Genomic DNA, 54,045 nt, shown 5'->3' with positions numbered 1-54,045 from the left:
AGCGTTTATACGCTTCCTTTATAGCGTTTGTACGCTTCCTTTATATCGCATTGTGCTTGATTTTAGAAGAAAACAAATATCAGGATCTAGATGTTTTGAAAAACTACATTTTTATTTTATTGATATGATGTACATTGGGGGGATGACACACATGTGGTAAATGGCATACACTACAGGGACAGAGATTTGCACACCTCTAGTTCACTACACTTAAGAGGACTTCGCAAAATTACCTCCTCCTTGTCCAAGGGAAAATTTTAGAATTCCGTTTACTTCGTAAATTTTATTTATTTAATTGATCTAGCAGAAGCCATTCCGATGACTATAAATGACCCAGTAAGAGCTAAATATCACTTTTCGTTTTTCAACTTTATGAGACAATTTAAAATGTTAGGGATTTTATGAATCCAAATAAGACAATAAAAACATGCTTTAACAGAGCAATAAATTATGTTGGCAGTAGCATATTTTAAAAATTTTTCAATTTAAGACTATGCATTACTTGAGAAATGGGAAATCAAAAATGTTAAAAATAAGACAGCTAGAATCGTAACCTATATAAAAATATAGTAATTATTGAAGTTTTATGTCTAGAAAAGTAAGGCTGGATAATCATAGATTACAAAAACACTATCTTACACTTTTGTGCAAAATGGCATCTGGCTCAAGGCTTCCTTAATTATAATATATCCGATTGCACCAGTTATTAGCGGCATAGTTTATGACGTAAATAGCTTCCAATCAATACAAGCTGGAGTAAGAGTCTTTACTGCAACTTTCGTCATCCGACAGAGAAAAACATTATCTTTCAAGACTCGTTAAAGCGATTTCATTAATAAAAAGGTCATTTAATAATCGTGACAATCATATTCCCAGACACTGTTATTCGGTTGAATGAAATATCATTTTTTTTCCTCCTCGACTTAATACAAATTTCGTCTCAAGTAATGAACAAACATTTAAAAAGTATTTAATTGGATCACCTCTATATTGATGTTTAATTGAAGAAAGTACACAACACATATTTTTCTCTTGCGAATATTACCTAGAACAAGGCCATGTAATGTTCCAAACCTTACTCCATATAGTAAATTAACTTTAGATATCTTTAATATGGTAATACAATGTTCCAATACGAAATAAGCATTCGTGTATTTAGGTCAATCCAAATTTGTTTGACAATCATGCCTGCTGAGATTCTAACAATCAAACCTTTGCTCAGAAATCAGCCCACAACACAGACGATATTTGTCTTTGATGAACCCAGTTTTCGGCTATCTTTGTTGTGGTATCTTTTGTCAATTTAAAATATCTTATAGAAGGATAGAAACGATGTTATTGCATGCGTATAAAACAGTGCTGAAATTCATATCTCAGTATGATTTTGTATCATTTATTCCCTGTGTTTACATGTTTGAAAATGATTAATACCGTAGAAACTTGTTAATTATTAACATAGGATCTATAACTGTCTCATTTCTAGAAAGGCAGCTTTAGCAGCCTAGTTGTTAGAGCGTCCGCTTTGGATGCGGGAGGTCGCGGGTTCGAACCCCGGGCGAGTCATAAGAAAGACTTATAAGACATAAAAATAGTACTAACAGCTGTCTCGCCATGCGCTCAGTACTAAGGGGTTAGCGTAAGGACTGGCTGGGCTGTTGTCAGGATAATGTGAATGGGAGGGACATGATGCTACATGTCTGCGGCATGATCCCCCAGTGCTAGACAACACTATAAAATTCCACAATGCAGACAGCATATATATAAAGCTAAAATATTGTTTAAGCTACGTTAAAAACCCACATTGCACACATTCATTTCAAGAAGAATGTGTGTCCTGTAAGTAGGTATAACACATTTTACATTGCTGTGTATTTTATTGATTTTCTGTTGGAGTTAACTTGACCTGGCTAATTTCCAGGGAGATTATGTCTATTTATTATGCAAGTAAAGATCGTAATTTGTTAATTATCAAAGTATTAAATGTGCGTTTTTATTGTACCTTCTGTGCCCCACACGATATGGTATCATTAAAAAAAAATGGCACGTGCGCTCGTGCTGTACTGGCGCCCCCTACACGGATGCTCGTGATTAAAACACTGTACAAATTTATTCGTAATCATACCTGAGATGGTATTGACTAAAATTTAAGAGTGCGATTGTGATGTACGCATTACTCTACGCAAAAACGTCACACACACACACACACACACACACACATATATATATATATATATATATATATATATATATATATATATATATATATATATATATATATATATATATATATATATATATATATATATATATATATATTATATAACGACAGTGTGATAATTAGCAAATTTGAGAAAGATGCTTCTTTATTCAGACCCTATACCAAACATATAGAACTATTTTAAAATTTACGCTAAACTAAATAAAATTCACTATTTTGTTTCCAGCACGGTCGGAATATGTTTCAATGTGTTGAAATGTTTAAGTATCATATTTGGAAACAATTTGTATTATGAATATGTCTGTCAAAAACATTGCTTCGTTTTGGAATGATGACACAAAGAAATACCCTCCTTTCTGTTATACTGATGTGTGATATTTATTATTTGGTCCGCCTTTCCGACTGTCCTAAGATTATTAACTCATTAACCCCTGGAAATTTTTGTTGTTTTTGCTTGAAATTCGAGTAGGAAACACATTTTGAAAGCTATTTCTGATTAGATCAGAAAACACCAAATCCCAGGTGATCGTTCGATAAAATACTGCCTAGTTGTGTTAGAAACATCGTTTTTCATTGGCTATTTGGCTCGCGCATGAGCAAAAGGGTAAAAGTAGAATTTTTTGTATCGAGACTACTCTTTATTCCAAATGCCCATCTTATCCTACTTTTTGCAAAGGTTTGTCTGTCTGTTTGTAGTTCATACCGGTTTGCCTTAGATCTGAGACGAAAAAGTCTAAAATCCGGACACAAAATGGGATTCCGATCCCGGGCGAATTTTGGGTAGAAAACAATCGGGTCTAAAAAATGAGATTTTCCCCACTGTGTTTTGTGATGCAACTAGAAATTCCAGATTATTTGGTATCATTGTAGAGCTACATCTACCTTTCTATAATACCACCCACTATAGTGTATCATGTATGACCATGACGCTACAGAGCTACTACCTCCTGCCACGTTAACTCGTCGCTAGGGGTTAATGTGTTAACACGATTATGCAATAACCATTCCAACTAAAGAAATAAATATACATGTAACAGGCTAAATATTTATGGACCAATATATGACCTGTCTGACCTTTAAAACTTCTAAACGATTACTGCATTTGTTCATTTTATCTTTGCATGGACTTGCATTTTGTGTTAAAAACTGGTCGGAAAAGTATAGATAAATTTTCGCGTGCTAATGTATATGCATATTTAGATCATCTCATTGGATTTTTGTCTGCGTTAACAGTTTTCTCAATGTGGTGTGTTGGTATCTTTTTCATGGCACGATGCAACAACAACAACAACAACAAATAATAATAATAATAATAATAATAATAATCTCCGTTGGAAGTGAATGTTCGTGTTTTTGTTAGAACGTCCAGTATGACTGCAGTAAAACCTTGAATTACTGAATCGCTACATATGTCCGATATTTTATCATACACATTAAACTTGAATTTAACACACACAGTACCCTTGATCTATATTGTCAATGAGTGGTCTTACACGCTGACTTTGCTGCCGTCTCTGGAAGCGACTTTTTGCCGTATCGTTCGAACGTCTATAATGACTACAGTCCCGCTATTGAAGTATTACACATATCCGACCTTTTATCATACACATTACCCTTGACCTGTACTGAAATTGAAGGGTCTTGGGCACTTACATTGATACAGCTTATAGAAGCGACTTTTCGTTGTATAGTTAGAACGTCTACAATCACTGCAATCCAGTTATTGAAGTATTACAGGGTAAAACAGAATGAAACCTACGATCTAGGTTAACGAAACCACGCTCCAACTGTGAGGAGACACTCGTTTGTGATTGACAAGACTAGCACATGTATTATTATTTTTATTATTATTATTTTGAAATCACTATCTTGTATTTTGTCTGCAAAATGTATAACAATCACGTAATCTCTATTATTAGTTGCTTGTTTAATATGAGCAGTCACACAGAAGGCCTTATCATTTTAAAATGTGCTTACTAAAACAGTTAATTACTCCTTTTCTGAGTAGGAAATACGTTTAATCAGTTTGGTATTCATCAGCCATTCATCTTTGGTAATATAGTAGTTTGAATCCTGTTTCTGAAAGATTTTGGATATTACAGGCTTGCCAAAGTGTAGCTTTTGCAATGATCTCTGTTTCAAAAGATATACAGAATAGAGAATGTTTTTCTCAAACGATTTCAATGTACATTAAAGATCTAGTATGGCTGGAAAATTAAGGCATTACATAGTAACAAACTGCCTGGGGGTTTCGCACTTGTTACCGGCTTTCGAACAGTCTGTATGTAGGGGCGCATAGAAACGAGTTTTATGTTTTGACTTAATTGAACTTATCCTGAAGAATGAGTGGAATATTGCAAAATATTTGATAAAATCAAATTGAGGAGGCTTTTATAGCCCCAATGGTGATCTGGCACACATACTTTTCCAAAATTTTGCAATATTTAGTTTTCCTTCTTACGTACTGTTTGAGTCAATTTTCGGCTGCGCATTTCTAAACTCTATTTAAGCATATATATATATATATATATATATATATATATATATATATATATATATATATATATATATATAGAGAGAGAGAGAGAGAGAGAGAGAGAGAGAGAGTTAGTTGAGGCTCAATAGTATGCATACTCTTTGATCTACAGCTTAAAAAATGTTTTTAAAAAACTAACGAGCAGTGTCTGTGTTAAGGTATATTACTATATTGTAAATTTTGATCTTGATAATATCTTGTTTTATGTACAATTCCTTTGATGTATTATATGTACTGATACTTAGAAGCGTTGATTACTAATATTCTCCTCAAGTATGGAGTCGACTTTGTAATATGTCCAATGTAACCGTAGAAGTATGGTAATAATTCATTCTAGTTGACGAATTGTTGCTTGGTACATTCAGTTGAATTTTAAGATTGGCAAAAACATCATAAAGCATATATAGACATGGAAAGGACTCGCACTTACATATAATTATCATTTCTAATACGGCTTTTCGGCAATATAATACAATATTTATCTTTGCCTACAAGCGAGGTTAAACAATTTTTTAAAATATAAAATAATCATTGCATGCAAGTTATTTCGTTCATTTGCGTATTTCCATGATAAAACACAGTTTTCATCGCTGGTCAAGAGTAAACTTTTAGAAACAATAACAAAATTTCAAGATCCGTTTCGCAAAATACATTCTTAACTACGCTGAAGAAACCGCAACACAAGGGGTGCAATCAAGCAGGCTATTTAAGCGCAATTAAAAGCAACATAACTGCATTTTAACTCATTTTTATTCCAAGATGTTTTAGAATAATACTAAGGCACATATTTGCATATATCTAGAGTAAGACTGATTAATTTCAATATCATGTTTATTAGAACTATAAATAATTGTAAAATTTCAATCTCTTTATTATGAGGACTATAAATACAATTCATTCTTTCATGCCAATTATAATGCTATTGTTAGTCTTCTTTTGTATATATTTTCATATTTTGATCAAATTTTTGACAAAATAATAGCTATTCTTCACAAGAATTTGGTGTTTAAATGTAAGCAACGAGAAAAGTCGGTTCATTTGACTATTAAAATAGCACCTGTCCTCAATTGCACAGACGTCACTAAATAAATGCTATCAAATTTCAGAAGCTCTAGTCCAGAATCTAAATATCAATGCTCGGTTTTGATGTGTAATTGGATGCACTTGAGGAAACCATTAATTCATTGATTAAATTATGTTTGGATTTTATATACCTCATAAAATAAACTCAAGAGTATGCAAGTTAGCATAAACAATGACGTATTTGAACTTCTCCATATTCATGACTTGAAACGATAAAGTGTTTCTCCAGTTTTCTACCCGGCAAAAGAGAATAATTCCTAATAGTTGACGAAAGCCCGCCGGAATGTTTATTAGCTGACAACGTTATTTCGCGTTGCAATATGTCAATACATGTACATGAAAGTCTTACAGATTTTGTTATTAAAAATATCAAGTTGTTACCCAATAAAGGTATTGAGTATATTATTTTAAGGTATTGCGTTTGATAACCTCTAAATATGCTAATTTATTCTTCATCACATCAGAAATGATCTTGATATTATATAAACGTTTTGAAAACTTAGTCTGTTTCATATTATCTAAATGACAAGAAAACGAATATTATTGAATTCATAGAGTCATAGTACAATATGTTCAGTAATATTTATTGTTATTATGACATAAGAAGGCACGTTGTTTTGGTGCTTTAAAATTCTACAAACTGCATTACCGGCTCGTCATCACTAGATGATCATGTTCGATTTTCAGACAATTACATAAATGTTTAATTACACCTTGTTTTGAAATATTAGTTGTTCAATTTTTTACCAAAACTTTACCAGCACGACTTAAAGAAAACCACCCGAATAAGCAGTGTAAGTTTGTAGGTATAGTGGTATTTAAATCTGCATGAGCTGCTTAGATGTTCAGCTCTTTACAGCATTTTCTATTATTTTTTTGTGCAGTGTGATAGGAAAGGGTTAAATATTCTTTGGCAGAACCATTATTGCAGTTTTTTTTACAAAGACATTAAATGTTCCAGGTGCATTTGTATGCAGATATTTTAAAATATTTTGATGCAATGGTATAAACCTGTATCCGTTTTGGATACATGTGGGCATGTATTTACATGGTCTGCCGTTTCATGCTTGTTTAGTGAAGTTCACATCTAGTATATTAGATAAAGTGCTGAAAAACACAGCGTCACAGGATGAAAACTAGGTTAATTTTGTTACAAATGCTGTTTTTTTTTTCAAGTTTCTTTATTACAAGCATATTCTTCACTTGAAAAACAAGATTTCGCCAGCTTCTACCAGTCAATAGAGGAAATCGTCTCGTAGCGTCCTGGCACTCATTCTTTCGAGGCACTCTCTCTTGTAGGATAAACGTTTCAAATGCAGTTAATAGTGCATCTTTTTCTTCTTTCGTCCATTTCTTTCTTGGTTTCCTTTTCCTCTGGAGAGACTATATATATATATATATATATATATATATATATATATATATATATATATATATATTAAAGCAAAAATGTTTGTAATTGGTTTATCACAATATTCATGATTTAATTTAGAATATTCCGTTGATGCTATATAATTGTTTTTAAGTATAACCGCAACTGAAACAATACTCTAACATATCTTTGATTCATGTATTCAGTTTCTTTATTAAAATATAATATATGGCATGTTCGGAAAGTATTAAAGGAATGGAGTTTAGATATAAATTGTTAGAGAAAAATAATCTATGTATGGTTATATATGCGTGTACATGTCTGTATTTATATATGCAAGTCGTTTGTAATACTTAACATCTGTCAGCCTATTTGTAACTGGGCAGAAAGAAAGAAAATCTAACTGGACATTTTCTCTATGACAGGTCAGATAAGGCTCTCAGCGCTAAGGCTCTCAGCGCTAACAAGTAACCTGCTGAGCACAGTTTATGTTTCACAGGCATAGCTCTTCACACCACTAGTGTTTGTTTTGGGAATTTCACAGTATTATGTTTAAAGATGTAAATTGGAATTTTCCTGCGGATATAATAACTTAAATTATTTGTAACAAAACGAAATTATCAGATTTCCATAATTAATATTACCTAGCAATATATACCTGGCAGAAGCTCACAATTTGAGCTCTGAAGGCTGAAAAAGGAGCAATTACAAACAGATTAGTTTGATTAGTGTCCCAGTGATCTCCAGATAATTTAGCGGTACTCCCATGGGGCCCATATATAATGATAAGAAAATGGCCCATTGAAAGCAACCTTTCGAAACAGTGTTTCTGCTAACGTCATTACCCTGGTTATAATATTTGTACTTTATATTAGTAATGCCTGAAAACTTTACAGCAACGAACTAAAAGTGAGTAGCAATAATTTGCGTTGTAGAATGATCCGGTATAGAATTTAATGTTCAACCGTCCTCTAAACTAATATCTAGTTTTGATAAGCAACTTGAAAATTGTATCCCAAGGTCTAAGGTAATACAGATTAACAAAGAAACGCTGGCTACATTACGAAATTTGTGTAAAGGAAAAATTTATTTGTTAAGGTATATGCAGATTTTCCTTGATCGAAAAAAATATAATTGGGAGAGAAGCTATGCTTCAAAATGTTACAATTTAAGACGCTTCACATTTTATTTGTATGCGTACAGGGCATGGAAATGTAAGAGGAATCCAGTTAAAATAATCATTGAAGTTTTCGCTATCTGAGATCAATTATAATAATTGTCATATTGATTTGAAAAATTACTAAATCATGAAAAGATTGAAATAGGTAAGCTACACCCCCACCCCTTCCGCCCCTTTCGGTTTGCCCCCAGATCCGAAAATGCGAACAAAAATCAATCTGAGCGACTAAATTATTTGAGGGAATATGTAATGCCAGAAATCAAAGTTAACTTACCGTAAATTTGATATAAGTGCCTGAGCCAGGTAGGATCGCCACCAGCAGCGTCAGCGTCAAAAGCGAACAAGAGCCAAAATCACTATCTGCTGACCATCGCTAGGATAATGAGGCTACTGACATCCATTGGAAAAATGAGTTGGGACATTCCTTAGAGTAAGAAAGTAGCCCTGTGACACTTCTATTTCACGAGGGGTGTTATATACAGTACCTTTAATTGTAAGACAATTTACCGGTTGCAAGTCAATATTGAATTGATATTATATGCTATAATGGCATAATTAGTGTGTCCTAATCTTGTATCGAGACTTAGCGAAGTATCTGGTCCACGTATGTGTAACAAAACTGATCACGACTGTCGTTATTAGTGTCAGTCAACTGTGTGTTAGATTTTAAGATTTCAAATAAGTCAGCTGTTATCTGAGATAATGGCATTTCTGTGTGCAATATAAGTTAGAATTTTTAGAAGTTAATTATAAAAATGATAGATGGCAGATAGTGAACTATGAAGTCAGATTTAAGACAATTATTCTCCAAGAAAGAAATATTAGGAAAAGATTCAAATCAATGAAACTATCGGGCGAGGATCATATAGATTACTTTTTTGACAAATAATCGTTCTCATTTCTCAGCATTAGCGTTAAATTAAACATGCCACGTGGTTCAGCGCTGAGCACTTGCATCGCTTGGGGTAGAATAAAATTTATCCCGATATTAACTTTGTTGTCGAGGGTGTCGTGTGTAATTATCAAATATATGAATCGCATGTATTGTATAATTAATGACATTATTATTATTGTTATTATTATTATTATTATTATTATTATTATGTACAAATTTAATACCGCAATCAGCGACCTAGTATAAAAATCATAAAAAATCAAATCTACAAGTGAGGTCAAAAATGTCTATATTTTTAGATACCTTTATTTAAACAAAACATAAGAATAGTATTCACTTGACCAGAGAAGTCAATGGCAGCTCATAGTAGAAGAAGTTTATGCACCCCAACCCCAATTTTATACATGCATTGTTCACATCTAATGGACATTTTTGACAGCATGTGGTGCTCACAGTGCAAACACAAGCTCTTTCCCTGGATGAAAATTTTGAAAAACATTGTCTACTAAATAGTTTGATGCAAGTCAGAATAGTTGTCATCCAAGCCGTTTTTTAGATATTCTACTTGCCTTGAACCCACGTGTCTACTGCTATGGGAGGCTAGCGCTTCTTCCTAGCCGACTATTGGTATTTCACTATCAACATACTGCAGAGCAACTATGGAAGGTGTACATGCCTGACATCAATTTCAAGAACAACACAAGCCCGAAACATCTAGTTCACAAATATATTCATATCTATAAATATTAAACAATAATAGCTGAAAAAGTCACACAATAGCCTTAAGTTAAGAAATTTGCCAGGGGCCGATTTACAAAACTGGACCCTGCCACCTAAGCATTGGAGATCAAATGCGTAGCTTACGTATTTATGTGTGTCTGCTACAGAGGTACATATATAAAAATCTAGATGGTGGAGGGATGATTAAAAGTATGCTAATTTGTTATAGTACTAGTCAACTTTATTCATGCATAAGGCACATACTAATTCTATTAGCTGCCTTGTCACAGGAAAATATTCAGAATCGCTATTTCTTGTCAAAAATGATTTTAAAATTTAGGTGTTGGTGGCAGTGTGGGTTCATTATAAAAACCACCAGTTGCTTCAGGAATTAACCTGATTCATGCAATCAAAATCTCACATGAATGCTTTCTACAAAAATCGTTATTTAGTTTTTATTTGTAACTTCAGTGTAAAATTATTCTCATTTTTCTGTAATTTGTCAGTGTTGGATCAAAATTCACCAGATAAACTAACTGTCCATTGAGACCTAATAGCTATCTGTCTAATATGTTCGTCGGATGAAAATACTGGAAATAACTGAACTATCTCTACTTGTCAATGATGCTGATTAATTAACCAATCAGCGAGCGTAGATTAGACACACACCCAGGCATTGCTTTCGTCTGCTATTTCCTCCGGCAAGATCCTTGTGGTAATAATGAATTGATTATAAGCATTTACAAATTTTGCAATGATGTGTTGATTTCTCCATTGATAAGGGTGAAAAGAAGTCACTGGGAGCCTTGTAGTTCTGTCAGTCGTCACCAAGATCGTCTAAATGGATGAATTAAATTTATTCCCTTCCTGAAACAAAGACAAAACGTCTATGGATAAAGACCATTTTAGTGGTTGCGTGTACGATCAGCTGAATATGGAAACAATTGATAGCAATTACATGTTTGAATGCATAAACATATGTAGAAAAGAATGTCACGTCGATAGCTTAAAGAAAGAAAGAAAGAAAAAGAGTTAAAATTGAAAAATATACGTAAATATTTAAAACGTTTCTAGAATATGGGTGGAGAACCCGATAACTTTTGAGTTTTTATGTATTTTATTTTTCATCAATAGGAAGGACTGAACCCCATACTGTATTATTTTAAACTTTGAAAATCTACATTTTAATGTTTGTTTGTCCCAAAAATAATAATGTATCGTTTCTGTCTTTCAGACACTTGAGTGACTCTTTACTTTCTCATTTGGCTGAAGGAGGGGTGGGGGTACAAAAGTGTAATAATTAAAGAAATACCCAAATAATGGTTTGAGATAAATATCGTCCGACATATGAAGTATGTATTTACAAGTTAACATCAACAGACATAACTAATCAAAATTCCGTCTGACGAACACGATAGATCTTTACAATTATTATGTACAAAAGTATACTTCTAAACAGTGACTATTTACGATTTTGTTATTCAGTTTTGTTTCATTTACTTTTAAGGCAGCATAACAATAAGCCAGATAAAATTAATAAGGATGATTTATATACCTAATACATACTCATCTTTTGCAGCGAATTTTCCTTTTCATGATTACGTTCTCGAGCAGATTTTAAATTGATTGTTATTATCTACTGAAATAAAACACTTAGGTTATTACTACACGAACTTGAATTACAAATATAAATAAAATCTACTGCAGTATATTTATGCAACTTTGTAATTTTACATTTTTAAGAATAATTCAATTTTTAAAAATTAAAAACCAAACATATCACTTAACCTGAAACATGTATTTGCCATATACTACAGGTTTGTCGGAGGTTAACAGGTCGTCATGGTAAGCGGAGCATCTATTATCTTATGTAAAGTCCATTGTTTTGAAAGGGCTCTGAAAAGAAAAAAATACCATAGTATGGCGCTTGTACATTATTTTAATCTACCTTATGCTAAAAATAGACCATAACATCATTGTGCCCTCCTACCGCCATACTGTTTTAGGACAAAGCACAGAGTGACCTTTAGTAACACGTAGCAATTCGCGACATATGTGCAAATATAAAAAAGGTTAGTTTTATTTACATTTCCCTCACTATGTAATGTTTTCATATATTCAACTATAATAATATATGAGCGTATGCATCAATAGGTAATTGGGATAAATACGACTACAATTTGATATTATCTAGATAGGCAGGTTCAAAAAAAAACATTAATACTCAAATTTATAATAATTTTTTACAATAATAATTAAACGAAAATTATCATATGGTATGCTTTATCATAACAATGTGGGCTTCATGATTCTGAATATGTAGTCTTCTAGGACATTAATCATTACATATAGTGAGATTAAAGAAACAGATCATGTAGCATTACAGGGTAAACAGGCCAACCTACAGGAAAGGTTTTATAACATGTTTATATTCGCATATAATATATTCATCATTATTAATTGAACACTGGTTGCAATACGTATAGCAAATTCCATGAAAGCGAATTAATTTTGTTAATATTGAAACGTTTCCAACGGGTTGGTATAGCCTCCGGATTTACAAAGGCAGTCTTAAATATCTAATGGTCTTACAGGGATGAATGAAGGGAGGCAACTCAGATATATTTACAATACTACCTTGTATAATAGCTATCTGTCTAATATGTTCGTCGGATGAAAATACTGGAAATAACTGAACTATCTCTACTTGTCAATGATGCTGATTAATTAACCAATCAGCGAGCGTAGATTAGACACACACCCAGGCATTGCTTTCGTCTGCTATTTCCTCCGGCAAGATCCTTGTGGTAATAATGAATTGATTATAAGCATTTACAAATTTTGCAATGATGTGTTGATTTCTCCATTGATAAGGGTGAAAAGAAGTCACTGGGAGCCTTGTAGTTCTGTCAGTCGTCACCAAGATCGTCTAAATGGATGAATTAAATTTATTCCCTTCCTGAAACAAAGACAAAACGTCTATGGATAAAGACCATTTTAGTGGTTGCGTGTACGATCAGCTGAATATGGAAACAACTGATAGCAATTACATGTTTGAATGCATAAACATATGTAGAAAAGAATGTCACGTCGATAGCTTAGAGAAAGAAAGAAAGAAAAAGAGTTAAAATTGAAAAATATACGTAAATATTTAAAACGTTTCTAGAATATGGGTGGAGAACCCAATACCTTTCGAGTTTTTATGTATTTTTATTTTTCATCAATAGGAAGGACTGAACCCCATACTGTATTATTTTAAACTTTGAAAATCTACATTTTAATGTTTGTTTGTCCCAAAAATAATGATGTATCGTTTCTGTCTTTCAGACACTCGAATGACTCTTTACTTTCTCATTTGGCTGAAGGAGGGGTGGGGTTACAAAAATGTAATAATAAAGAAATGCCCAAATAATGGTTTCAGAAAAATATCGTCCGACATATGAAGTATGTATTTACAAGTTAACATCAACAGACATAACTAATCAAAATTCCGTCTGACGAACACGATAGATCTTTACAATTATTTTGTACAAAAGTATACTTCTAAACAGTGACTATTTACGAATTTGTTATTCAGTTTTGTTTCATTTACTTTTAAGGCAGCATAAAAATAAGCCAGATAAAATTAATAAGGATGATTTATATACCTAATACATACTCATCTTTTGCAGCGAATTTTCCTTTTCATGATTACGTTCTCGAGCAGATTTTAAATTGATTGTTATTATCTACTGAAATAAAACACTTAGGTTATTACTATACGAACTTGAATTACAAATATAAATAAAATCTACTACAGTATATTTATGCAACTTTGTAATTTTACATTTTTAAGAATAATTCAATTTTTAAAAATTAAAAACCAAACATATCACATAAACTTAAACATATGTATTTGCCTTTTTGAGGTTTGTCGGAGGTTAACAGATCGTCATGGTAAGCGGAGCGTCTATTATCTTATGTAAAGTCAATTGTTCTGAAAGGGCTCTTAAAAGACAAAAACTCCATAGTACGGCGCATGTACTTTATTTTAATCTACATTATGCTAAAAATAGACCATAACATCATTGTGCCCTCCTACCGCCATACTGTTTTAGGACAAAGCACAGAGTGACCTTTAGTAACACGTAGCAATTCGCGACATATGTGCAAATATAAAAAAGGTTGGTTTTATTTACATTTCCCTCACTATGTAATGTTTACATATTTTCAACTATAATAATATATGAGCGTATGCATCAATAGGTAATTGGGATAAATACGACTACAATTTGATATTATCTAGATAGGCAGGTTCAAAAAAAATATTAATACTCAAATTTATAATAATTTTTTACAATAATAATTAAGTTAACGAAAATTATCGTTAGGTATGCTTTATCATAACAATGTGGGCTTCATGATTCTGAATATGTAGTCTTCTAGGACATTAATCATTATATATAGCGAGATTAATGAAACAGATCATGTAGCATTACAGGGTAAACAGGCCAACCTACAGGAAAGGTTTTTCTAACATGTTTATATTCGCATATAATATATTCATTATTATTAATTGAACACTGGTTGCAATACGTATAGCAAATTCCATGAAAGCGAATTAATTTTATTATTATTGAAACGTTTCCAACGGGTTGGTATAGCATTATAGCCTCGGGATTTACAAAGACAGGCTTAATATCTACTGGTCTTATAGGGATGAATGAAGGGAGGCAACTCAGATATATTTACAATACTACCTTGTATAATAGCTATCTGACTGATATGTTCGTTGGATGCTAATACTGGAAAAAAACTGACCTATCTCTACTTGTCAATCATACTGATCAATTAACCAATCAGCGAGCGTAGATTAGACACACACCCAGGAATTGCTTTCGTCTGCTATTTCCTCTGGCAAGATCCTTGTGGTAATAATGAATTGATTATAAGCATTTACAAATTTTGCAATGATGTGTTGATTTCTCCATTGATAAGGGTGAAAAGAAGTGACTGGGAGAAATACCCAAAGAATGGTTTCAGATAAATATCATCCGACATATGAAGTATGTATTTCCAACTTAACATCAACGTTTCCAACGGGTTGGTATAGCCTCGGGATTTACTACAGTCAGGCTTAATATCTACTGGTCTTACAGGCACTCGTTTGAATGAAGGGAGACAACTCATATATGTTTACAATACTACCTTGTATAATAGCTATCTCACTTTGAATATGTTCGTCGGATGCTAATACGGGAAACAATTGTTCTAAAGAGCTTTTAAAAGAAAAAGCACCATAGTATGGGGCCTGTACTTAAGTCTACCTTGTGCTTAAAATAGACCATAACATCATTGTGCCCTGATGCCACCATACTGTTTTCGGACAAAGCACAGAGAGACACTTACTAACACGTAGTATTTGGCGACATATATTCAAAAATAAAGTTATTTTTATTTGCACTTCCCTCACTATGTAATGTTTTCATATATTCAACTATATTATATGAGCGTGTTAATTAATTTAGCAATAATTTAGTACGTTGTATTTGTTTGTCATCCGTTGTTATTGTTTTTCAATCTTCGTTTAGTAAAAATCTCCTATGTGCATATTATATATGTATATGTATGTGATTTTGCAAATTTAACGTAGATTTTTTCAGTCATATCGCTACGATGTCTGTAGTGTGGCAGTTTATATTAATGTATAGCACTGGAGTATAATACCGCAGACATGTAGCATCATGTCCCACCCATGTAACATTATCCTGAGACTAACCTCTTAATGCTGACCGCAAGCGAGGCAGATGTTAGTAAATTTTCATGAGCCTTTGGTATGACTCGGCCAGGGATGGACCCACGATCTCCCGCATCCGAGTCGGACGCCCTAACCACTACGTCACCTGAGCAGTTGTTATGTATGTATGTATGTACGTATGTATGTATGTATGTATGTATGTATGTATGTATGTATGTATGTATGTATGTATGTATGTATGTGTCCCAAATGAATGTGCTGAAACCAATAATATTTATCTGTATCTACTTTGAATGGTGGCTGTCTGTTGTCATTAGAGACAGCAGTTTTAGGGTTTCCTATTTCCATCAATACATGCAGAAAATTATACCTCCCGGCAAAATGTAATTGTATATATCTTTTAATTAAAGAAATTATCCACGTGGTATAAATATATTCAACCAGTCCGGTATTAGTGGTGGAGGAAGAACCTGGGTAAACCCCGGAAAGAACCACTGACCCACGAAACGCTACTAGCAAGCTTTCTCACATGGTATGCAGAGAATTCGCCCCATAGAGAACTCGCCCTGGGAGAACTCGCCGGAACGTATCTGGAGACGTCGCCCCAGACTGGTTGGAGAAGTCGCCGCAATTCTTCTGGAGAAGTCGCACCAAAACCCAGATAACTTTTTTATAACAAAATTAAAACATCTTTTACGTTATTTAAATTTTTATTTTTATTTATACGCGATCACCAACGAGATATTAAATGGTAATCATAAAAAGCAATATCATAGTAATATTCTTAGACGAAATTAAGTCTTTATATAACCTAATGAATGACGACAGTATAGTGATTAAAAAGGATGATAAGTCAAACACTATTATTATTATGAATCAAGAAGATTATGTTAAAGAAGTTGAATGTAAATTAAATGATGAAAACTACTGCAAACATATTGTCGAAGATCTGTCAATAGAAATTAAATAAAAAATTTCAACATGAGATGGCTATAAAAAATCCGTATATAAGGAGTTTGATACTTTTCCTTTTAACATGCGTACACCTCAATTCTACATATTCATTAAAAAGTTGAAGTATATTCCACAGCTATCTGTTAATTTCAATCCTGGTATTATTAGATGTATCATCACTATATACCAACTTTCCGCATGCAGTTGGTATTGAAGCGTGTAAATATTTTCTTGATAACAATCCTAATAATAGCATACTATCTTGTGAAGATATTCGTATAATAATAAAACTTATCTTGGAAAATATTTATTTTCAATGTAATAATACGAATTACAAATAGAAGCAGTCAACCAAAGAACTGAAAAAAATGTATTGATCGCCTAAATCATTTTCATCCGACAATTACATTTACTTTTACAGCATCTAGTACGCATGTTTCATTTTTAGATGTAAATGTGATATACAATATTGTTAACACTATCTTTACAAATATTCATATCAAGGAAAGTAATATCCACAAATATGTGGAATATTCTTCATGTCATCCCATGTTATGTAAAAACGGTATACCATATAGCCAGTCGAAAAGATACCGACGCAATATTTCAGATGATTGTCAATTGCAAAATGGGTCGAATAAATTCCAAACATATTTACAAAATAGAAATTATCCTACACATATAATTGATTCTGTGCTGAACAAAGCCCGTAATATTACTCAACATGAGGCTTTAAATACAGCAGAATGTAAAATAGAGATGTAATTCCTTTCACAATACAATCGAATCCTTAATTATCTAATCTACCTCGTATGATTAATACATTGTATAGTCTCCTAAATTTATCAAATAAAACCAGCGTAAAAGCACTTTACAAAAATAAATCATTTATCGCTTAAAGAAGGCCTCATAATTTGCAAGATGTTTTTTATTAGTACTAAACAGACAGAAAAGAAAGAAAGAAAACATTTTCGTCATCTAAATGTAACATACACCCGTGTTCTCGATGTGCAAACATAAGAGAAACTACTAATATGAATAATCATCGCTTTCATATATAAAATTATAATGGAAACGCAGTTTTCATCTATTATTTCTGCACAGTTTAACACCAATAATCACTCTCTAAGCGAATCGTCTTTCATGGCAATAGAGATTGTGCATGGTGACATGAATAGGCTCAAAAAATAAACTTTTTGGATTCATAAGTTAGATACTTTGTATCATAATGGCCTTAATATCAATGCACTATATAGAATTGTATAATTTTCTTTTTTAATTTATAAATTGTATATCTTTTAATATAATTGTATGTATGACTGTCTGTCTCTTTCATTTTATTATATTACTGTTACATAATGACGTAATTGTTGTTTTAAAATAAAAGACGTTATCCGTTTCTTTTAAAACATTTCGTGCATGAAGAAGCACAAATTAAATGCGAAATTATTTGCACAAACGTTTCCACCCCACACACGAAACTTCGTTCTCCATTTTCACTCATAAAGCAAGATTCTACACGATTAATTTAGAGACTTTTTATCTGACAGAACTAGCTCGTAATTACACTACTAGCTCGTAATTACACTGGCACTGGCGACAGTAACGTAGGTATTGATATAATGAGTTAACGTGTCAGCGACATTGATTTGTGCCTCATTAGTAAATTTGGGTCTAGTACGCGTAAATAACGTAATCTTGTTTATTTCGCATCGGTAGTGAACTAGTCGAATTCTGGTTATAGAAGTCAATGCCATAAAGTCATCTCAGGATGACTTAGGTTATTAGGTTGGAACCATTTTATATATAAAACTGCAGACATCACATCATGCTTACATCCTCTCCTAAGTTTTACAATGTCTACTTTGAGGGTAAATGAGGTAAATCAGTATGACCACTTTGAGGGCACGCATGTCGACATTGAGGGTACGCATGTCGACACTGAGGGCACGAATACCCCCTGCGGGGGTATCATGTCCACTTTGAGGGCAAAGCTCCCAAATCATTTTTTGTGATAGAGTCCGCTTCCAGCTAGTTTAGACACTTTCAGTAATTGTAATTGTCACATAGTTCAGTACAAATAAAATTGTAAAGAGAAAGTAGAACTATACTTTCTTCACTTTGAGAAAATTGCTGAAAACTTCAAATGACCAAGACAAAGTGTACTTAACGCCAAAGCTAATAACGTTTACACTTATCTGTCGGTACATCAAGGTGTTCATAACAATGTACTTAAAGAATGCGTCTTGAAACAATATGATCTGGTACCTGAGATATATCGACAAAGGATTTCGGTATTGTTGAAAATACAATGGACAAATTCATGTTGAATCTGCAAGAGAAATATATAACTATTTGATATGTGCCACTTTGCCAAGAAGGTTTGTGAACATTACTAGAACTCAGATAGAAGATATTAGTTGAAGAGTTCAAGAATTTCATCGATAGTCATGCTAGAACCTTTGTTGATGAGTAAAGGCTAGAAAGTTTGTAGAATACTGCTCTAATAGCCTATCATTATGATTTGACTCACAAAAATTCATTTGCCAATGAGTTTTCCTCTCAGCATTTGTTAGGTATTCCCAGTCTCATGCAAGAACTTCCAAATGTCAATCTGTCACAACATATAGGATTCAAAATTTCTGATAACACTGATGAAATGTCCATTTAAACTTTTTGTAAGAAGAAACAGCACGTTAAGTTTCATTGCAAAGTGTTGCAAAATATTCCAAATGCACATAATTCTGAAAGGTCAGGGTAGCATTCTTGTCTTGAAAGTTCTACATTGGGTAGGTCAAACGAACAATTCGGTAACTTTAACAGAGAATTATCAACGAATCATGTGGAAAGGTTCTAGAAGACTTTATGGTAATTCTGAACAGCCTACCCCTGTTCAAATATTAATGAGCACATGAGCATTATAAATCACGTTGCCTTTGTCTGTAAAGTCTACTTCTTGTAAAATTGTTATTATTCAGGAAGTTGAGTAAGCCTATGTTAATGATCCTCTCCATTTTGTAAATGTGACATTAGACTTTACTTAGGGAGCCACGACTGTCGGATCAGTAAATTCTTTACCCATTACAGATATTCATTTGTTATCAGATAATGACCTAGTAGCAGACAAGATTGTGGTTGATCTATTTATGATTGACAAGCCTTGTCTGGATCAAAGTTGACCCTGCTAAAACCTACATGTATAACGTACACCAGTTATGTGCAGTTACTAAAGCTTTGACAAAATAGATCTTGAGAATAATGATGGTGATCAGAATGTTATTAATTTAGCTGACACATTTATTAATATGTCTTTTGATGAGGAGACTCTTACTTATACAATTGATAAATGAACAGATATTTATCAGAGAGATTCTTTAATTATTACTAATTCTCTTTACTGGCACGTATTGCCTAAAAGTATACCGTCCAGGTGCACATCTCTTAAAATATTGAATTATGCATTATGCTTTAGTCATTGTAAATATATTTATCGATCTGTTTGGTATTCCTTGGCATATTTACTTTAATCTTATGTATTTATTTATGCATTCGATCACTCTTCCTGCCCATGTAAAATATATACAGTGCATAATTCATGTGTATTCATCCTGGCATGAAGACGATTAAAGATTAGTTATTACTAATCCCATTGCTTCGTTCATATGCGACCACACATCGTTTGAACTAGTCCATACCACACTCACACTCGAGCAAAACTCAGTTCATTTTTTCTGCCTATACCGCCCTCCTCCTAGTAGAAAAAACATGCTGGCTGACTCTTTTTTTGGAGGAGTTTCCGAATCTCCTTCAGCTTTCACTTTGACTGTCCCGGAAACCCAAACACATCAAAACTCATAGATTCCATTAATGTTTTCAACCTCAAACAGTCAGTTAACCAACCCACCTGTAAACATGGTCACATTTTAGACTGAATTCTTCATAGACTGATGATAACATTATACGCTCCTCCCTGGTATCACATGACCTTGCATCAGATCTCCTCTGCATTTTATGCCATCTTGAGGTATCAGTCCCTAACCATCCACCATTATCTGCTACTAAGAGAAACCTCGGTATGAAAAATAGAAGCAAACTAATGCACGACATCCAAGCAAGCCTAACAACCTGCTTGCCTTCTATATCAGAACAACCCAATAACTTCCTACGTTCATTGTTGGACAAACATGCCCTAGCTACCAAGTGCAGAGTATCAATTCAAAAGTGTTCTCCATGGTATAGCAGTGTTAGGGACCAGCTTCGCACTGCTAAAATAGACAGCCGTAAAGCGGAGAGGCTTTGGCTTTCCACCAGACTCACTATTCATAAGTTAATCTATGAAGTCGCTAAGAAGAATGTCACAATTATAGTCCACGCAGCGAAATCAGCTCACTACACTACTAAGATCACGGAAAGTTCCAGCTTCCAGACATGTTAGCAAACTGCGTCCGTGACAAAGTACAAACTATTAGAGATAAGCGTGACACCACAATTTCATTTGACTCGTCGTCAGCAAACAGTTGGGATACAGAATTTGAACGGCAATGATTAGCAGCATTTGAACCTGTCTCTATGGATTTCGTACGTACAATCCTGACGAAGAGTACACCAAAGTCATGTGAACTTGATCCAATTCCAACATCACTGCTGCTTGAGTGCTTAGATCCATTATTGCTTTCATTAACTGATCTAATTAATACCTCTGTCTCATCCGGGGAATTCCCATCAGTTTTCCAAACTGCCAGTGTAAAGCCTCTGCTGAAGAAACCAACACTAGATCACAGAGATTTAAAGAACTACCGCCCAGTTTCTAATCTCCCATTCGTATCAAATATCTTAGAAAGGGTTGTTTTATCCCATCCTGTATCTCATCTGAATTCTAACAGTCTTTTTTAGCAATGTACAGTCTGCATATCGCCCTTGCCACAGGACTGAAACTACTCTTCTAAAAGTAGTTAATGACATTCTCTCTGCGATGGATAGCGGAAAGATTACAGTCCTCACCCTCCTTGATTTGTCTGCAGCATTTGACACAATAGACCATGATATATTACTTCACCGTCTCCAGCATGTATTTGGCATTCATGATACAGCTTTACATTGGTTCAAGTCCTACTTGGTCAACAGGACACAAATTGTATCTGCAAATGGAATACACTCCAGCCCAGCTGATCTATGTTGTGGTGTTCCACAGGGGTCTGTTCTTGGACCTGTTCTCTTCATTCTATACACTCATTCGCTCTCAAGTGTCATAGATCATCATTCAGTGTCTCACCAATTGTACGCTGATGACACCCAAATATACAAATCTAGCCACCCAACTGAAGTTGATGCTACCGTCCAAGGTGTAGAGAGGTGCATTTCTGATGTGAAATCATGGATGACATGTAACAAGCTGCAGATGAATGATGATAAAACTGAGGCCATTCTGATCACAACACAAAGACTTTCTCATTCACATCCTTTGCTTCAAACAATAAATATCAGCAATACCAACATTAAATTCACACAATCAGTACGAAACCTAGGTGTTACTCTGAACAGTACTCTCACATTGCACCAACATGTCATGAACATATGCAAGGCTGCATATCTTGAACTGCGACGCATCACCTCAATTCGCAAATATCTTTCAGGTGATGCCTCTAAAACACTTGTGTGTTCATTAGTACTTTCAAGACTGGACTATAGTAACTCAATTTTGTCTGGTTCATCTCGATATCTGCTCCAGATACCTCAAAAAGTTCAAAACACAGCTGCTCGGATCATATTTAGAGTACCACGATCAGAGCACACCTCCCCGCTGCTCTGTACCCTACACTGGCTATCCATTCCATCCAGAATCAAACACAAAACAATTTTCTCTGTGTTACGTTTCACTGTCGGACTCTAGTCCAACATAACAATCCGACATCGTCCATGTGTACAGACCAGCAAGATACTTACGCTACTATTCCATTTTATGGCAATGAATAATCCATCATGCATGGATATTTTATACTATAAAATAAGGAACTATTTTCTCCATACCCAGTCAATTAGATTTGACCTATATATAATGTTTCAAGTTCGTAAATTGCTTTCCTTTACACATGATATTGATATAGTAAATGATCACGAATAGGTGTAAACCTCTCCTCCTATCAATTAATTAAGTAGATTCGAAAAACTATTGCAATGCGAAGAAATGGTTTGAAAAGAAACATTACCATATTTGAAAAGGAAACAATTGCAAACTAAAATCATAATCACGTCAACAAATGCAATGAATCTCCCATCGCAGCAGACGAATATGTTTGTATTCAACAAGCAACTTTTAAACAGCACTTATACAATAATATAAGGTTTATAGGTTAAGGGATGTGGAGTAAAATCTATCCCGCCTTTCTCACTCTCCTTCTATCTCATTCTCTCGGCGGATTATCCAAATTTCAGCTTTATATTTTCAAAGGCTTAAAAAACGGAATATTTTTGTATTCATATAAAGTAGACTATAATTTATTGTACAGGATAAAATTAATATGATTACAATTTCCCGGTTTACATTAATGCAATATAAATCATCACTTGTTTCACGACTTGGAGGATTTTCAACTTTCAAACTTAGCAAACAAACAAACATGTCCTGTTCATGACGGACGAAAACAAGGTGGAGTTTGGTCGGTGATCTATTAAGGTAAACAGGACGTCACAACTTGCGTGACAAAAGCTCTACAAAGGATTACAATCATTTGAACCTTATATTAAAGTTCACCAATATTGTATGTTGAGTATAAAAGAGAGCCGAGTTGTTACTTTAGCAAATAATATCAGCACAGGGTTCACTGCTGTTTAAAGGCAGTCGTAATATTCGGGAACTGAGAAAAGGTAAACTTTATAGTTAATATGCTAATAGTGCTTTATTTCTATCGTTTAATTTGTTTTCAAACTTTTGATCGCCTTTATAGTTTGATCTTTATGGGCAAAATACATACGTTTAATATTGTGTCGTGCATTGTCTGGTACAATATAAAATAGCTGCCTAAGATGTAAAGATGCTTATTTGTATGTACCGTTTATATACATCATGTTTTTCTCTACATTCATAGAATCATCATCCAATCATTCTTTTGTTAAGGTATCTGCATCATGGAGAAGACAGTAATGTTCGTACAATCTCTGTTGGGACTAGTGATGGCTATACAAATGACTTATGCGTGCCAATGCAGCCACCAATCTCAGTGGGAGTTAATAATGTGTCCTCAATATAATAAAACAGGTTGGTGAAAGTAACAACAAATGTTTCCCATTTGTGTTTGTGTATCAATAGCAAACAATATAATGACCATTATCACGAATCTTACTTCTACATGAACTTCTGCTAATATCATACAATATAATTTTATATTACATATATTGATCATTGACTACTACAGATTTTCATACAAAATCTAGTTTCACACCTCTACCAAGATGTGAATCCTCGACGTGTTAAAAGAAAACAGATTAGGATGTTATTGTAGCCATTACAAGGAAATAAATAAAACAATATGCATATGAAGGAGTATATTACCGAGAATGTTCATCGTATTTAGGACTACGGAACAATATAACAGAAAGAATATTGGTCATTTGTATAGCAGCTTTCCTGAGGTAAATAATAGAAATAAATTATCATCCTTCCAACTTAATAATATGGAATCATTTGACAAATTAGCTATGTCGAAGTTTTGCAATCGCAAAATGTAAGTACGAATATTGGTGATCAAGGTTTTGTTAATTTAGCTAAATTCAGCACAAGAAATATAGAATTACGATAATAAAAAGGTTCTTTGCAGCCTGAAAATGGTAGAATAGAGCATTCAGAAAGTTGATAAAGACATCCACTAGTACACATTTTTCTTCAAATTTAACTTAATATTGTCAAATTACAACCATACATACATACATACATACATACATACATACATACATACATACATACATACATATAACTATGTATACAGATTCGCAATTATTCAAGGCAATTGAGACAACCTTACTATATTATAACTATCTGTATCAAAGTGGTCGAAGGAAGAGTGAAAAGTGTGCAACTGTTGAACGCAGAAGGAGGTGTATCTGAAGATGAATATTTGGCTTTTGGCGGAAGATACAATATGAGTCTGGTACACATATATAAGGTGAGTAAATAAATCTACTTATAATCTAGCTTAAATTAGTCCCATCAATTAAGCTTTCTTTCTCATATGGACACTGGTCCACTCCAATGGCCTAGTGGTTAGAGCATCCGCCTCCGATGCGGGAGGTCGGGGTTTCGAACCTGGAAGAGTCATAGCAAGGACTTTTAAAAATGTTACTAGAAGCTGCCTCGACTGGCGCCCATCATAAATAGGTTAGTGTTAGGACTGGTCGGCTTGGTGTAAGATAATGTCAGTACGTGGGACATGATGCCACATGTCTTGCGCATGATCCACATTGCAAGACATCACTATATTCTGTCGCACTGCAGACATCGTGTCGATGTGACAGAAAAATTATTAAAGCTACGTTAAAAATCCAAGCACTCTCATACACACGACCAACTAATATGGACTCTCGGGCAATGTTTCTGTGTTTGCTCCCCTAAAATGGCTAATGGTTAATAGCCATATAATACTAAAGGTTATGGATAGTGGATGGTTAATGGCAATGCCAATTCATTATTTTAACAGTCTAATCTAATACTTTTCATGATGGAAAGCAAACATGGCACGTTTAAGTGAGCGGAAGACACTGGTGTGAAACTGTTCTTATTAAAAGTTTCAACTTAGTGTTCCGTGTGGCATACATTTACCTATTTTAATTAACAATAGACAGATTGAAATATATAGAGTACACTTGACCTAATTGCAAAACTCTTTGAAATGATTGTTTCAACGTTTGTTGAGATTTTCCTCCACATTACTTAACCTATATACTGTTTAATAATTGATGTTTACCAGTTAATTGTTGAATAAAATCATATTTGTCTCTTCCGATGAGAAGATTCATTGCATGTGCTAACGTGAATGTGATTTTATTTATAATTGTTTCGTTTCAAAATATGGTAATGTGGCTTTTCAACCCTTTTCCTCGTATTGCAATAATTTTTCAGATTTTCCAAAATGATTGATAGGAGGAGGCGATTACACTGATTCTTTATCATTTCATATATCCATATCATGTGAAAAAGAAACCAATTTACGAACTTTAAACAATATAGGTCAGACCTAATTGACTGAGTATGGCGAAAATGGTTCTTTATTTAATGTAGTATAAAATATCAGTGTAAGATTGATTATTCATTGTCATAGATTGGGGGCCTCGTAGTTATTAGTTATAAGAGTTATGAGAGAATTACCTGTAGTTACAATTACAACCCATTTGACGGGTAAAATATTGTCGCTAACCGATCTTCATGACACCATACACCACAATATAATGAATATCTTCCTCATTGAATAGATAATATTGTGAACCATTATAAGCTTCTTAGTTTTATTAATTATCAGAGTAAAACATAACCAAATGCTCAAAAATATTTTAAGAAAATATCAGTTCCATTTAGTCTTATTAATTGATTGAAATATTACAGTTATAACTGAATAATTCCAATCTTGAATATGAAGAAGTTATTCATTAAACAAAATTGGTAATATGATTGACAATTGCAAGTTTATTTTTTTCATATTCACTTCAAGGCAAACTTTCGAACTGTAATGCTAGTTCCCCTTGTCTTTTCAGAATGGGACTTATCCATTAGGCGTACACGATGGTACTTTCGTTCTGCAATTCCCACCTACTGGAAATCTTTGTGGCCAAGTTTTGGAACAAGGCCAAGAGTTCATTATTGGTGGTAAGATATATAAATTTGCCAATTCAGTTTCTAACTTTATGAGAGCTTGGTAACCCAGAAACGAATTCAAACTCGAGCTAAAAGTTTACTCTTAGCACTTCTGAAACACTACTATGCCTAAACTCAGGCATGAACATACACAGTAGCATACGTAGATACCTACTGATTCTGTCGATTTTCTAACTCTTTTGATTATAGTCACCGTGATTCAATCACATATACAGCAAATGGTTTTGTTGTCGGCTTTCGTGTTATGTGTCAGGAATGAAAACTATTTTTTACTCAGACATAGAAATTCATTAGGTTGAAAAGTTGGCAAGCTGTTTTCTTATTGCGTTTCTAAAACCCAAACAGTCACAGAGCATAATGCGTTGTACGGCTTTCCGTTGAGGATTGACACTAATGATGAAATACGGCTATTACTGAACATTGAACATGAAATATCTGCCATTTTAGAATCTCATTCTCGTTATGTTAAACATCATATTTTCGTGAGCCATGTAGTTTTATTTTTCATTGAAATAAACGACCTCCAGTTTAATAGTTTAAGACGTCTATGTCAAGGCATAAATCGAGGTGCTAATCAATTTTCCATCAGTCACTATGACTATGGATTGCACATGTCCTTTCTTTTCTTCTCAAAATGCTGTCCTCAATCTCATAACAATATTTCTCAAGCAACAATTGATGATACAAATCAATAAACTACCAACTAATATAGCAGAAAATAGTCTCAACATTGTGAACATATCCATTGAAGAATAGGAAGTGAGTCGAAACTCTTACTATATTTAGAGTGTTTCTTAGCCAGGGATGGCATGCAGCTTGTTCTGAATAATAGCAAATCTTACTAATTTTATACACTGTACATATTTTACATAGGCAAGAGGAGTTAAAGAAAGCATACGTAAACACATAATATTAAAGTAGATATGCCGAAGAATACCAGAATACCAAAAAGATAATATGTCAATATATATATATATATATATATATATATATATATATATATATATATATATATATATATATATATATATATATATATATATGGGGGGGGGGGTGGGTGTGGGGGGGTGTGTGGGTGTGTTACATTGAGTAAAGCGTAACGCATAATTTGAATTTGATATTTTAGGGGATGTGAACCAGGACGGTGTACTTTACAGTAATACATGCCGACTAATACTGGACGCCATGACCGCCCGCAATAACGAAAGAGGAATGAAAATTCTACAGGGTCACGAGAAACTTAATTGTGGATCTTATTAAGCATTGTTTCTGCTCTTCGAGTGCAAAAGAAATTGTACAAAACTGAATAAAATCAACGTTTCATTCCTAATTTGTTATATTAATCTCTGTTTTCTATATATGTATTTCTTAGCTATCGATCTGTCTATCTATCTATCTCTCTGTCTGTCTTTCGTCTTTGTGTCTACACGGTTAACACTTCACAACAAAATAGACTAGGTCAATAAAACTGACTTTTAATAAACTTGAATATTGAAACTTATTATGTCCGTATAGTTCCTTTATGAAAAGGGTTATGCAGTATACGAACTACGCGTAGCTCCGGTATGATGGTAAAAATATCGATTAATACAATTTCATTTCCTGTTTATGAAATTCAAATCTGGTGACATTCTCCCTGTATTCTATATTATATGCTCTATTTTGGCAATGCAACTAATGTGATGCATCAGATATTAACCCTCAGACTGCATTTTTATCTTTCTTAAACATGTTAATTTCCAAATAACAACATTAAAGTAATTTATATACGTTTTTTCTTTAAGTAATAATATCATGCTCGTAATAAAAGTTGCAATGACAAATGCTAAAACAAACATTTGAGAGTATTGTCTCAAAAAATGTTTCCTGATGTTCGTATAAATGTGTGCTTTTTAAATCGGATTGTCCTTTCGTTCATTATCCTCATTGGTTTCAAAAGTGTATTCAGATAAACACCAGAACGTTCAATGACTGTTGATTTTGATCTCAGCCAAGTAACCTTTATGATCAAAACGTAAAAAGAAAAAACAGATGAGACAATAAGCCAAAAGTCTTATTGTCCATCTGGTGATTTTCATCTCTCAATTCGACTATGTACACAAGATATTAGATAGCTAACTTTTGTACAGGAGTATAGATGACAATTAAGATATAAAGAGTGCCTGCAGATTGCTTTAGATATATAAATAGATATTTACTATCATTAATGATAACATTGATTTTATTTTAAAAATGTTTACCATTCCCGTGTTATTTCTCACTGTTTGGGTCGATCAGCTTAAGATGGTAATCGTGAGGTGTTTTTTTACGATGTGAGTTATTGCAAAATATTACGTAGTGACATGGGGAAATTGCTTCTTAGGTCCATATGTGTGTTTATAACGAGCGCACGATGCAACTAATTTATTCCTAATTCGAATTTATTCTTCTCTGGGATTCCTATCACCCATGGTCGTGTTGCTACATCATTCTAAAGAGGAAAACTTTGTTTAATCTTATTCCTAAATGGTTAGAGTCTTTATAAAAAAGACTAGTTGATCTTTCTGTAATGAAGGCCTTTTAATGAAACAAGAGATGAATAATGTATAGGTGCAGTATTTGGTGGAAAACTTATTTTAGGATAAAGTGAATTGGGTAAGATTAGTAAATCTGCTTTATTTAAAGAAACATTCTAGAATTACGATTCAGAACTACATACAATTAAAGCTAAGAAAGCTGCGGCGTCCAAAAAGATCATGGTAATAAAAATCAAGAAATAGAAAAAGAGAGAATTATAAGTAAAGAGATAGAGAAGTGAGAGGTAGAGATAAAAAGATCAATAAATACAAGTACAGAGGGAAAGAGAAGATAAAAATAAAATAGCAGAGTGATAAAGAATAAGAGAAATGCAAAGTTGGAAGCAAAGGTATTGTAGAAAGAGAAATAAAACTGCCTAAAGAGGAAAACAGAGGCAAATGCAGAGAGAAGAAGGAGAAATGCATTTGAAATTAAAAGCATTATAACTGGAAAGAAGAATACGCTTCCAGCTAGTTTAGACACTTTCAGTAATTGTAATTGTCACATAGTTCAGTACAAATAAAATTGTAAAGAGAAAGTAGAACTATACTTTCTTCACTTTGAGAAAATTGCTGAAAACTTCAAATGACCAAGACAAAGTGTACTTAACGCCAAAGCTAATAACGTTTACACTTATCTGTCGGTACATCAAGGTGTTCATAACAATGTACTTAAAGAATGCGTCTTGAAACAATATGATCTGGTACCTGAGATATATCGACAAAGGATTTCGGTATTGTTGAAAATACAATGGACAAATTCATGTTGAATCTGCAAGAGAAATATATAACTATTTGATATGTGCCACTTTGCCAAGAAGGTTTGTGAACATTACTAGAACTCAGATAGAAGATATTAGTTGAAGAGTTCAAGAATTTCATCGATAGTCATGCTAGAACCTTTGTTGATGAGTAAAGGCTAGAAAGTTTGTAGAATACTGCTCTAATAGCCTATCATTATGATTTGACTCACAAAAATTCATTTGCCAATGAGTTTTCCTCTCAGCATTTGTTAGGTATTCCCAGTCTCATGCAAGAACTTCCAAATGTCAATCTGTCACAACATATAGGATTCAAAATTTCTGATAACACTGATGAAATGTCCATTTAAACTTTTTGTAAGAAGAAACAGCACGTTAAGTTTCATTGCAAAGTGTTGCAAAATATTCCAAATGCACATAATTCTGAAAGGTCAGGGTAGCATTCTTGTCTTGAAAGTTCTACATTGGGTAGGTCAAACGAACAATTCGGTAACTTTAACAGAGAATTATCAACGAATCATGTGGAAAGGTTCTAGAAGACTTTATGGTAATTCTGAACAGCCTACCCCTGTTCAAATATTAATGAGCACATGAGCATTATAAATCACGTTGCCTTTGTCTGTAAAGTCTACTTCTTGTAAAATTGTTATTATTCAGGAAGTTGAGTAAGCCTATGTTAATGATCCTCTCCATTTTGTAAATGTGACATTAGACTTTACTTAGGGAGCCACGACTGTCGGATCAGTAAATTCTTTACCCATTACGGATATTCATTTGTTATCAGATAATGACCTAGTAGCAGACAAGATTGTGGTTGATCTATTTATGATTGACAAGCCTTGTCTGGATCAAAGTTGACCCTGCTAAAACCTACATGTATAACGTACACCAGTTATGTGCAGTTACTAAAGCTTTGACAAAATAGATCTTGAGAATAATGATGGTGATCAGAATGTTATTAATTTAGCTGACACATTTATTAATATGTCTTTTGATGAGGAGACTCTTACTTATACAATTGATAAATGAACAGATATTTATCAGAGAGATTCTTTAATTATTACTAATTCTCTTTACTGGCACGTATTGCCTAAAAGTATACCGTCCAGGTGCACATCTCTTAAAATATTGAATTATGCATTATGCTTTAGTCATTGTAAATATATTTATCGATCTGTTTGGTATTCCTTGGCATATTTACTTTAATCTTATGTATTTATTTATGCATTCGATCACTCTTCCTGCCCATGTAAAATATATACAGTGCATAATTCATGTGTATTCATCCTGGCATGAAGACGATTAAAGATTAGTTATTACTAATCCCATTGCTTCGTTCATATGCGACCACACATCGTTTGAACTAGTCCATACCACACTCACACTCGAGCAAAACTCAGTTCATTTTTTCTGCCTATACCGCCCTCCTCCTAGTAGAAAAAACATGCTGGCTGACTCTTTTTTTGGAGGAGTTTCCGAATCTCCTTCAGCTTTCACTTTGACTGTCCCGGAAACCCAAACACATCAAAACTCATAGATTCCATTAATGTTTTCAACCTCAAACAGTCAGTTAACCAACCCACCTGTAAACATGGTCACATTTTAGACTGAATTCTTCATAGACTGATGATAACATTATACGCTCCTCCCTGGTATCACATGACCTTGCATCAGATCTCCTCTGCATTTTATGCCATCTTGAGGTATCAGTCCCTAACCATCCACCATTATCTGCTACTAAGAGAAACCTCGGTATGAAAAATAGAACCAAACTAATGCACGACATCCAAGCAAGCCTAACAACCTGCTTGCCTTCTATATCAGAACAACCCAATAACTTCCTACGTTCATTGTTGGACAAACATGCCCTAGCTACCAAGTGCAGAGTATCAATTCAAAAGTGTTCTCCATGGTATAGCAGTGTTAGGGACCAGCTTCGCACTGCTAAAATAGACAGCCGTAAAGCGGAGAGGCTTTGGCTTTCCACCAGACTCACTATTCATAAGTTAATCTATGAAGTCGCTAAGAAGAATGTCACAATTATAGTCCACGCAGCGAAATCAGCTCACTACACTACTAAGATCACGGAAAGTTCCAGCTTCCAGACATGTTAGCAAACTGCGTCCGTGACAAAGTACAAACTATTAGAGATAAGCGTGACACCACAATTTCATTTGACTCGTCGTCAGCAAACAGTTGGGATACAGAATTTGAACGGCAATGATTAGCAGCATTTGAACCTGTCTCTATGGATTTCGTACGTACAATCCTGACGAAGAGTACACCAAAGTCATGTGAACTTGATCCAATTCCAACATCACTGCTGCTTGAGTGCTTAGATCCATTATTGCTTTCATTAACTGATCTAATTAATACCTCTGTCTCATCCGGGGAATTCCCATCAGTTTTCCAAACTGCCAGTGTAAAGCCTCTGCTGAAGAAACCAACACTAGATCACAGAGATTTAAAGAACTACCGCCCAGTTTCTAATCTCCCATTCGTATCAAATATCTTAGAAAGGGTTGTTTTATCCCATCCTGTATCTCATCTGAATTCTAACAGTCTTTTTTAGCAATGTACAGTCTGCATATCGCCCTTACCACAGGACTGAAACTACTCTTCTAAAAGTAGTTAATGACATTCTCTCTGCGATGGATAGCGGAAAGATTACAGTCCTCACCCTCCTTGATTTGTCTGCAGCATTTGACACAATAGACCATGATATATTACTTCACCGTCTCCAGCATGTATTTGGCATTCATGATACAGCTTTACATTGGTTCAAGTCCTACTTGGTCAACAGGACACAAATTGTATCTGCAAATGGAATACACTCCAGCCCAGCTGATCTATGTTGTGGTGTTCCACAGGGGTCTGTTCTTGGACCTGTTCTCTTCATTCTATACACTCATTCGCTCTCAAGTGTCATAGATCATCATTCAGTGTCTCACCAATTGTACGCTGATGACACCCAAATATACAAATCTAGCCACCCAACTGAAGTTGATGCTACCGTCCAAGGTGTAGAGAGGTGCATTTCTGATGTGAAATCATGGATGACATGTAACAAGCTGCAGATGAATGATGATAAAACTGAGGCCATTCTGATCACAACACAAAGACTTTCTCATTCACATCCTTTACTTCAAACAATAAATATCAGCAATACCAACATTAAATTCACACAATCAGTACGAAACCTAGGTGTTACTCTGAACAGTACTCTCACATTGCACCAACATGTCATGAACATATGCAAGGCTGCATATCTTGAACTGCGACGCATCACCTCAATTCGCAAATATCTTTCAGGTGATGCCTCTAAAACACTTGTGTGTTCATTAGTACTTTCAAGACTGGACTATAGTAACTCAATTTTGTCTGGTTCATCTCGATATCTGCTCCAGATACCTCAAAAAGTTCAAAAAACAGCTGCTCGGATCATATTTAGAGTACCACGATCAGAGCACACCTCCCCGCTGCTCTGTACCCTACACTGGCTATCCATTCCATCCAGAATCAAACACAAAACAATTTTCTCTGTGTTACGTTTCACTGTCGGACTCTAGTCCAACATAACAATCCGACATCGTCCATGTGTACAGACCAGCAAGATACTTACGCTACTATTCCATTTTATGGCAATGAATAATCCATCATGCATGGATATTTTATACTATAAAATAAGGAACTATTTTCGCCATACCCAGTCAATTAGATTTGACCTATATATAATGTTTCAAGTTCGTAAATTGCTTTCTTTTACAGATGATATTGATATAGTAAATGATCACGAATAGGTGTAAACCTCTCCTCCTATCAATTAATTAAGTAGATTCGAAAAACTATTGCAATGCGAAGAAATGGTTTGAAAAGAAACATTACCATATTTGAAAAGGAAACAATTGCAAACTAAAATCATAATCACGTCAACAAATGCAATGAATCTCCCATCGCAGCAGACGAATATGTTTGTATTCAACAAGCAACTTTTAAACAGCACTTATACAATAATATAAGGTTTATAGGTTAAGGGATGTGGAGGAAAATCTATCCCGCCTTTCTCACTCTCCTTCTATCTCATTCTCTCGGCGGATTATCCAAATTTCAGCTTTATATTTTCAAAGGCTTAAAAAACGGAATATTTTTGTATTCATATAAAGTAGACTATAATTTATTGTACAGGATAAAATTAATATGATTACAATTTCCCGGTTTACATTAATGCAATATAAATCATCACTTGTTTCACGACTTGGAGGATTTTCAACTTTCAAACTTAGCAAACAAACAAACATGTCCTGTTCATGACGGATGAAAACAAGGTGGAGTTTGGTCGGTGATCTATTAAGGTAAACAGGACGTCACAACTTGCGTGACAAAAGCTCTACAAAGGATTATAATCATTTGAACCTTATATTAAAGTTCACCAATATTGTATGTTGAGTATAAAAGAGAGCCGAGTTGTTACTTTAGCAAATAATATCAGCACAGGGTTCACTGCTGTTTAAAGGCAGTCGTAATATTCGGGAACTGAGAAAAGGTAAACTTTATAGTTAATATGCTAATAGTGCTTTATTTCTATCGTTTAATTTGTTTTCAAACTTTTGATCGCCTTTATAGTTTGATCTTTATGGGCAAAATACATACGTTTAATATTGTGTCGTGCATTGTCTGGTACAATATAAAATAGCTGCCTAAGATGTAAAGATGCTTATCTGTATGTACCGTTTATATACATCATGTTTTTCTCTACATTCATAGAATCATCATCCAATCATTCTTTTGTTAAGGTATCTGCATCATGGAGAAGACAGTAATGTTCGTACAATCTCTGTTGGGACTAGTGATGGCTATACAAATGACTTATGCGTGCCAATGCAGCCACCAATCTCAGTGGGAGTTAATAATGTGTCCTCAATATAATAAAACAGGTTGGTGAAAGTAACAACAAATGTTTCCCATTTGTGTTTGTGTACCAATAGCAAACAATATAATGACCATTATCACGAATCTTACTTCTACATGAACTTCTGCTAATATCATACAATATAATTTTATATTACATATATTGATCATTGACTACTACAGGTTTTCATACAAAATCTAGTTTCACACCTCTACCAAGATGTGAATCCTCGACGTGTTAAAAGAAAACAGATTAGGATGTTATTGTAGCCATTACAAGGAAATAAATAAAACAATATGCATATGAAGGAGTATATTACCGAGAATGTTCATCGTATTTAGGACTACGGAACAATATAACAGAAAGAATATTGGTCATTTGTATAGCAGCTTTCCTGAGGTAAATAATAGAAATAAATTATCATCCTTCCAACTTAATAATATGGAATCATTTGACAAATTAGCTATGTCGAAGTTTTGCAATCGCAAAATGTAAGTACGAATATTGGTGATCAAGGTTTTGTTAATTTAGCTAAATTCAGCACAAGAAATATAGAATTACGATAATAAAAAGGTTCTTTGCAGCCTGAAAATGGTAGAATAGAGCATTCAGAAAGTTGATAAAGACAGCCACTACTACACATTTTTCTTCAAATTTAACTTAATATTGTCAAATTACAACCATACATACATACATACATACATACATACATACATACATACATACATACATATAACTATGTATACAGATTCGCAATTATTCAAGGCAATTGAGACAACCTTACTATATTATAACTATCTGTATCAAAGTGGTCGAAGGAAGAGTGAAAAGTGTGCAACTGTTGAACGCAGAAGGAGGTGTATCTGAAGATGAATATTTGGCTTTTGGCGGAAGATACAATATGAGTCTGGTACACATATATAAGGTGAGTAAATAAATCTACTTATAATCTAGCTTAAATTAGTCCCATCAATTAAGCTTTCTTTCTCATATGGACACTGGTCCACTCCAATGGCCTAGTGGTTAGAGCATCCGCCTCCGATGCGGGAGGTCGGGGTTTCGAACCTGGAAGAGTCATAGCAAGGACTTTTAAAAATGTTACTAGAAGCTGCCTCGACTGGCGCCCATCATAAATAGGTTAGTGTTAGGACTGGTCGGCTTGGTGTAAGATAATGTCAGTACGTGGGACATGATGCCACATGTCTTGCGCATGATCCACATTGCAAGACATCACTATATTCTGTCGCACTGCAGACATCGTGTCGATGTGACAGAAAAATTATTAAAGCTACGTTAAAAATCCAAGCACTCTCATACACACGACCAACTAATATGGACTCTCGGGCAATGTTTCTGTGTTTGCTCCCCTAAAATGGCTAATGGTTAATAGCCATATAATACTAAAGGTTATGGATAGTGGATGGTTAATGGCAATGCCAATTCATTATTTTAACAGTCTAATCTAATACTTTTCATGATGGAAAGCAAACATGGCACGTTTAAGTGAGCGGAAGACACTGGTGTGAAACTGTTCTTATTAAAAGTTTCAACTTAGTGTTCCGTGTGGCATACATTTACCTATTTTAATTAACAATAGACAGATTGAAATATATAGAGTACACTTGACCTAATTGCAAAACTCTTTGAAATGCTTGTTTCAACGTTTGTTGAGATTTTCCTCCACATTACTTAACCTATATACTGTTTAATAATTGATGTTTACCAGTTAATTGTTGAATAAAATCATATTTGTCTCTTCCGATGAGAAGATTCATTGCATGTGCTAACGTGAATGTGATTTTATTTATAATTGTTTCGTTTCAAAATATGGTAATGTGGCTTTTCAACCCTTTTCCTCGTATTGCAATAATTTTTCAGATTTTCCAAAATGATTGATAGGAGGAGGCGATTACACTGATTCTTTATCATTTCATATATCCATATCATGTGAAAAAGAAACCAATTTACGAACTTTAAACAATATAGGTCAGACCTAATTGACTGAGTATGGCGAAAATGGTTCTTTATTTAATGTAGTATAAAATATCAGTGTAAGATTGATTATTCATTGTCATAGATTGGGGGCCTCGTAGTTATTAGTTATAAGAGTTATGAGAGAATTACCTGTAGTTACAATTACAACCCATTTGACGGGTAAAATATTGTCGCTAACCGATCTTCATGACACCATACACCACAATATAATGAATATCTTCCTCATTGAATAGATAATATTGTGAACCATTATAAGCTTCTTAGTTTTATTAATTATCAGAGTAAAACATAACCAAATGCTCAAAAATATTTTAAGAAAATATCAGTTCCATTTAGTCTTATTAATTGATTGAAATATTACAGTTATAACTGAATAATTCCAATCTTGAATATGAAGAAGTTATTCATTAAACAAAATTGGTAATATGATTGACAATTGCAAGTTTATTTTTTTCATATTCACTTCAAGGCAAACTTTCGAACTGTAATGCTAGTTCCCCTTGTCTTTTCAGAATGGGACTTATCCATTAGGCGTACACGATGGTACTTTCGTTCTGCAATTCCCACCTACTGGAAATCTTTGTGGCCAAGTTTTGGAACAAGGCCAAGAGTTCATTATTGGTGGTAAGATATATAAATTTGCCAATTCAGTTTCTAACTTTATGAGAGCTTGGTAACCCAGAAACGAATTCAAACTCGAGCTAAAAGTTTACTCTTAGCACTTCTGAAACACTACTATGCCTAAACTCAGGCATGAACATACACAGTAGCATACGTAGATACCTACTGATTCTGTCGATTTTCTAACTCTTTTGATTATAGTCACCGTGATTCAATCACATATACAGCAAATGGTTTTGTTGTCGGCTTTCGTGTTATGTGTCAGGAATGAAAACTATTTTTTACTCAGACATAGAAATTCATTAGGTTGAAAAGTTGGCAAGCTGTTTTCTTATTGCGTTTCTAAAACCCAAACAGTCACAGAGCATAATGCGTTGTACGGCTTTCCGTTGAGGATTGACACTAATGATGAAATACGGCTATTACTGAACATTGAACATGAAATATCTGCCATTTTAGAATCTCATTCTCGTTATGTTAAACATCATATTTTCGTGAGCCATGTAGTTTTATTTTTCATTGAAATAAACGACCTCCAGTTTAATAGTTTAAGACGTCTATGTCAAGGCATAAATCGAGGTGCTAATCAATTTTCCATCAGTCACTATGACTATGGATTGCACATGTCCTTTCTTTTCTTCTCAAAATGCTGTCCTCAATCTCATAACAATATTTCTCAAGCAACAATTGATGATACAAATCAATAAACTACCAACTAATATAGCAGAAAATAGTCTCAACATTGTGAACATATCCATTGAAGAATAGGAAGTGAGTCGAAACTCTTACTATATTTAGAGTGTTTCTTAGCCAGGGATGGCATGCAGCTTGTTCTGAATAATAGCAAATCTTATTAATTTTATACACTGTACATATTTTACATAGGCAAGAGGAGTTAAAGAAAGCATACGTAAACACATAATATTAAAGTAGATATGCCGAAGAATACCAGAATACCAAAAAGATAATATGTCAATATATATATATATATATATATATATATATATATATATATATATATATATATATATATATATATATATATATATATATATATATATATATATATATATATATATATATATATATATATGTGGGGGGGGTGGGTGTGGGGGGTGTGTGGGTGTGTTACATTGAGTAAAGCGTAACGCATAATTTGAATTTGATATTTTAGGGGATGTGAACCAGGACGGTGTACTTTACAGTAATACATGCCGACTAATACTGGACGCCATGACCGCCCGCAATAACGAAAGAGGAATGAAAATTCTACAGGGTCACGAGAAACTTAATTGTGGATCTTATTAAGCATTGTTTCTGCTCTTCGAGTGCAAAAGAAATTGTACAAAACTGAATAAAATCAACGTTTCATTCCTAATTTGTTATATTAATCTCTGTTTTCTATATATGTATTTCTTAGCTATCGATCTGTCTATCTATCTATCTCTCTGTCTGTCTTTCGTCTTTGTGTCTACACGGTTAACACTTCACAACAAAATAGACTAGGTCAATAAAACTGACTTTTAATAAACTTGAATATTGAAACTTATTATGTCCGTATAGTTCCTTTATGAAAAGGGTTATGCAGTATACGAACTACGCGTAGCTCCGGTATGATGGTAAAAATATCGATTAATACAATTTCATTTCCTGTTTATGAAATTCAAATCTGGTGACATTCTCCCTGTATTCTATATTATATGCTCTATTTTGGCAATGCAACTAATGTGATGCATCAGATATTAACCCTCAGACTGCATTTTTATCTTTCTTAAACATGTTAATTTCCAAATAACAACATTAAAGTAATTTTTATACGTTTTTTCTTTAAGTAATAATATCATGCTCGTAATAAAAGTTGCAATGACAAATGCTAAAACAAACATTTGAGAGTATTGTCTCAAAAAATGTTTCCTGATGTTCGTATAAATGTGTGCTTTTTAAATCGGATTGTCCTTTCGTTCATTATCCTCATTGGTTTCAAAAGTGTATTCAGATAAACACCAGAACGTTCAATGACTGTTGATTTTGATCTCAGCCAAGTAACCTTTATGATCAAAACGTAAAAAGAAAAAACAGATGAGACAATAAGCCAAAAGTCTTATTGTCCATCTGGTGATTTTCATCTCTCAATTCGACTATGTACACAAGATATTAGATAGCTAACTTTTGTACAGGAGTATAGATGACAATTAAGATATAAAGAGTGCCTGCAGATTGCTTTAGATATATAAATAGATATTTACTATCATTAATGATAACATTGATTTTATTTTAAAAATGTTTACCATTCCCGTGTTATTTCTCACTGTTTGGGTCGATCAGCTTAAGATGGTAATCGTGAGGTGTTTTTTTACGATGTGAGTTATTGCAAAATATTACGTAGTGACATGGGGAAATTGCTTCTTAGGTCCATATGTGTGTTTATAACGAGCGCACGATGCAACTAATTTATTCCTAATTCGAATTTATTCTTCTCTGGGATTCCTATCACCCATGGTCGTGTTGCTACATCATTCTAAAGAGGAAAACTTTGTTTAATCTTATTCCTAAATGGTTAGAGTCTTTATAAAAAAGACTAGTTGATCTTTCTGTAATGAAGGCCTTTTAATGAAACAAGAGATGAATAATGTATAGATGCAGTATTTGGTGGAAAACTTATTTTAGGATAAAGTGAATTGGGTAAGATTAGTAAATCTGCTTTATTTAAAGAAACATTCTAGAATTACGATTCAGAACTACATACAATTAAAGCTAAGAAAGCTGCGGCGTCCAAAAAGATCATGGTAATAAAAATCAAGAAATAGAAAAAGAGAGAATTATAAGTAAAGAGATAGAGAAGTGAGAGGTAGAGATAAAAAGATCAATAAATACAAGTACAGAGGGAAAGAGAAGATAAAAATAAAATAGCAGAGTGATAAAGAATAAGAGAAATGCAAAGTTGGAAGCAAAGGTATTGTAGAAAGAGAAATAAAACTGCCTAAAGAGGAAAACAGAGGCAAATGCAGAGAGAAGAAGGAGAAATGCATTTGAAATTAAAAGCATTATAACTGGAAAGAAGAATACGCTTCCAGCTAGTTTAGACACTTTCAGTAATTGTAATTGTCACATAGTTCAGTACAAATAAAATTGTAAAGAGAAAGTAGAACTATACTTTCTTCACTTTGAGAAAATTGCTGAAAACTTCAAATGACCAAGACAAAGTGTACTTAACGCCAAAGCTAATAACGTTTACACTTATCTGTCGGTACATCAAGGTGTTCATAACAATGTACTTAAAGAATACGTCTTGAAACAATATGATCTGGTACCTGAGATATATCGACAAAGGGTTTCAGTATTGTTGAAAATACAATGGACAAATTCATGTTGAATCTGCAAGGGAAATATATAACTATTTGATATGTGCCACTTTGCCAAGAAGGTTTGTGAACATTACTAGAACTCAGAAGATATTAGTTGAAGAGTTCAAGAATTTCATCGATAGTCATGCTAGAACCTTTGTTGATGAGTAAAGGCTAGAAAGTTTGTAGAATACTGCTCTAATAGCCTATCATTATGATCTGACTCACACAAATTCATTTGCCAATGAGTTTTCCTCTCAGCATTTGTTAGGTATTCCCAGTCTCATGCAAGAACTTCCAAATGTCAATCTGTCACAACATATAGGATTCAAAATTTCTGATAACACTGATGAAATGTCCATTTAAACTTTTTGTAAGAAGAAACAGCACGTTAAGTTTCATTGCAAAGTGTTGCAAAATATTCCAAATGTACATATTTCTGAAAGGTCAGGGTCGCATTCTTGTCTTGAAAGATCTACATTGGGTAGGTCAAACGAACAATTCGGTAACTTTAACAGAGAATTATCAACGAATCATGTGGAAAGGTTCTAGAAGACTTTATGGTAATTCTGAACAGCCTACCCCTGTTCAAATATTAATGAGCACATGAGCATTATAAATCACGTTGCCTTTGTCTGTAAAGTCTACTTCTTGTAAAATTGCTATTATTCAGGAAGTTGAGTAAGCCTATGTTAATGATCCTCTCCATTTTGTAAATGTGACATTAGACTTTACTTAGGGAGCCACGACTGTCGGATCAGTAAATTCTTTACCCATTACGGATATTCATTTGTTATCAGATAATGACCTAGTAGCAGACAAGATTGTGGTTGATCTATTTATGATTGACAAGCCTTGTCTGGATCAAAGTTGACCCTGCTAAAACCTACATGTATAACGTACACCAGTTATGTGCAGTTACTAAAGCTTTGACAAAATAGATCTTGAGAATAATGATGGTGATCAGAATGTTATTAATTTAGCTGACACATTTATTAATATGTCTTTTGATGAGGACACTCTTACTTATATAATTGATAAATGAACAGATATTTATCAGAGAGATTCTTTAATTATTACTAATTCTCTTTACTGGCACGTATTGCCTAAAAGTATACCGTCCAGGTGCACATCTCTTAAAATATTGAATTATGCATTATGCTTTAGTCATTGTAAATATATTTATTGATCTGTTTGGTATTCGTCGGCATATTTACTTTAATCTTATGTATTTATTTATGCATTCGATCACTCTTCCTGCCCATGTAAAATATATACAGTGCATAATTCATGTGTATTCATCCTGGCATGAAGACGATTAAAGATTAGTTATTACTAATCCCATTGCTTCGTTCATATGCGACCACATATCGTTTGAACTAGTCCATACCACACTCACACTCGAGCAAAACTCAGTTCATTTTTCTGCCTATACCGCCCTCCTCCTAGTAGAAAAAACATGCTGGCTGACTCTCTTTTTTTGGAGGAGTTTCCGAATCTCCTTCAGCTTTCACTTTGACTGTCCCGGAAACCCAAACACATCAAAACTCATAGATTCCATTAATGTTTTCAACCTCAAACAGTCAGTTAACCAACCCACCCATAAACATGGTCACATTTTAGACTGAATTCTTCATAGACTGATGATAACATTACACGCTCCTCCCTGGTATCACAAGACCTTGCATCAGATCTCCTCTGCATTTTATGCCATCTTGAGGTATCAGTCCCTAACCATCCACCCTTATCTGCTACTAAGAGAAACCTCAGTATGAAAAATAGAACCAAACTAATGCACGACATCCAAGCAAGCCTAACAACCTGCTTGCCTTCTATATCAGAACAACCCAATAACTTCCTACGTTCATTGTTGGACAAACATGCCCTAACTACCAAGTGCAGAGTATCAATTCAAAAGTGTTCTCCATGGTATAGCAGTGTTAGGGACCAGCTTCGCACTGCTAAAAGAGACAGCCATAAAGCTGAGAGGCTTTGGCTTTCCACCAGACTCACTATTCATAAGTTAATCTATGAAGTCGCTAAGAAGAATGTCACAATTATAGTCCATGCAGCGAAATCAGCTCACTACACTACTAAGATCACGGAAAGTTCAAGCTTCCAGACATGTTAGCAAACTGCGTCCGTGACTAAGTACAAACTATTAGAGATAAGCGTGACACTACAATTTCATTTCACTCGTCGTCAGCAAACAGTTGGGATACAGAATTTGAACGGCAATGATTAGCAGCATTTGAACCTGTCTCTATGGATTTCGTACGTACAATCCTGACGAAGAGTACACCAAAGTCATGTGAACTTGATCCAATTCCAACATCACTGCTGCTTGAGTGCTTAGATCCATTATTGCTTTCATTAACTGATCTAATTAATACCTCTGTCTCATCCGGGGAATTCCCATCAGTTTTCCAAACTGCCAGTGTAAAGCCTCTGCTGAAGAAACCAACACTAGATCACAGCGATTTAAAGAACTACCGCCCAGTTTCTAATCTCCCATTCGTATCAAATATCTTAGAAAGGGTTGTTTTATCCCATCCTGTATCTCATCTGAATTCTAACAGTCTTTTTTAGCAATGTACAGTCTGCATATCGCCCTTGCCACAGGACTGAAACTACTCTTCTAAAAGTAGTTAATGACATTCTCTCTGCGATGGATAGCGGAAAGATTACAGTCCTCACCCTCCTTGATTTGTCTGCAGCATTTGACACAATAGACCATGATATATTACTTCACCGTCTCCAGCATGTATTTGGCATTCATGATACAGCTTTACATTGGTTCAAGTCCTACTTGGTCAACAGGACACAAATTGTATCTGCAAATGGAATACACTCCAGCCCAGCTGATCTATGTTGTGGTGTTCCACAGGGGTCTGTTCTTGGACCTGTTCTCTTCATTCTATACACTCATTCGCTCTCAAGTGTCATAGATCATCATTCAGTGTCTCACCAATTGTACGCTGATGACACCCAAATATACAAATCTAGCCACCCAACTGAAGTTGATGCTACCGTCCAAGGTGTAGAGAGGTGCATTTCTGATGTGAAATCATGGATGACATGTAACAAGCTGCAGATGAATGATGATAAAACTGAGGCCATTCTGATCACAACACAAAGACTTTCTCATTCACATCCTTTACTTCAAACAATAAATATCAGCAATACCAACATTAAATTCACACAATCAGTACGAAACCTAGGTGTTACTCTGAACAGTACTCTCACATTGCACCAACATGTCATGAACATATGCAAGGCTGCATATCTTGAACTGCGACGCATCACCTCAATTCGCAAATATCGTTCAGGTGATGCCTCTAAAACACTTGTGTGTTCATTAGTACTTTCAAGACTGGACTATAGTAACTCAATTTTGTCTGGTTTATCTCAATATCTGCTCCAGATACCTCAAAAAGTTCAAAACACAGCTGCTCGGATCATATTTAGAGTACCACGATCAGAGCACACCTCCCCGCTGCTCTGTACCCTACACTGGCTATCCATTCGATCCAGAATCAAACACAAAACAATTTTCTCTGTGTTACGTTTCACTGTCGGACTCTAGTCCAACATAACAATCCGACCTCATCCATGTGTACACACCAGCAAGATACTTACGCTGCTATTCTGACAATCGTATACTCATTATTCCCACTATGAAAACAAAGTCATATGGACAGCGCTCTTTTGCATACCAGGGCCCAGCAACTTGAAATGAATTGCACACTGAACTTAGACGCAAAGACACATTCATCCCATTCAAAATTGCTCTCAAAACTCACTTATTTCGACTGCAAGAACAAACTTAAAGACCTAATAATGTTTCGTACCATAAATATTAACAGCATGTTTTTTTATGCTTTCTAATTTCATGGTGTCTGTTTTTGTAATCATATCATTATATGTTTTTTATCTTATATGTGTTGTCTAATGTTGTAGTGCGCTTAGAGCTTCTAAAGATTAGGCCAAATACAAAGTCATCATTAGTATTACTATTATTATCATTATATTGGAATTATCAAACGTATCAAGTTAGTAAGATATACTATTAATCAATCCACGCGGCATACCATCCGTGTCTAAGAAACACTCTAAATATAGTAAGCTTTGGGAGTTAATTTTTATTCTTCGATGGATATATTCCCAATATTCTGAATCGTTTCTAATATAGTAATTGTTATTTACCTGACATGTATCATCAATTAATGTTTGAAACATGTTGTTATGAGATTAGGAACTACATTTTGAGAAGAAATGAGAGGACATGTACAATTAATTGTCATATTGACTGAAGGAAAATTCATTAGCACATCGATGTATGCCTTAAGAGTGATATCTTAAACTTCATATTTGGTGGTTATTTATTTTAATGAGAAAGGCAACTACAAGTCACACGAAAACATGATGTTAAACAGAATGAGATTCTGCAATGGTATATATTTCATGTTCAATGCCGATGATAGCCATATTTCATCACTAGTGTCAATCCTCAACGGAAAGCTGTAAAACGCATTATGCTCTGTGACTGTGCGCGTTTCTAATAAATTTCTATGAGTAATAAACAGCTTTCACAACTGACACATAAAACGAAAGTCGACAAAAAAGACATGTGTATATTATTGAATCACGGTGACTATAATCAAAGGAGTTAGAAAATCGACAGAATCAGTAGGTACCTGATTATCCCTCTGTGTATGTTAATGCGTGAGTGTAAGCATAGTAGTGCTTTAAAAGTGCATGGAGGCAAATCTTTAGTTCGAGTTTGAGTTCGTTTCTGGGTTACCAAGGTCTCAAACAAGTAGAAATTGAATTTGCGAACTTATCTATCTTACCGCCAATAATGTACTCTTTGCCTTGATACAAACCGTGGCCACAAAGATTCCAGTACGTGGGAAACGCAGAACGAAAGTACAAGCCTGTACGCCTAATGGATAAGTCCCATTCTGAAAAACAAAGGGAACTATCATTACGGTTCGCCAAGTACGCGTTCCTGTGAATGTTACAAAATTAAGCTCGCCATTTTCAATCATATTACAATTTCTTTATACATAATAGCTTGCGTCGGTAGTGGGCAGTGATTATTATTCAATCTCAGGATTAGAATTAAGCAGTTATAATTATAATATTTCAAACAATTCATAATACTGAATGGAATTGATATTTTCGAAAATGTCTTTGAACATTTGGTCTGTTTTTCTCTCACACTTAGTCAACCAAAGAAGTTTATAATGATTCATAACATTTCCCATCCAGTGAGCAAGACATTACGAGTCAAGTATCATATTCCTGGTGAGTGGTGTTATGCAGATCGTAAAGCGACAATACTGTACTCGTCAAATGGGTAGGAAATGCAATTATAAGAAATTCTCTCATAACTCCAATAACTAATAACTACGGGTCACCCATTTTATGGCAATGAATAATCCATCATGCATGGATATTTTATACTATAAAATAAGGAACTATTTTCGCCATACCCAGTCAATTAGATTTGACCTATATATAATGTTTCAAGTTCGTAAATTGCTTTCCTTTATACATGATATTGATATAGTAAATGATCACGAATAGGTGTAAACCTCTCCTCCTATCAATTAATTAAGTAGATTCGAAAAACTATTGCAATGCGAAGAAATGGTTTGAAAAGAAACATTACCATATTTGAAAAGGAAACAATTGCAAACTAAAATCATAATCACGTCAACAAATGCAATGAAACTCCCATCGCAGCAGACGAATATGTTTGTATTCAACAAGCAACTTTTAAACAGCACTTATACAATAATATAAGGTTTATAGGTTAAGGGATGTGGAGGAAAATCTATCCCGCCTTTCTCACTCTCCTTCTATCTCATTCTCTCGGCGGATTATCCAAATTTCAGCTTTATATTTTCAAAGGCTTAAAAAACGGAATATTTTTGTATTCATATAAAGTAGACTATAATTTATTGTACAGGATAAAATTAATATGATTACAATTTCCTGGTTTACATTAATGCAATATAAATCATCACTTGTTTCACGACTTGGAGGATTTTCAACTTTCAAACTTAGCAAACAAACAAACATGTCCTGTTCATGACGGACGAAAACAAGGTGGAGTTTGGTCGGTGATCTATTAAGGTAAACAGGACGTCACAACTTGCGTGACAAAAGCTCTACAAAGGATTATAATCATTTGAACCTTATATTAAAGTTCACCAATATTGTATGTTGAGTATAAAAGAGAGCCGAGTTGTTACTTTAGCAAATAATATCAGCACAGGGTTCACTGCTGTTTAAAGGCAGTCGTAATATTCGGGAACTGAGAAAAGGTAAACTTTATAGTTAATATGCTAATAGTGCTTTATTTCTATCGTTTAATTTGTTTTCAAACTTTTGATCGCCTTTACAGTTTGATCTTTATGGGCAAAATACATACGTTTAATATTGTGTCGTGCATTGTCTGGTACAATATAAAATAGCTGCCTAAGATGTAAAGATGCTTATTTGTATGTACCGTTTATATACATCATGTTTTTCTCTACATTCATAGAATCATCATCCAATCATTCTTTTGTTAAGGTATCTGCATCATGGAGAAGACAGTAATGTTCGTACAATCTCTGTTGGGACTAGTGATGGCTATACAAATGACTTATGCGTGCCAATGCAGCCACCAATCTCAGTGGGAGTTAATAATGTGTCCTCAATATAATAAAACAGGTTGGTGAAAGTAACAACAAATGTTTCCCATTTGTGTTTGTGTACCAATAGCAAACAATATAATGACCATTATCACGAATCTTACTTCTACATGAACTTCTGCTAATATCATACAATATAATTTTATATTACATATATTGATCATTGACTACTACATGTTTTCATACAAAATCTAGTTTCACACCTCTACCAAGATGTGAATCCTCGACGTGTTAAAAGAAAACAGATTAGGATGTTATTGTAGCCATTACAAGGAAATAAATAAAACAATATGCATATGAAGGAGTATATTACCGAGAATGTTCATCGTATTTAGGACTACGGAACAATATAACAGAAAGAATATTGGTCATTTGTATAGCAGCTTTCCTGAGGTAAATAATAGAAATAAATTATCATCCTTCCAACTTAATAATATGGAATCATTTGACAAATTAGCTATGTCGAAGTTTTGCAATCGCAAAATGTAAGTACGAATATTGGTGATCAAGGTTTTGTTAATTTAGCTAAATTCAGCACAAGAAATATAGAATTACGATAATAAAAAGGTTCTTTGCAGCCTGAAAATGGTAGAATAGAGCATTCAGAAAGTTGATAAAGACAGCCACTACTACACATTTTTCTTCAAATTTAACTTAATATTGTCAAATTACAACCATACCTACATACATACATACATACATACATACATACATACATACATACATATAACTATGTATACAGATTCGCAATTATTCAAGGCAATTGAGACAACCTTACTATATTATAACTATCTGTATCAAAGTGGTCGAAGGAAGAGTGAAAAGTGTGCAACTGTTGAACGCAGAAGGAGGTGTATCTGAAGATGAATATTTGGCTTTTGGCGGAAGATACAGTATGAGTCTGGTACACATATATAAGGTGAGTAAATAAATCTACTTATAATCTAGCTTAGATTAGTCCCATCAATTAAGCTTTCTTTCTCATATGGACACTGGTCCACTCCAATGGCCTAGTGGTTAGAGCATCCGCCTCCGATGCGGGAGGTCGGGGTTTCGAACCTGGAAGAGTCATAGCAAGGACTTTTAAAAATGTTACTAGAAGCTGCCTCGACTGGCGCCCATCATAAATAGGTTAGTGTTAGGACTGGTCGGCTTGGTGTAAGATAATGTCAGTACGTGGGACATGATGCCACATGTCTTGCGCATGATCCACATTGCAAGACATCACTATATTCTGTCGCACTGCAGACATCGTGTCGATGTGACAGAAAAATTATTAAAGCTACGTTAAAAATCCAAGCACTCTCATACACACGACCAACTAATATGGACTCTCGGGCAATGTTTCTGTGTTTGCTCACCTAAAATGGCTAATGGTTAATAGCCATATAATACTAAAGGTTATGGATAGTGGATGGTTAATGGCAATGCCAATTCATTATTTTAACAGTCTAATCTAATACTTTTCATGATGGAAAGCAAACATGGCACGTTTAAGTGAGCGGAAGACACTGGTGTGAAACTGTTCTTATTAAAAGTTTCAACTTAGTGTTCCGTGTGGCATACATTTACCTATTTTAATTAACAATAGACAGATTGAAATATATAGAGTACACTTGACCTAATTGCAAAACTCTTTGAAATGCTTGTTTCAACGTTTGTTGAGATTTTCCTCCACATTACTTAACCTATATACTGTTTAATAATTGATGTTTACCAGTTAATTGTTAAATAAAATCATATTTGTCTCTTCCGATGAGGAGATTCATTGCATGTGCTAACGTGAATGTGATTTTATTTATAATTGTTTCGTTTCAAAATATGGTAATGTGGCTTTTCAACCCTTTTCCTCGTATTGCAATAATTTTTCAGATTTTCCAAAATGATTGATAGGAGGAGGCGATTACACTGATTCTTTATCATTTCATATATCCATATCATGTGAAAAAGAAACCAATTTACGAACTTTAAACAATATAGGTCAGACCTAATTGACTGAGTATGGCGAAAATGGTTCTTTATTTAATGTAGTATAAAATATCAGTGTAAGATTGATTATTCATTGTCATAGATTGGGGGCCTCGTAGTTATTAGTTATAAGAGTTATGAGAGAATTACCTGTAGTTACAATTACAACCCATTTGACGGGTAAAATATTGTCGCTAACCGATCTTCATGACACCATACACCACAATATAATGAATATCTTCCTCATTGAATAGATAATATTGTGAACCATTATAAGCTTCTTAGTTTTATTAATTATCAGAGTAAAACATAACCAAATGCTCAAAAATATTTTAAGAAAATATCAGTTCCATTTAGTCTTATTAATTGATTGAAATATTACAGTTATAACTGAATAATTCCAATCTTGAATATGAAGAAGTTATTCATTAAACAAAATTGGTAATATGATTGACAATTGCAAGTTTATTTTTTTCATATTCACTTCAAGGCAAACTTTCGAACTGTAATGCTAGTTCCCCTTGTCTTTTCAGAACGGGACTTATCCATTAGGCGTACACGATGGTACTTTCGTTCTGCAATTCCCACCTACTGGAAATCTTTGTGGCCAAGTTTTGGAACAAGGCCAAGAGTTCATTATTGGTGGTAAGATATATAAATTTGCCAATTCAGTTTCTAACTTTATGAGAGCTTGGTAACCCAGAAACGAATTCAAACTCGAGCTAAAAGTTTACTCTTAGCACTTCTGAAACACTACTATGCCTAAACTCAGGCATGAACATACACAGTAGCATACGTAGATACCTACTGATTCTGTCGATTTTCTAACTCTTTTGATTATAGTCACCGTGATTCAATCACATATACAGCAAATGGTTTTGTTGTCGGCTTTCGTGTTATGTGTCAGGAATGAAAACTATTTTTTACTCAGACATAGAAATTCATTAGGTTGAAAAGTTGGCAAGCTGTTTTCTTATTGCGTTTCTAAAACCCAAACAGTCACAGAGCATAATGCGTTGTACGGCTTTCCGTTGAGGATTGACACTAATGATGAAATACGGCTATTACTGAACATTGAACATGAAATATCTGCCATTTCAGAATCTCATTCTCGTTATGTTAAACATCATATTCTCGTGAGCCATGTAGTTTTATTTTTCATTGAAATAAACGACCTCCAGTTTAATAGTTTAAGACGTCTATGTCAAGGCATAAATCGAGGTGCTAATCAATTTTCCATCAGTCACTATGACTATGGATTGCACATGTCCTTTCGTTTCTTCTCAAAATGCTGTCCTCAATCTCATAACAATATTTCTCAAGCAACAATTGATGATACAAATCAATAAACTACCAACTAATATAGTAGAAAATAGTCTCAACGTTGTGAACATATCCACTGAAGAATAGGAAGTGAGTCGAAACTCTTACTATATTTAGAGTGTTTCTTAGCCAGGGATGGCATGCAGCTTGTTCTGAATAATAGCAAATCTTACTAATTTTATACACTGTACATATTTTACATAGGCAAGAGGAGTTATAGAAAGCATACGTAAACACATAATATTAAAGTAGATATGCCGAAGAATACCAGAATACCAAAAAGATAATATGTCAATATATATATATATATATATATATATATATATATATATATATATATATATATATATATATATATATATATATATATATATATATATATATATGGGGGGGGGTGTCGGTGGGTGTGTGGGTGTGTTACATTGAGTAAAGCGTAACGCATAATTTGAATTTGATATTTTAGGGGATGTGAACCAGGACGGTGTACTTTACAGTAATACATGCCGACTAATACTGGACGCCATGACCGCCCGCAACAACGAAAGAGGAATGAAAATTCTACAGGGTCACGAGAAACTTAATTGTGGATCTTATTAAGCATTGTTTCTGCTCTTCGAGTGCAAAAGAAATTGTACAAAACTGAATAAAATCAACGTTTCATTCCTAATTTGTTATATTAATCTCTGTTTTCTATATATGTATTTCTTAGCTATCGATCTGTCTATCTATCTATCTCTCTGTCTGTCTTTCGTCTTTGTGTCTACACGGTTAACACTTCACAACAAAATAGACTAGGTCAATAAAACTGACTTTTAATAAACTTGAATATTGAAACTTATTATGTCCGTATAGTTCCTTTATGAAAAGGGTTATGCAGTATACGAACTACGCGCAGCTCCGGTATGATGGTAAAAATATCGATTAATACAATTGCATTTCCTGTTTATGAAATTCAAATCTGGTGACATTCTCCCTGTATTCTATATTATATGCTCTATTTTGGCAATGCAACTAATGTGATGCATCAGATATTAACCCTCAGATTGCATTTTTATCTTTCTTAAACATGTTAATTTCCAAATAACAACATTAAAGTAATTTATATACGTTTTTTCTTTAAGTAATAATATCATGCTCGTAATAAAAGTTGCAATGGCAAATGCTAAAACAAACATTTGAGAGTCTTTTCTCAAAAAATGTTTCCTGATGTTCGTATAAATGTGTGCTTTTTAAATCGGATTGTCCTTTCGTTCATTATCCTCATTGGTTTCAAAAGTGTATTCAGATAAACACCAGAACGTTCAATGACTGTTGACTTTGATCTCAGCCAAGTAACCTTTATGATCAAAACGTAAAAAGAAAAAACAGATGAGACAATAAGCCAAAAGTCTTATTGTCCATCTGGTGATTTTCATCTCTCAATTCGACTATGTACACAAGATATTAGATAGCTAATTTTTGTACAGGAGTATAGATGACAATTAAGATATAAAGAGTGCCTGCAGATTGCTTTAGATATATAAATAGATATTTACTATCATTAATGATAACATTGATTTTTTTTTAAAAATGTTTACCATTCCCGTGTTATTTCTCACTGTTTGGGTCGATCAGCTTAAGATGGTAATCGTGAGGTGTTTTTTTACGATGTGAGTTATTGGAAAATATTACGTAGTGACATGGGGAAATTGCTTCTTAACTTTCATAACATTTTAATGATTTAGAGAACGTGATGCTTTTTCTTCTTTCTTTTATTAAAATATGACCATAGAGTTGCATTACTGATTGATAGCTTAAGGATATAGAGCAGTAATAAAAAGTGAGGGCTCGTCCGCGAGATGATTTATCCCCCCACGATAAACATTTTCTTTAGTTTGTTTTGCAGATTTCATTGTCTTTGTCAAGACTTTAATTTCAGATATTTGAAACCTCTTTAACGAAACCAACAAGTGTAGACAATGTCATCTAAAGAGGAACACTTTGTTTAATCTTATTCTTAAATGGTTAGAGTCTTTATAAAAAAGACTAGTTGATCTTTCTGTAATGAAGGCCTTTTAATGAAACAAGAGATGAATAATGTATAGATGCAGTATTTGGTGGAAAACTTATTTTAGGATAAAGTGAATTGGGTAAGATTAGTAAATCTGCTTTATTTAAAGAAACTTTCTAGAATTACGATTCAGAACTGCATGCAATTAAAGCTAAGAAAGCTGCGGCGTCCGAAAAGATCATGGTAATAAAAATCAAGAAATAGAAAAAGAGAGAATTATAAGTAAAGAGATAGAGAAGTGAGAGGTAGAGATAAAAAGATCAATAAATACAAGTACAGAGGGAAAGAGAAGATAAAAATAAAATAGCAGAGTGATAAAGAATAAGAGAAATGCAAAGTTGGAAGCAAAGGTATTGTAGAAAGAGAAATAAAACTGCCTAAAGAGGAAAACAGAGGCAAATGCAGAGAGAAGAAAGAGAAATGCATTTGAAATTAAAAGCATTATAACTGGAAAGCAGAATACGCTTCCAGCTAGTTTAGACGCATTCAGTAATTGCAATTGTCACATAGTTTAATAAAAATAAAATTGTAAAGAGAAAGTAGACTATACTTTCTTCACTTTGAGAAAATTGCTGAAAACTTCAAATGACCAAGACAAAGTGTACTTAACGCCAAAGCTAATAACGTTTACACTTATCTGTCGGTACATCAAGGTGTTCATAACAATGTACTTAAAGAATGCGTCTTGAAACAATATGATCTGGTACCTGAGATATATCGACAAAGGGTTTCAGTATTGTTGAAAATACAATGGACAAATTCATGCTGAATCTGCAAGGGAAATATATAACTATTTGATATGTGCCACTTTGCCAAGAAGGTTTGTGAACATTACTAGAACTCAGATAGAAGATATTAGTTGAAGAGTTCAAGAATTTCATCGATAGTCATGCTAGAACCTTTGTTGATGAGTAAAGGCTAGAAAGTTTGTAGAATACTGCTCTAATAGCCTATCATTATGATTTGACTCACAAAAATTCATTTGCCAATGAGTTTTCCTCTCAGCATTTGTTAGGTATTCCCAGTCTCATGCAAGAACTTCCAAATGTCAATCTGTCACAACATATAGGATTCAAAATTTCTGATAACACTGATGAAATGTCCATTTAAACTTTTTGTAAGAAGAAACAGCACGTTAAGTTTCATTGCAAAGTGTTGCAAAATATTCCAAATGCACATAATTCTGAAAGGTCAGGGTAGCATTCTTGTCTTGAAAGTTCTACATTGGGTAGGTCAAACGAACAATTCGGTAACT

At 33.9% G+C, this 54,045-nt stretch overlaps 2 protein-coding genes and 2 long non-coding RNA genes across 5 annotated transcripts; 3 read left to right on the top strand and 1 right to left on the bottom strand.

Annotated features, from left to right (window-relative positions):
- Positions 1 to 9,997: 9,997 nt before the first annotated feature.
- On the bottom strand, positions 9,998 to 15,418 carry LOC149796259 (uncharacterized). 2 transcript variants are annotated; one of them, XR_016421645.1, is made up of 3 exons: positions 12,642 to 15,418; positions 11,793 to 11,900; positions 9,998 to 10,871 (listed from the first exon to the last, which is right to left on the bottom strand). It is a non-coding gene; the product is annotated as an uncharacterized LOC149796259 (long non-coding RNA). The 2 variants fall into 2 exon arrangements; XR_016421646.1 differs by having other exon boundaries at positions 12,766 to 14,224.
- An 8,056-nt stretch (positions 15,419 to 23,474) lies between these two features.
- On the top strand, positions 23,475 to 27,846 carry LOC149796258 (uncharacterized). Its single transcript, XM_089960200.1, has 5 exons — positions 23,475 to 23,559; positions 23,810 to 23,950; positions 24,739 to 24,854; positions 26,437 to 26,548; positions 27,684 to 27,846. The coding sequence occupies exons 2-5, from the start codon at positions 23,821 to 23,823 to the stop codon at positions 27,815 to 27,817; spliced, it is 492 nt and encodes a 163-aa protein (XP_089816326.1). The 5' UTR covers positions 23,475 to 23,559; positions 23,810 to 23,820; the 3' UTR covers positions 27,818 to 27,846.
- A 6,485-nt stretch (positions 27,847 to 34,331) lies between these two features.
- On the top strand, positions 34,332 to 38,735 carry LOC149796257 (uncharacterized). Its single transcript, XM_089960199.1, has 5 exons — positions 34,332 to 34,416; positions 34,667 to 34,807; positions 35,592 to 35,707; positions 37,290 to 37,401; positions 38,573 to 38,735. Exons 2-5 carry the CDS (start codon positions 34,678 to 34,680, stop codon positions 38,704 to 38,706), a joined length of 492 nt encoding a protein of 163 aa, XP_089816325.1. The 5' UTR covers positions 34,332 to 34,416; positions 34,667 to 34,677; the 3' UTR covers positions 38,707 to 38,735.
- Positions 38,736 to 47,000: 8,265 nt separating this feature from the next.
- On the top strand, positions 47,001 to 48,354 carry LOC149796256 (uncharacterized). The gene is made up of 3 exons (XR_016421414.1): positions 47,001 to 47,077; positions 47,328 to 47,468; positions 48,253 to 48,354. It is a non-coding gene; the product is annotated as an uncharacterized LOC149796256 (long non-coding RNA).
- The last annotated feature ends 5,691 nt before the right edge of the window (positions 48,355 to 54,045 follow it).

Source organism: Sinohyriopsis cumingii, chromosome 6 (genome assembly GCF_028554795.1).
Source record: "Sinohyriopsis cumingii isolate HCF-2022 chromosome 6, ASM2855479v2, whole genome shotgun sequence".
Taxonomy (NCBI): domain Eukaryota; kingdom Metazoa; phylum Mollusca; class Bivalvia; order Unionida; family Unionidae; genus Sinohyriopsis; species Sinohyriopsis cumingii.
This window is presented reverse-complemented; position numbering and strand designations above follow the sequence as displayed.

What these genes read in the sequence shown, in the direction of transcription:
- LOC149796258 (XM_089960200.1), top strand. Translation starts at nt 23,821, where the DNA reads ATGGAGAAGACAGTAATGTTCGTACAATCTCTGTTGGGACTAGTGATG. An exon ending in GTCTGGTACACATATATAAG is followed by an intron (nt 24,855 to 26,436) that starts GTGAGTAAATAA and finishes TTGTCTTTTCAG; the next exon opens with AATGGGACTTATCCATTAGG. An exon ending in CCAAGAGTTCATTATTGGTG is followed by an intron (nt 26,549 to 27,683) that starts GTAAGATATATA and finishes TTGATATTTTAG; the next exon opens with GGGATGTGAACCAGGACGGT.
- LOC149796257 (XM_089960199.1), top strand. Translation starts at nt 34,678, where the DNA reads ATGGAGAAGACAGTAATGTTCGTACAATCTCTGTTGGGACTAGTGATG. An exon ending in TCCTCAATATAATAAAACAG is followed by an intron (nt 34,808 to 35,591) that starts GTTGGTGAAAGT and finishes TCTGTATCAAAG; the next exon opens with TGGTCGAAGGAAGAGTGAAA. An exon ending in GTCTGGTACACATATATAAG is followed by an intron (nt 35,708 to 37,289) that starts GTGAGTAAATAA and finishes TTGTCTTTTCAG; the next exon opens with AATGGGACTTATCCATTAGG.